The sequence below is a fragment of the Suncus etruscus genome, chromosome 10, assembly GCF_024139225.1.
Source record: "Suncus etruscus isolate mSunEtr1 chromosome 10, mSunEtr1.pri.cur, whole genome shotgun sequence".
Classification (NCBI taxonomy): domain Eukaryota; kingdom Metazoa; phylum Chordata; class Mammalia; order Eulipotyphla; family Soricidae; genus Suncus; species Suncus etruscus.
Genome location: NC_064857.1, coordinates 89,554,766 through 89,626,854, shown reverse-complemented (window position 1 = coordinate 89,626,854; position 72,089 = coordinate 89,554,766). Strand labels below are relative to the sequence as shown.

General features: G+C 39.7%; 1 protein-coding gene and 1 non-coding gene across 3 annotated transcripts; both read left to right on the top strand.

Annotated features, from left to right (window-relative positions):
* Positions 1-3,560: 3,560 nt before the first annotated feature.
* LOC126021334 (U2 spliceosomal RNA) lies at positions 3,561-3,751 on the top strand. Its single transcript, XR_007499880.1, has one exon. It is a non-coding gene; the product is annotated as a U2 spliceosomal RNA (small nuclear RNA).
* A 19,447-nt stretch (positions 3,752-23,198) lies between these two features.
* SLC30A4 (solute carrier family 30 member 4) lies at positions 23,199-58,246 on the top strand. 2 transcript variants are annotated; one of them, XR_007499615.1, is made up of 9 exons: positions 23,199-23,568; positions 31,430-31,576; positions 45,960-46,113; positions 48,463-48,664; positions 49,711-49,816; positions 51,300-51,434; positions 52,398-52,667; positions 57,316-57,370; positions 58,158-58,241. XR_007499615.1 is itself a non-coding variant. In XM_049782501.1 (8 exons), exons 1-8 carry the CDS (start codon positions 23,199-23,201, stop codon positions 58,228-58,230), a joined length of 1,242 nt encoding a protein of 413 aa, XP_049638458.1. In that variant the 3' UTR covers positions 58,231-58,246. The 2 variants fall into 2 exon arrangements, 1 of the variants encoding a protein (XP_049638458.1); XM_049782501.1 differs by lacking the exon at positions 52,398-52,667 and having other exon boundaries at positions 58,158-58,246.
* The last annotated feature ends 13,843 nt before the right edge of the window (positions 58,247-72,089 follow it).

Below are 72,089 nucleotides of genomic sequence, written 5' to 3'. Positions count from 1 at the left end.
CAGTCATGTACTGCGTGAACCATAAACCAGGGTAATATCAAAGTGTATGCCATAGCTAGAAAGACAGCTCTTAATATGTTTTGTGTGTTGTTTTTTTTTTATTTTTATTTTTGGGCCACACCCAGTGATGCTCAGGGGTTACTCATGGCTATGCCTTTAGAAATTGCTCCCGACTTCGTGGACCATATGGGACACTGGGGGATCGAACTGAGGTCTGTCCTAGGTTAGCACGTGCAAGACAAATGCCCTACTGCTTGTGCCACTGCTCTGGCCTCAACATTTTTTTACTTGGGTTTTGGTCCACACTTAGCAGTGCTCAGGGCTGACTGCAGGCTCTGTGCTCAGGGATCATTCTTATGGGGCTAGTGTTGTTAGGTTACATCTTATTTTACCCAAAACAAAGATCATCCCTGGTTTGTTTAAAGATCTGTTTGTTTAAAACTTGGTGTCACCCCAAACTAAGATTGTTTTATATGTAAACCGGGGTGAGACAGGCTCAGGATAGCCTGAGCTGTATGCCCTTACTATGTAATTATTGCCACACCTGGGGGTGGTCTCTGTACTCAATAAAAACAGTTCTGTCAGGCAACTTGGGTGGAGATATGAGATAGAAGTGTGCCAGTCTATAAGTGTTTCACCCTCAGCCTTGTTTGGATTATTTCACATGTGACCCTGATTCAAACTCATTCACTTAGAGTTGGAGATACGGTTTGTGAGGTGATTTTACATTGTGACCATATAGGGGTGACAAGGGATCAAACTTGGGTCAGCCACACACAAGGAAAGGGCCCTAATCACTGTATTATCATTACAGCCTAACAGCTTCTTTAATTATGAGGCTTGAATCCCACCCGTTAAAAATAAAAAAACGTATTCTCTCAAACTTTCACCACATTGGAAACCAATAAAGCATGGGCCCAATTAATTTTTCTCACACTTATGTAGGTATGGTCTGTGTGTGCTCTTTTGTCTGGTAGAAGAAATTACCAAAGACAGCTTTCAACCACATACCTTTTAACAATATAGGGGTAAAATCTTTAAGGGTGTTGTAGGGAAAATATTGCAAGCAGGAAGACAGGAAGGCTCCTGTGCTGTATATTAAGTAAAACATTGCCTGGAAGCTATAACCAGCCAGAGGCATGAAGGGCCTTTAATAAAAAAAAGACTCTGCCCAAGAACCTGAAAAAAAAAAACACTGAGATGCAGAATTTCAGGCCTGGTGCAAGAATGACCTTGGAGATGAAAGATGACTAGACTCCCTGGGAGAAGACCTCTTCTGAAACAAAGACCAGGTGAAGAGTATCAAAAGAGGAAGAGGCCCTCACAAGCCCACATCTCCCTTGAGATGTGTACTTTTGTACTTTAGGGCACATTTCCCCATTCTGGTGAAATGATCCACATAATCTGCTTGGAATTTGTACTTTGGTTTTTCCTTTCTGTAGACACCCATGTTCTCTCTTAAACATGTTTCTTTATCTACCTCTCTCCTATCCTCTCTCCATTTCCCCAATAAACTTTCTTTTTTACATTTATCTCCTCTTGAAATTCTTTTCTGTGAGAGAAAGGTGGCAGACACAAAAAGCCTGGATAAGATTTAGGACTGACTTTCCTTGCCTGCAAAGACCATTTTCTTTTCCAGTCTGAATGAGCCCATAGCTCCCCTGAGAAAGTGGGGGGCAGACATCATCTTTCATGCCAGGCAGAACTAGTGGGCTTCAGCACACTTCAGTGCCTCTTAGGGCTGGTGAACCATGAGGTTTGTATCATGTAGGGATTCATCACAGACTTTCTTCAGTGCTGAGTTCCCAGGTACAATCCCTAGGACCAACTTGGTTAGAGAGGAAAATAGTAAATTCTTTCCAGAAGCTCCTATATCTCTCTTCCCCACTTCACATAACCCACCACCTATTTCTCCTCTGGTGGGGATACTCTACCACTGAGAGTATTAAGTAATGAGTTTTTCCTCTCTATCCCACTCCTCTTTTTTTCATCATCATGACACTTTTATATGTATCTTCCCAGTTTGATATGTATGTGATAAATACCTTATGCCTACACACACACACACACACACACACACACACACACACGGTATTACTTTAATATCTTTCTGCAATTTGTTTATCTTCCTTAAAATTTATATAAATGAGTCTCATACTTTGTACAGTATTACATTTCATTATATAAGCAATATGGAATACTTGAACAATCTGAGTCATTTTTTATTTAACCTAACTTGGTTGCTTCAAATAATATTTTTCAAACTTTATTGATTGATTGGTTTTATTATAACCTAACTTGGTTGCTACAAATATTTTTTAAACTTTATTAATTGATTGGTTGGTTGGTTTTTGGGCCACACCTAGCAGGGCTCAGGGGTTACTCCTGCCCCTGGCAGGTTAGGGGACCAAATAGGATGCCAGGAATTGAACTAGATCCTCCTGGGTTGGCAGCATGCAAGGCAAATGCCCTATCACTATGCTATCTCTCTGGCCACAAATAATATTTTATATTTTAATTATAGAAGCATAGCTAGCAGTTTGGCAACAGATTTGATTTAGTTCTGTAAAATCCTTCACATCATGGACTGATAACACTAACTTTGTGACTATAAACATTCCTTAACTTCTCTTTGTCCTAGTTTCTTATCTCTTCAAGAAGAAATAAAGACAATCCCACAGATCTGAAAGAAGATAAAATCAGACCAGGCTTTTGACAGCACTTTATAAACAGAGGTATCCATTAGTGCATTACCCTGTAGCCATCTTTGCCATTCCTGGAGCTGATACTATGCAAGCAAGGGAGAGTCTGGTAGACAGGTAAACCTATCCAGGTCAGAATTCTCAGTCCTGCTACAACTTCTCAGGTTTCAGCCCCAGGAGATGTGATTTGACAGGGGTGCCTGCAGGAGTGAAAGCTGAAACAGCCTTAAGTTAGCAAGTCTTTCATGTATCCCAGGAAGAAGCAAAATTTTAGACCCTAATATGGAGAAGTGATAGAAGAAACCCCTGCCTAGGGGCCTAGGATGTCTGAATCTTTGAGACAATTGCTGGAATTAGATCCAGGGATAAGAGGAGCACTCATTTACAGAGTGTGATGGGAATCTGGGTTGCCACCAAAATTCTGTACTCTATGATATGTAGACATATAAGAAGCTCAGATAGAAACCCCTGGAGTACTCACTTTGCTCTCCTAAAGTTTTCTGTTATAGATAGATAAAAACAGTTTGTTCTCTAATACATTATTTAGTAGCTGTCTTCTTTGAAAGAATCCTAGAGTCCTATAGTGAAGGACACCCCTTGATTCAAGGGAGACAGTAAGTCTCATTTTGTCAGGCTGAAAATTCTTAGTAGTACCTGAGCCATCCTTGGGGGCCCGAAAGGGACATGTGGTCCTGCTAAAAAATGCTGATGTAAATGACCCCAAAGTATAAAGAGATTAAGCTGAATCCTACAGTTGATACCTTTGCTAGAACTCCAGGTGTACATTGCAATCTCAGAACTACATTTCCACATTGTACTGATGGCAAAATAAAGGAAGCATAAAAATTAGAACAAAAAATTGCTTCTCGGCCTTTTGGCTAAGATCAAGTGTAGTATCTGTTCTTATCAGTTTAATATCTGATACGGCGTCTACCCGAAGACAATATATTAAATGGATTTTTGGCACTAGGAACTGGAATAGGAGCTTGCTCCGTCCATTCCACGCATCGACCTGGTATTGAAGTACCTCCAGGAACGGTGCACCAAGAAAAAAGAAAAAAAATTAGAACAAAAAATAAGTAAATTAGAAATACAAAAAAACCCTCATGAAACTAGGAGCTGGTTCTTTAAAGACTAAATAAGATTGTCAAATCCTCAGAGAGATAGTGCCTCTTTGCCCATGGCAGACCTGGGTTCAATCATCGGCATCCCATATGGATCCCTATCAAGCTAACTCCTGAATACAAAACAAGGAGCAACCTCTGAGTACCTATGTATAGCCCAAAATAAAATAAAAAGATCCTCAGCTAGATTATAAAGGAAAACAAAAGAAAAAAATCTAATCAGATCAGAAATTAAAGGGGAGAGTTAAAAAAAGTTACCATATAAACACAAAATACTTTAAGACTATAATGAACAATTATAAATATTAATTTTATATTAAAATATAAAATACATAGAGAAAAATATGTAGATAAAAAATATCTAAAACCTATCCAATGTAAAACAAATAAGACAAAATGCCCATTAATCAGAGCTTATCCAGATTTTCCCACCTTTCCTTATACTTTTTATTTGGTTTTTTGGTCAAACCTAGTGGTGTTCAGAGATTATTCCCAACTCAATGCTTCGAAGTTACTCCTAGTGTTCGGGGTATCAGGTGATGCTGGGTATTAATCTGGGGTCTTTTCCATGCAAAGCACAGTTTGTTAAATCATTTCCCTAGCCCCAGGTTTCCTCCACTTTTCTGAATATAATTTTATTTTATTTTTGTTTTGGGGCTAAACCCAGTGGTGCTCAGGAGTTACTCCTAGCTGTGCACTCAGAAATCCATCCTGACAGGCTTGGGGGACCATATGGGATACCAGGGATAAACCTGAGTCAGCCATGTGCAAGGCAAACACACTACCTACTGTATTATCGCTCCATGAATATGATTTTAATGACAACGATAACTAGCGAGGACCCCTCACTTCTTACATACAATAGATACTTCTTACAACCCATAGATACTATGTATACATAAACACACTGCTTTAAGTGAAGCAGTCAGTGTAGTAATTCTGATCAAGTATTTATAGGATCTTACTTCTTGAGATGAATGTGTGACACAAGACATAAAATGCAAAATTAACATCTTATTAGCCAGTTTCTAAAATTGGTCGTGTAAAGGAGACTATCAAGACTGGAGATATGTCTTAGTATGAGGCTCTGGATCTCATTCTTAGCAGAGCATGGGCCCACTGAGCACTGCTGGAATCATCCCCAGCACCAGGTGCAAGAAGAAACCCTGATTATGGTGCGCACACGCACACACACACACACACACACACACACACACACACACACAATTTTCAAAAATGAGTTTATCAGAGCTGTGAATGCACTAGCTCTTAGAAAGAAGAGACTTGAGTCTAGCAGGAGGAGGTTTGGTAGGCCCATGCCATGCCGGAGGCCTGCTTGGCCAGGCCTAGGGGGGGTGCGGGATTTGGGTAACCCCAGCACCCCTCGGCCACCTTGCTCCAGATCTCCAGGGCTTCCCCGGGCCACACGCCTGGGCAAGCCGGTGAGTTGGGTCCCTTGGTGGAGCCTGAAGGTACCCTAGGCCTTCCCCCACTATCCATGCGGCTCCTTAGGGAGGGTCTGGGTGGGGCTCTGTACTTCTGTTCTCCCAGCTTCTTGAAGGATCTCTCCTTCCTGGGAGCCGGGAGTCTAGCAGGAGGAGGTTTGGCTGGCACTGGTAATCTCTGTCCAGTCTACATTTTCAAAATCGCGCGGGGGCGATAGCCCCCGCGCGCACAAGAAACATTAATAGTACTCTCAGAAGAAACATTAATAGTACTCACTATCATTGAATTATGTTTTTATGTATGCAGAATGTCCATTTTGTACTCTGCCCTTTTGCATACCCCTTCATAATTTCATACTTCTCTTTAACTTCTTTAACTCCTATCATCATTACTCCTTTTTTACCCTTTCTAACTTAAGTACTGTTGAGTCCTAATTCACAGACCAAAGTGGTGCCCTAGAGTTAACACCCACCCAACTATTTTAAAAGGCATAAAAAGGACACATATCTTTTCAACATTTTATGGGTGTTTTCTTTGATGGCTATAACTTTTGCTAAATACTTTCTTATACAGTGATGATCCCCCCCCGTGTTTTTTATCTTCTCTTTGTGAACTGCTCAATATGGAATTTGGTGTGAAAGAATCCCTCAGTTTAATACTTATGTTTGATCCAAGTCATGGGTCTTGTTCGAAATGTCTTATGCCCCCATATATCTGATAGCACCACGTGGCTTTATATCTTGTTTGCATAGGCACACTAACATGGGAAAATACTATACATACCAATAAGTTCTTATCTAATAGAAATGGGAACACACAAATCTTGTAGTGCAATGAGACCTTACACCCTGAACATTGACATAAAGACCTGGCACAGGCCTCAGAAGAATGGGCATTCTCCATTTACCCCTTGATCTACAGAAGACATTTACAAAACATCCAAGGTTGTATATAACATCACCCGGAGGCATTCCTGTACCAGGGACGATCCTACAGCTGCTCTGACATCGATCTACTCAAAAGAGACATCCCTTAACACTGAGAAGACAACAAGAACAATGACCTGCTTACTGGACAGGGCTTGCTGTATTGCCCCTTTATGGTGAGGTTTGTCTATAACATCACCTGGAAGCAATCCTCTACCACGGAAGACCCTACCACTGCTCAGACATCGTCCTGCTCAAAAGAGACTTCCCTTAACACTGAGAAGACTTAACAACAACAACCTGCTTACAGGACAGGGCTTCCTGCATTCCCCTTTCATGGTGAGGTGAAATGAGAAGGCACTCCACATCATGACTTCAATGTAGGACATGCAGATTCCAGAATCTTTAATACAGAAACATGAGACCAACAACAGAGACTGTGTGATAAGTGTGTTGGCGCTACGGACAATGTCTTAGAGCGAACAGAGCGAACGACAACTTTCCTGAGGCCTAGAGCTGGTCTTATGCCAGGAAACTTCAGGGGTAGGATCTCTTTGTATTTAGCCCAAGGCTATTCCTTTCCATGCCTCTCATATTTTGGTGGGCCTATGCAAACAACAATTGCCACTCTAACACCGTTTTTACTGTGCTCCTTTGACTCTAATCCTTAAAACACACCCACTTAAAATTTGAGGTTAACTTAAGCTAATATGCATGTACATGGAAATGTAAAAAATACTATGCCTCTAATGTTTAAGGAGTTACGTAAGTTTGATGGCATTAGATTGCCTTGTGTGCTGTTAAGAAATAGTATAATGTGCTACAATCTGGGGACTTGAGGGAACAAGTAATTGCACATGGATTCTGTTTTATTTATCTTAACTTTCTTTGGTGAAAGTTCAAAGTTAGGATATCAGCAAGGGGACTTCTTCAGATAATTATGTTATGGGTGATTGTCATTCCACTGTAACTTTACCTTATCCTCTTTCTTTGCATCTTTTGTTCTCATAATTCATAATAAAAAAAATATTTTGAAGATAAAAAAAAAAAAAAGAAAGAAGAGACTTAAGTAAAAGACTAATAAATAACCACACCCACAAATGCAGCCATCATATTCGAACAAGGCCAGCTCCATAGACTCTCTCTTCTCTGGAACAAGATGTAAACCAAGCCATGAAAAATCTACAGTGGCTACACTGGCCCACACAGCAGATAGCTGGCCATCTTGGAAGGAGAGAAGGCCTGGCAGCTGAGTACACACACCTAAAAGATGTAGTATCAGTATATAGGAGTCTCAGTAACAGTGCTTTGAATTTCTGGCAGCTTCATTTGTTTGATGCTGCCCCCCCCTAAAGGAACACCCCAATTTAACAGAATGAACAGCTAACAAGAGCTTACTAAACCCTCTGCCTGTATATCAATGACTTCATTGAAGATACAATAATTTTCACAAATGTGTTGTTACTGTCTTTTTTCTTTTTCTTCCTTTCTTTCTTTATTTCTTTCTTCCTTTATTTGCTTCCATTTTATTTTCTTTTCAATAGCTTTGCTTTCACTTATCTGGGGAAGCATATGTATTATAATAAACTCCATCAATTATGGGTTGCATTTTCTTTAAATAAACAAAAAATACAAAAAAAAATGTGTAGACTGTTCTGTCAAACACTAAGGAATTAGCACAGAAGCCAAAGAAACTAGCTCAGAAACAAAAACAAGACTGGAACTGTTGATCCTAGCTGGAGAAGTGAACAGCTCTGGAAAAGGCAGAAGACTTACAAAGGGTGTGGTCATCATAATTATAGATTCTGCAGAGGAAACAGTACAGTTCTCATCAAGAAGGTGGAGTTCTGTGTGCTTGGGCAGCAGTGCATAGGCATCAGGCAACCAGAATTGAGACAAAAGAAATAAAGGAAGGGTTCCTAGCATTAATCTATAGTAATTAGGGCAAGTTCATGCCAGGTTCATTATCTCATTAAACTCATCATGATTCATAAGAGTAGCCATAATTGCCATTTACAGAAGAGGAAACTGACTCAAAGGGGTCTTGTAGTTCAAGCAAAATTCCCTTCTAGAAAAGGGAAGAAGCTGGCATAAGTCAATAATGTCCCAGCCAACAGGTTATGATCCATTGAGGCTATGTTTCCTCTGCTCAGTAAATGTCACTGTGTACTTATTAGGGTACATATATAGTACTGAACACAGAGAAATAGTTCTTTTTCCTACAGGGTATATTTTCCATGGAGCTAGAGGCAGCCATATATCAAATAATGCTGTTAAAGAAAATTAAATAACTAATGAGAATTGAGTCTACCTAGCAAATAAAATCATCTAGATTGAGGAAGTAACAGATGCCAACGCAAAAAAAAAGTGGCTCTAGAGATAACAAAGAATTAACTAAATAAATCAGTGGTCAAATAACTTGCTCCCAAAAAGCAATTCTTGGGGGCCTAGAGAAATGGTAAATAGGTAGGGCACTTGCCTTGCAGGCAGCTAACCTGAATCCCAATGACACCCAAACCTGCCAAGAGTAATTCCTGAGTACAGAAGCAATTCCTGAATACTGCCAGGAGTGCCCAAACACCACCTCCCACCAACCCTACCAATAAAAGCAAATGTATGTGCAATGGGTGTATGTGTACCCCCACACAGATGTTCACAGAGTGCTGAACTGTGGGTGCAGGGAGAAGACCTTCAGATGTTCATTCTGAAAAGTCAAAAATATTTTAATAGGAGTAACTGGAAAACAAAGCAGCCACGGGTAGAATACTGATTTGTTCCAGGACCCCCATCTATATCCCCACCTATGCAAGGCTAGTTGGGAGGTCAAAATGGTAAGCCCTTAACAGCACAAGAAAATTTCATTAATGGAAATAAGGGTCTCAAGCATCTGTGCCAAGAAAGGACTGACTAGGACACATGTAAATGACCTAGAAGATAAAGCATACAGTAGAATATCTAACAATATTTTTAAGAGTTATGGGTCTAAGTAAGGGGTCAACAGAAAAGAACAGAGTCTGAGAGGCTAATCTGTTCTAAGTCTGTTTCTGAACAGCCCTTGAGTTAAGAGCTATTTTTTCAATGGTTAGGGCAGGGAATTTAAACAAAAAAAAAGTTTGTGACGCATGAAATTCACATTTCATTGCTTGCAAACAGATTTGCAAAGGTATGCCAATTCACTTACCATCATCTGTGGCTTTTCAATACACAATGGTTATTGATTAACCACAACCAGTGTTCTGCAGCAAAACGGAAGATATTATCTGCTCCTTTATAGAAAAAATTTGTATATTTCTGGGTTAGTTTTAGAAGCCAATAAACTGGCTTTGTAGTCAGATAACTGACAAATGAGTCTTATGGGAACAAGGGTAAAGTGACGCACTTTGGGATAAAAATATCCAAACTATTTATAAAATAAAGTCCGGGCTTTAGGCTGTGAGGTCACAACTCAGGAATAAGAAAAACTGGAGAATCTTTCCAAGCCTATAAAAATCGTAACACATTAAACAGAGTGGGTAATCCATCTACTTCATCTGAAGGGGGTATTAAGAATTATTTCAGAAAGTCTAAATAAATATCTAACTACACAAAAAAAAATGTACCATTTTGGTTTTTTGTCTTTTTTTTTTGAGGGGTGCTCCACATCATGGTGCTCTGGGTTACCCTTAGATATGCACTAAGGAATTACTCCTTTCAGTGTTTAGGGGACCATATGAGATGCTGGGGATCAAATCTGGGTTGTCCATATGCATGGCAAGTACCCTACTTGCTGTAAAATTGCTCCAGCTCCCCAGGCTGTAACATTTTGCACTAGCACTGATATAGAGACAGAGATCATCAGCATTTAGCATATAATCTAGGAGAAATTTGTGGCAAAAATTAAATTTTGTGAACTCAGAGAAACAGTGAACTAAGTACAGACTTTTCTTGTAGGAGACCTAAGTTTCATTCCCAGAACCAACCACACAGTCTCCATGCACTCACTACCAGTATTGGCCCTGAAGCACTGAGCCAGGAGTGACCACTGAGTGACCACTGACCACTTCTGGGTGCAATGCCCCCACAATATTCATATTTTATATATAGACAAATATATATTTAAATATATGTATAGATACAATTTTGGAAGTGGGACATATTTTGCCTTAATCAACATTTAGTTTCTAGGACCTAGGTTAATAAATAACATGTGATAAACATAAATACTTCTTGAGGGACCAGAGAGAGATCAAAGGGGCAGAAGGCATGACTTGCATGCAGAAGACCCACGGTTGCCTCCCCACCCCCTCAGAACTGCATGTTCACTTGAGCACAACCAAGAACAACCTAAAAGCATAGATCTGTGAGTAGCCTCTAAGCACTGTAGGACATGACCCTCCAAAAAATCAAAAATTAATATTTATTAAAGAAATGAAAGAGAAGAGGAAGGAGGGAAGGGAGTGGAAAGGAGAGAAGAAAGAAAGAATAGACAGAATCTACCATTTAAAGCTGACGCTAGATGAAGACAAGAAAATACCAGCAGAAAAACGATCAATGCAAATGTGCTAAGCAAATGATCTAGATGGAAATGGAATCAGAAAACCTTGCGCCTCTTGTGGAAAAATATTCTCTTATGCATTTATTGCAAGGTTTAACATAATAATTCTGTCATTCTCTTAAGCAAACACCTTTGTACTTACAGAAGAACTATATTAAATCAGTTCTTAAACACAGTATTAACACTTTTCCATCTCTGATCATTTTGATTTTTGATTATATCACTCTGACATACCCATATACAAGGCTCAAAAACTGAGCTCAGGGAACCACCAAAACCTTAAAACAATTAAAGCCAAGAAAATTCCAAATGGAGGATCAAAGGATGACTGTGCTTAATTTTGTTCTCATGACCAAATATGTTTATAATCTGGATGACAACTTGACTTCTTGAATGTGCATCACCCAATGTATATCACCTTTTCTGAAATCCCATGTATATTCTTCCCCCTCATTAATTGATTTATTTCTATACCCTTATAACTAAGAAATTTTTGTAGAAACAAAGTTGCTTTCTGAAAGTATGAACACACTGCTATTCTGTGAGCAGAAAGGACACTATCCCCGTTAGAAACTAGCTTCTTATATTTTGGGTTGCAATCCCATATAGGTCATATAAGTAAAAGTGGGAGGGAAGAACAAAAATTTATGAAAATACATTTATGATTATCAGTAAATAATTGATTTGTGAACCTAATCAACATACCCAGGTCAGATAAAATTTTCTTAGGCAAAAGGGATCAGGAATAGAAAATGTTGGGGCTGGAGAGATAGCATGGAGGTAAGGTGTTTGCCTTGCATGCAGGATGGTGGTTTGAATCCCGGCATCCCATATGGTCCCCCGAGCCTGCCAGGAGTGATTTCTGAGCATAAAGCCAGGAGTTACCCCTAAATGCTGCCGGTTGTGACCCCCCCAAAAAAAGGAAAATGTTGTGGTCAAAGCAATAGCACAGCAGTAGGGCATTTGCCTTGCATGCAGCTGACCCAGGACAGACCTGGGTTCGATCCCCAGCGTCCATATGGTCCCCTGAGCCAGGAATAATATAGCCAGGAGTAACCCCTGAGTGTCACCCAGTGTGGCCTAAAAAAAGAAAAAAGAAAAAGAAAAAGAATGGAAAATGCTGCACTGGTAAAGGGTGGTGGACATTCTATGACTGAAACTCAACCATAAACAATTTTGTAACTGTGGTGTTAAATAAAGTAATTATTTTAAAAAAATGGAAATGTTGAAGAAATTTTTTATGAAGGTATGACTTCAAAGTAGTGTTCATGAGGTCCAGAGATCCCACCAGCAATTTCCCATTCAAGTTTGCTGGCAGTTCACTGAACAAGGACCCAAGAATGTAAGGTCAGGAATACCTTAATGGACACCCTTTAGGACCACACCCAGTGGTACTTGGGAGTGTATAGGGATGCATCACAAAAGAAAAAAAGTATAAGAAGTCCTACTTTAGAGACTAATATACACTCAAAAACCAGAGTGTAGGGGCTGGAGAAATAGCACAGCGGTAGGGCATTTGCCTTACATGTGGCCAACCTGGGACAAACCTGATCGATTCCTGGCATCCATATGGTCCCCTCAGCCTGCCAGGAGTGATTTCTGAGCACAGATCCAGGAGTAACCTCTGAGCATCACTGGTGTGGCCCCAAAACCAATAAATAATAAAAAAGAACAGAGTGTATATTATATTTATGTTTAGCATACCTACTAAAAATGTATAATAGTATTTTTTCTAAGTAAGGCACTTTACTAAAGGTAAACCTAATTCTTGGGGGACCATGTGATGCTAAGAATAGTATCCGATAGAGTGCACATACCACTCTAACTACCATGTATCTCCTGGCTCAAAAAAGTTTAAGAAGTATTGATTTAGTGTATACTCCCTTCTAACTCTCTGTATTAATAAATTGCCTTACTTAGAAATAACACCATTCATTCATGTGAGTAGGCATGTGCCCTAATTCCTGAGTACATACTAACTTCTAATACAGGATTTCTTAAACTTTTTCCTCTTATAACCCCTTTTCATCTGAAAAAATGTAACATGAGTGAATACTACCAAAACAAGAATTCAGTATACAATTGATTTAGCTCATTTAATTCAATTTATTTGATTTAATCGATTTAATTCAGTATACAATTAAATTAATTTTGGTCATTAATCATTCTGAAGCCTTTACCTTTGTCTTTTATTTTTTTGCAACCCAACCATCTAGGGGTCATGGGGTTGAGCAATAGTACATTGGGTAAGGCATTTGCCTTGCACAGCAAAGACCTAGGTTTGATCACTGGCATCTCATATTGTTTCCCAAACCTAACAGGAGTGATCCCTGAACACAAAGCTAGGAGTAAGCCCTGAGCAATCACTGGCTGTGACCCAAATTCTACCCCCTCCACCAAAAAAAAAAAGTAGAAAGGAAACTATGCTCTAATACCATTTTCTATTATTTAATTCTCTAACTTACTCTTGAATTTTTCCTTGTACAGGTCAGATAGAACCAGTTTCCAGATCAGGGCCTACTTGCTTAAACTCAGAGCAGGCTCTTCCAATACTAAACAGTATGAAGTCTGAAAGCTTCAACATCAACTGAAACTCCTAGTCTCTAGTTCTAAAGTAACCTGGTTCTTTCTACCAGTGAGGATGTACCCAGGACAATACCAGAGTTGTATTTCCAGGATACATAAAGATAATTTCATCAGAAATTTACATTGACCTCCTCTACCTGCTCCTCAGGAGCAAATTCTATAACTGCAAAGCTCCAGGCTCACCTGAAATCTCAGTGTCTCTAATTGAAGTGTAGTGTCTAAAAGCCCTACCTGGGGGCAGCTGATCTCCTTTGGGTACCACTGGACAGGTACATCATTTATTTCCACGTGATAGGAGTAACTTCCTTGAGAAGACCCAGTCACTCAGTGTGCTGCAAGGCACGAAAGGAACAAGGTATCTTTCCCAAGTAAGATTCTCCCCCTTTCTCAGCAAACACTCCACTAACATCAGGGTTCCAGAATCTTTTCTCATTATGAGGTAAGCACATCCTATGTACTAGGAACTTCTTTCAATTCAAGCAAATCTGAACAGTTGGTCACAGTCTACATAAGTTCCTCCTTGATAACAGGCCTCTTATCCGCCAATTCCAAATCTCAACTGGAATATTCAGAGCAACTCCTTTCTGGTCAAGGAAGAAGATAGTTTGAGCTGAGTGGGTCACTGGGGACAAGTTTTGAATCTGAAAACAACAGGAGACTAGAAGGGTTTCCCAAGAAATGTTAGCTACATATCAAAAATATACAGAACTTAACAAGAAAAAAAAAAAACATCTAATCCCATCAAAAATGGGGAGAAGAGATGAACAGACACTTCATCAAAGAAGAAATACAAATGGCCAAAAGATACATGAAAAAATGTTCCACATAACTAATCATCAGGGAGATGCAAATCAAAACAACAATGAGGTACCATTTTACACCACAGAGACTGGCACACATCACAAAGACCAAGAACTATCAGTGCTGCTGGATGTGGAGAGAAAGGAACTCTCTTTCACTGCTGATGGGAATGTCATCTAGTGCAGCCTTTATGGACAACAAAATGGAGATTGCTCAAAAAACTGGAAATTGAGCTCCCATAAGATCCACCTATATTACTCCTAGGGATATACCATAGAAACACAAAAATCCCATCCTCACACCTATATTCATTGCAGCACTATTTACAATAGCCAGACTCTGGACACAATCAAGATGCCCTTCAACAGAGGGAGTGGTTGAAAAAAATGTGGTACATACACAATGGAATATTATGCAGCTGTCAGGAGAGACGAAGTCATGCAATTTTCCTATACATGGATGTACATGGAATCTATTATGCTGAGTGAAATGTCAGAGGTAGAGAGATAGACACAGAATAGTCTCACTCATCTATGGGTTTTAAGAAAAATTAAAGACATTATTGTAATAAGGCCCAGAGACAGGGCTGGAAGGACCAGAAGGACTGGCTCACAATAGGAAGCTCACCACAAAGAGCGGTGAATGCTGTTAGGGAAATAACTAAATTAACAACTAGCATGACAATGTTAAAGAGAGAAGTAGAATGCCTGTCTTGCATACAGGCAGGGGTGAGGGGAGGAGAAAGGATGGCACTGGTGGTGGGAATGTTGCACTGGTGAAGGAGGTTTCTGTTTATGACTGAAACCCAACTACAATCATGCTTGTAATCAGGGTGCTTAAAATAAGATTTAAAAAAAAATTGTTGGCTACAAGGGAACTGAAGCTAAGAGACTGGGTTATTCTTTCTTTTGTATTTTGGAGACACACTCAGCTGTGTTCAGGGCTTTCTCCTGGCTCTGTGCTCAGGGATCAGTACTGGTGGGACCAGGGAGCCATATGGGGTGCCAGAGATCAAAACCAGGTTGGAAGCTTGCAAAGCAAACACACTCTTCAAAGTACTATCACTCTGCCAGATCCTATTTGTTGTACAGTATCCATATGTATTTCTATACACACAAGGATTAAATAATAGCCGATATCCAAATCATTTTCAATATTTGAAAAGACAGGAAAGCTGCCTTAAGCTTTATTTGTAGGTGAACTTAACAAGTTATTAAGAGAAAATGAAGAAAAGAGTAAAGCTTTGATGGTCAGTCCAAAGTACTGTAATTTATATCTAAATACCAGGTGGCACATTGATTATAAGGCATTATTTTGTCATGTAAATCATACATCAAGATCTTTTTGATAAGTTTACTAAATTCTGTTCAGTCCTTTGTCCTCTGGGAATTAGTTTGAACCCATTATAGTAATTTAAATTGGCTTAGACTTGTGTGCTTGGCTTCAGAGAATACAGAGAGTTAAACAACAGGTGAACTTGCTACGTTAGATTCTGGGAGGACCAACATAAAAGATACTTTTTTAAAAAAAATTAATGCTCTCTTTATTTATAAAAGAATTCTGGGGAAAAAACTCTAAGCATTTAGCAGATTTTAATCTAATTAATCCTCACAATAACCCCTGGGGACAGAGCTCTTACACAATGGACTCTATTGTTGAGAGCCACCAGTTGTTAAAGTCCACAAAAAAGTCACTTTGTCTGCAGTGCCTCTCTGTCCTCGCTTAAATCAGAAATGTTATAATGTTCTTTGAAATAAGTCTTGTATAAATACAAACTATTAGTGTATTACTAATCTCTAATTATTATTATTAGACAGATCGAAACTACTAAGAATTTCATAGAAAATGAACCTGTGACCTTACAACCTGGCTTAAAGACTAGAAATGTTTATATGAGAATTTAAAGCTATAGAGGAATTCTCATAAGGAGACAGGACACTGAGAGGACAGTGAGGTATTATGGACACAAAAACTGCTAGTATAGAAATGAAAAAGAGCAGGTCCCTGAATAACATAATTTCCTTCAATGTCTTTTTGTTTGACATGAAGCAGGGGTGGGAAAGCACTCCAGTTGATGTAGAATGAAAGATGTTATTCAAGAACTTGTTTCTTCATAAATCATTTTATTTAAAGGAAGATCTTGGGGGCCAGAAAAAGTACAAGGGGTAAAACATTTAACTTTATATGCTGTCAGCTTTGGTCATATCCCCAGCACCACATGATCTCCCCAGACTCAAGTATTTCTCTGAGTAGCCTCCCAGCATCACCAAGTGTGGCTTTCAAACCAAAAATAAATAAAGTAAGTCTCCAATAAACTACCCCAAAAAGTTAAGTGAGAATTCCTGTAATAGCATCATTTATATGTCTGGTGGCAATTGAGGAGTTTAAATGAGTTAGAGCAGTAGTCTTTAATCTTTCTACCAGTCTGCCATCAGTCTGCAGGCCAGCACTATCATGCTACCAGTCCACAGATCAGCATTTCTAACCTAGGCTGTATGTAGATGAATAGTTTTCAACCTTTTTCAGCTCAGGTAGGGAACTGTTGTGTGGACCAGCGGTTGAAGACCACTGAATTAAACCTTGTTATTAATAGACCAAGTACAGGAATGCAGCAATCCTAAGAAGGGACAGATTCAAATGGAAGGTTCTTAATTATCATTTCCCTCCCCTTCTTTTTTTTTTTTTTTTTGAAGTGAAAACAGGCTTTATTAGAAAGTACTGAGGAAAGGGAGGGAGAGGATAAGAAAGGGAGAGTAACTCACTCAAAAGACAACACAGGTTTTGCAAAGGTGGAAAGAGAGCCCTTGCCTTGTACACCTCTAACCTGGATTCAATCCCAGGCACCTCATATGGTCCACTGAGTCTACCAGGAGTGATCCCTTCCAGGAGTGATACAGAGTGAGAAGTAGCCAAATGTAACCCCTAAAACAAAAAGAAAAAAGTCTCTGCTTGCCTTGCATGTGACCAACCCAGGTTCTATGCTAGGGACCACATATAGTTCCTTGAGTCCTGTCAGTAGTGATCATTGGCAACATACTATCAGGTGTAATTCCTGAGCACTGCCAGGTCTGGCCCCACAAAACAAAATATCACCAAATTCTTAGAGAATCCCTAATAAATAGGTAAGAAAAACTATTATTTTCTACGTTTTTTTGCAGATAAGAAAATGAACTCGGCAATAACAGGCAGTCGGTGTCCTAATAAATAACAAAACTAGAAGCTGCATCAGGTTCTTCAAGTTCTCATGTGGTGCTCTTGTCTGTGGCAAAGATTTCTCAAGCACATCCTAAGTTAGCTGTCCCCTTTTTCTTTAAGATCCCCTGAGCCTAGCCCCACTTCCAACTCCTGGGCTAGGGTTTGCATTCCTTAAAATCCTCCTGCCATATGGGATGCCCCTATTCCCTTTCATTTCAGCCAGGTGTGTTTAGAGAAATTAGAAGAAACATTTACTTTCAAAACTAAAACAAAAATAAAAATATAAATACAATGACCTTGAAAAGGGTACATTTCAGTTCCAGACTGCTGTGCCTGACGCAAGGTAAATGAACTTTTGGGGCAGAGATCATCACCTTACTTCCCTTCCTGTCCAAGAAGGTAACTTTGCTCTCATTGGCTTTACTTTCTTCTCTCTGGGGGCTCTTCTCTTTCCTCAGATTTAAAGTGTGTCTCTTTTCACTACCCAGAAAGGATAATTACACTTCTTGCAGCTAACAATCTCTTCCTTTGTCCACATGTATCCAAATAACTTTCACGCCCTTCTGAAAAAGATAAAGGGATGGTACACATTTTTATGTTTTTTTTTTTGGGTCACATCAGGCAGCACTCAGGGTTTACTCCTGGCTCTAAGTTCAGAAATCACTCCTGGCAGGCTCGGGGGACCAAATGGGATGCTGGGATTCAAACCACTGTCTTTCTGCATGCAAGGCAAATGCCTTACCTCCATGCTCTCTCTCCAGCCCCCTTGGAACACAATTTTTAAAATACATTATGGGTTGGGACTAGAGAGAACAGTAATTAAGGTGCTTGTCTTGCACACAACCCCGGAACCCGATATTGTCCCGAGCCCCACGAGTGATGCCCTGATCACAGAGCCAGGAATAATAATAAGCCTTAAGCACCACTGAGTGTGACCTAAAAAAATCGACGAAAAAAACTTACAGAAATATGCAGTATTTGAAGCTATTTTCAAAGAGGCACCTTTTTCCCATATGTTTTTGATTTATAAAAACTTTTCTGCATTTCTTTCCAAGGGGGATTTTACAACTGAGATCTTAAAACTCTGGCAAATCCTGATCCATGAAACAAAACTCTTTGCTAGCATAATCAAGGAGGTCTGAAGAGAGCAAAAATTAAATCTTGAGTTCTAGAGCCAGGGATTTGACTCAGCAATAGAGAATTTACCTTGTATGTGTGAGGATTGGAGTCTGACTTCTGGCACTTCATGGTTTCCACAAGCACAGCCTGGGGTGACTTCAGAACACCAATCAAGGATTAGCTCATCATGATAGCCAGGAGTGGCCCCAAAACAAAAAAAACTGAGACCTAAAATAAACTGGCATGACGTGACATTTCTGATTTTTGGCTAGCTTTATGACCCTTGGCCAAATTACTTAATTTCCCTCAGACTCTGTCTTCAATAATTTAAAGATAAATAGAAGGCATGATTAAACCCTTAGTAGGTATTAGTTACTATGTATGATCAGCTTTAAACACTTTACAAATATGATCTCATTTAATCCTTACTTCAGTCCTGTGAAACAGTTACTATTATATTCTAGCTTTACAGTAAGCAAGAAAATAGAAGCACAGAAGGGACGGGTGTTGGAACATCGTATGAGTGAAATTCAAACATGAGCAACTTTGTAATTGTGTATATCATGGTGAGTCAATTAAAATTTATTAAAAAATAAAACAAGCAAAGAGATTAAACCATGTGCCAGAGATTAAAATATGGTATCTTATAAAATCATAATCTAAATGGAAAAGGCAATTTGAACTCAAGCAATCTGACTCCAAAATTCACTACCTTTAAATATGCTTTAAGTATTAAATAATCTAATCTAAATTAGCTATCATGCATGGAGTCAAACACATAAATAGGCCATTTTTCATAAGGGACTAGGGGGGTCAGAGCAGAAGCACTCATGTATAGGGCATTTGCACATGGCCGACCCAGGTTCAATCCCTGCATCCTGTATGGTCCCTAAACAAGCCAGGAGTAATTTCTGAGTACAGAGCCAGGAGTAATCTCTGTGCACTACTAGGTATGCCTAAAAAAATCAAAAAAAGGGGGGAAGGGGACTAGAAATAGTGGCAGAGATATGGTAGCACTGTGATTATGAGTACAATAATGACATTGTATCTCCAAAACAGATATTAGTTACTACTGTAAAAGAGGATGCCTTGACCAAAACCTTGTTTTAATAAAATTTATTACACTTTTTATATTTATATAATATGTTTATATATTTATAAATATAAATTAATTTTATTATAAAAATTGATATGTGTATATTGTTCTCCTTAACATTGACATTTTTCCAAAAGTTATCTGGATTATAAAACTGGGATGTGGTTTGTATTTTGGGGTCACACCTGGTGTGCCCAGGAGTATTCACTATGGTCTGTTCTTAAGCAACACTATTGAGGTGACATATGTGATGACAGGGATTGAACCCAAGTCAGCCATATGAAAGGAAGGCACACTATCTGGCCTATAGAAAACTGGCTTTAAGAAAGGATATTTTGTGTCTAATTCAGTTAACTTGACTATTATCTGTCTTGCGATCCATTTCTCCTATCACCTAAAAATCTACATGTAGAGTGTTACCTGGTTAAGAAATGGGCTAAACAACTGGCTCCCCCCACCATTTTCCCATGTAAAATAGCTCCTCTTCTAGAAAAAAAATTAGTGTGCTAAGCAATAGCAGAATTGTAGGCAATACTCAGACTAATTAGTTTGCATTTCAAAAGTTAATTTGTCAGGGGCTAGAGAGATAGCACAGTGGATAATGCACTTGACCCAGGTTGGTTCCTCAGCATCCTATATGGTTCCCCCAGCACTACCAGGAGTGATCTTTTAGTGCAGAGCCAGGAATAAGCCCTGGAGTTTTGCTAGGTCTAATCCCCCTAAACCACAACAAAAATCAAAAGTTCATTTGTCTATTGTTACAAAGTCTGAATACAGAGAAATAAGTTTGCAAATGTTGGTGCATTCCTAAAGTATTCATAAAAGTCTCTAGTCTATTTTAAAGCTGAGTAAAATTAATTATGGGAGTAGAACAAGGGCTAACCTAGGAACAAGAGTCCATCTGATAAAAGAATGAGAAAAGTATCTTCCCTGGTACAAAGGAATTTTAATAGAAATATAACAGTGATTTATTGCCATGTAACATATTATCTCAAAACTTAAAACATTTATCTCACAGTCTTTGTGGGTCTGCTGGCAGCGATTAGGCTAGGTGGTTCTGCTCAGTAATTTTCTCTCAGCTTTCAATCCATGTGGCTCAGGCAGAAGTTAACTGAAATTGCAGGGACTGTAAGAGCCACTTCCAATGTGACTCAGAAAGTCCCTCGCAAAACTTGATGGCAGGACTCAGTTTCTCAGATATTTATATGGGGCTGCTTGAATTCCTCATAACATGGGTGCTCTGACTTCCCCCAGATGAAATGATCTAAGTGAGAGTTCTAATGTCTTTTATGACATCGTCTTCTAACTCTTCCACTGTCACATGTTACATTCTACTATTCCTAGGAACAGCCAACAAAATAGAGGGAATTCAGGTCTTCCTAAATTTGTAGCAAAGCCTTGAATCACTTTATAATTTTGGTGGGTTTTTTGGGTCTTCCTCTCTCTTCTGGCCACCTGTGAACTGAAGAGTAAATAGTAAACTGTGAAGCTGAACTGCAACATTATCAAGTTTACTATAAGTATTCAAAACAACCACGCTCTTGCCTCAACTTTCTGGGAACATCTATTCCCTTAATGAAATACTATTTGAAGAATTAATACTGAAGAATGTACTTACCACAGACCTGAACATTTTGCTCTATATATTTGTATTTCTCATTCATAGAATTCCAGGCCAGCCATCTTAACAACTACCACAAAACAACAAGTAATCTAGTTCCAGTCTTGGCTGGTTAAGATATTGGAGGTTAGGAAGGTAATCCTCAGTCAAGTCTTTCTTCAGCTTCTAGTAATTTGAGGGTCCTGTTAAGAGATTACTGTGCATCTTGGGAACCATGAGATGACAGTTTTCCTTACCTGAATCCATGGCAACTTCATAAACGTGCCAAGGCATTTCCTTGGGCATGCAAAGGCAAATGGCATGAATCTGGAGTAGTGAGGCAGAAGTAAGCCCTGTGCGCTGTGGTTGTGGCCTCCTCTCACCCCACTCCCACAAGAAAAAGCAACTGGCGGGTGCCCTTGCACGGGTCAAATAAGATTCTAAAATGTTAACTGAAACTTCAGAAGAAAAATATGATCAATTTTCACTGTATTTTTTGGTAAACTGATATTTGATAACGCCATTATCAAAATACAACATTCATAGACACTAAATAGGAGTTGACACTACTCAGCTCCAAGTAGGAGCTTCATCTGAGTTCTGCAATGTTCGAAATCTTATATGGGTTTTAACCCCATACAAGGAAGAGATGCCTGAGCCACAAAAGTCCGCCAGCACAGCCAGACACCACATCGCCTCGCCATTGGAGAAAATGATGGATACTAAGGATTTAATTTGAGAAAATAGATAGACCCACAAAATATCACACATAAATGAATGACTCCTGAGTCCCCTATCATATATGCAGGTTATCTGGCTTACAAGTAAAACAGAAGGGGAACTATGGAGTTTATTGCCCTTCCATCTTTCCACCAAAGTTTAGATAGAAACTAGAAACCACCACTCAATGAATTCTTTCCCATTCTGTGGCTATTGTGAAACAGAACCAAAGGCCAAAATAAACGCTTCCACTGAGTTTTCCTGGTTTGAATGCAGGTCCTGTCATAAATATCGTAGGAGCAAAAGAAGAGTGGCTGGGCGCACTGAGAACACTGTATATTTGCTTTTAAACAAGGAAAGGAAAGGAAAGAAGGAAAGGAAAAGAAAAGAGGAAAGGAAAGAAGGAAAGAAAAAGAAAAGAGGAAAGGAAAAAGGAAAGGAAAGGAAAGGAGAGGAAAAGAAAAGAGGAAAAAGGAAAGGAAAGGAAACGGGAAAGGAAAGGAAAGGAAAAGGGAAAAGGAAAAAGGAAAGGAGGAAGGAAAGAAGGAAGGAAAGAAGAGAAAAAAGAATTAAAGAATATCTCAGAAAACACTCCCTTTTCTTTTCCCAAAATTCACTCACTCGAAATTCCTTTCTGGGGCCACCAGCCCTATCATTCCCTCGTCCCACCCCGGGGGAGGGGGAGAGTCGCCCCCAGAGTCGCTGCTCACACGCCTGACAGCACGGATGGGAAGGGCCGGCAAGCCATGCCCCGCCCCGCCCCAAATGACCACGCCCCTCATCGGCTCTGGCCCCGCCCTACCCGGGGCAGCGAGTCCTCGCTCCCACCCCTCCCTCCCGGCCCGCCTCTGGCCTCGCCTTAACCACGCCCTATCAGTCCTGACCCCGCCCCTCTCCGGGCACCGCTACCCCTCCCTCCCCGGACACGCCCCTGGCCACGCCCCTCACGGGCAGCGTGTCCTCGCGCCGATCCCTCGGTCCCTAGCCCCGCCCCTAACACGCCCCGCTCGGCCCTGGCCCCGCCTCTCTCAGGGCAGCGTGTCCTCGCGCGCCTCGCCCTCAGCCGCTCCGGCGCATGCGCGCGCGGCCGGGGCCGGGCGGCGGAGGAGGCGGCTGCTCCCGGCTCGCGACCCTGTCACTAGCGGACGGGAAGCCGGACGCCAGGCCGCGGGAGCTGGAGGCGAGGAGATGAGCCGCCGCCCCCGCGCCCTCAGCCTCGGGCGGCGCGTCGTCCGCGGGGCCCGCGCTTCGGCCGTCGTCCGCGGGATGCCCGAGGACGCCCGCGGCGCTTCGCTGAAGTAGAAGCGGGTCCGCCCGCCCGCGCCTCGCGTCGCCTCCGCGCCTCAGCCATGGCCGGGCCCGGCGCGTGGCAGCGCTTCAGGGCGCTGCTGCGGAGGCGCGACGCGCCGCTCTTCCTGCACGACGCCAGCGCCCTGGACCTGGCCGACGACGCGGCCTTCGAGGCGCCGCCCCGCCTCACCAAGCTGCGCGCCGTGGTGGCCGACGACGGCGACGCCCCCGAGGCGCCCCCCGCGCCCGACGACGACGCGCTGCTGGACCCCGACGTGCCGCTGGCGCCCCCGCGCCTGAGCCTCAAGGCCGACGAGCCCTGCGCGCGCTGCAGCGGCCGGCGCGACTCGCTCCGCCAGCGCAGGGTCAAGGCCCGCCTGGCGCTCGCCGCGCTGCTCTACCTGCTCTTCATGGTCGGCGAGCTCGTGGGTGAGTGAGTGAGTGAGTGAGTGAGTGAGGCCGCGCGGGGTCGCAGCCCGGCAGCCCGCCGGGAGGAGCGGGTTCTCAGCACCCAAACGAAAACAAAGCGCACGGAGCAACTAGTACAGTAGAAACTCCAAGAGATAACTGGCCTTTTGCATGTGGTCTTCTGCCTCCCAGCGGGATGGGAAGGACTGAAAAGAAGAGAAAAGGAAAGGTTTAAACAACATGTTTGTTTTGGCGACTTTTAAGATGGTAAAAGGGAAACAGAGGGGAGAGTCAGAGAGAGAGAGAGAGAGAGCAATGCCATGCCTTCCATGGGACCTACCTGATTTGCTTGCCAGTACCCCCATATGGTCTGAGAGAGAGACAGACAGACAGCAATAGCAATGCCATGCCTTGCATCGGACCTACCTGGATTTGCTCTCCAGTACCCCCATACGGTCAGAGAGAGAGAGAGACAGACAGACAGACAGACAGACAGACAGAGAGAGAGAGAGAGAGAGAGAGAGAGAGAGAGCAATAGCAATGCCATGCCTTGCATCGGACCCACCTGGATTTGCTCTCCAGTACCCCCATATGGTCAGAGAGAGAGAGAGAGAGACAGACAGACAGACAGACAGACACACACACACACACAGAGAGAGAGAGAGAGAGAGAGAGAGAGAGAGAGAGAGAGAGAGAGAGAGAGAGAGAGAGAGAGCAATAGCAATGCCATGCCTTGCATCGGACCTACCTGGATTTGCTCTTCAGTACCCCCATATGGTCAGAGACAGACAGACAGAGAGAGAGAGAGAGAGAGCAATACCCCCATATGGTCAGAGAGAGAGAGAGAGAGAGAGAGAGCAATAGAGAGCAATAGAGAGCAATAGAGAGCAATAGCAATGCCATGCCTTGCATCGGACCCACCTGGATTTGCTCTTCAGTACCCCCATATGGTCAGAGAGAGGCAGACAGAGAGCAATGCCATGCCTTGCATGGGACTTACCTGACTTTGCACTCCAGTACCCCATATGGTGAGAGACAGACAGGCACAGAGACAGAGAGAGAGCAATAGCAATGCCATGCCTTGCATGGGACCTTCCTGAGTTTTCTCTCCAGTCCCCCCATATGGTCCCCATCCCCAGCAATAGTAAGTGATCAGAAAGAGTACACGCAATGCCTTGCAGGTGACCTACCTGGCTTAGCTCTCCAGTCCCCCATATAATCCCCATCCCCAACAAATAGTGATTCCTGAGCGCAGAGCTAAAAGCACAGCTGAGTATGCCCCCCCAAAAAAACCAAAATAAAATAGTAAATGATTCTCAAATGACTTAAAGTCCTAGATTAGAAAAGCCAGCCGTATCACTCCTCAGCCTTTGGTTTGTTGTTTTGACGGTCACATTCGTCTTAAGCGGTCTCTTAAGGAAATGATACCATTTCCTTCACTATCTAGTTGAGATCTGAGAAATTATATGTTACCAGTCCACCGGCAAGTTTTTCTGGATAAGGAAGAGCCTAAAGAACAGAGCAGCTCCCCTAGGGTTTATCAGCTGAGTTTTCTTATTTTTCTCCCGTGATTTAGTAATACATTCTCAATGTAACATGAATTCTGCTTTTCTGGATTAATATCACATTGAACTGGTAACTGTGGTCTTGGTGACTGTTTTGAAGTGACATTGAAAGCATTTCTCCCATATGGTCTTTTAATGCTGAGCCTTGATTAGAACCGTGTTTGCAGTTCATATTGAAGATGTGGTCAGAGGTAAAGATACACATTTCTTCCTTACCTCATTTCATCCCCATGTTCACTTTCAGTCTGTCCCACCCCACTACCTCAATGGCTCCTCTAAGGAGGAATTTATATATATATATATATATATATATATATATATATATATATATATATATATATATATGTGTGTGTGTGTGTGTGTGTGCACTTATAAAATGTGTGTTTATAGAACTGGAACACAATTTTATTTCATGTGTTTTCTTCTCATTTTTCCGATTCTAGTCTTCTCATTTAACTGATTCTGTTCTGCATTTTGAAAAGCAGTGCTTTACATGAACTCCCTTTCCTCCCCAAATTTTTTTTCAGGGGGCCAGAGTAGAGAGTGGATAGGGCACTTGCCTTAAATGCAGATGACCTTGGTTCCATCCTGGGCATCTTATACGTTCCCCTAAGCCCATCAGGAGTGATTCCTGAATGCAAAGCCAGGAGTAGTGTACCAAACAAAAACAAATAAAAAAGGGAGGGGTTCTTGTCATTCGTGTGTCATCTCAAAATGTATCTTCAACAGACCTTGTATGACTGACTAAATATCTTCTCCCAAGCCAACTTTAAAAGCTCTCAGCAACTGATCTCTTTTTTTGTTTTGTACTTTTGGGGGGAGGGTACAAATCCAGAAGTGTTCATTACTACTCAGAAGTGGCACCTGGTTGTGCTTAGGGAACCATGCATGTAATAATCAAAATTATTCAGAATATTATAGAGAATTAAAGTACTAGACAAGCATGTAGAAACAAAATATTTAATGCAGGAAATACGGAGTGAGAAAAGATCTGAAAGAGGAGATACTTTTTTGGGGAGGGGGCCACACCTGGTGATGCTCAGGTGTTACTCCTGGCTATGTGCTCAGAAATTGTTCCTGGCTTTGGGGGACCATATGAGATGCTGGGGAGTGAACCGAGGTCCGTCCTAGGTCAGCTGCATGCAGTGCCCTACTGCTGCTTTATCGCTCCAGCCCAAGAGGAGATTTTTTTTTTTTTTTTTTGGTTTTGGGGTCACACCTGGCAGCACTCAGGTTACTCCTGGTTCTATGCTCAGAAATTGCTCCTGGCAGCATCGGGGACCATATGGGATGCCGGGATTCTAACCACCATCCTTCTGCATGCAAGGCAAATGCCCTATCTCCATACTATCCCTCCGGCCCAAGAGGAGATCATTTTTAATCTTGGTTTTGCTACTTACATACTCTAAGAGCTCAGACAATGTCCATTCTTTTCTTCCATTCAGCGAGTATGTTTTGTTTGGAGCCACACCTAGAAATGCTCAGGGGTTACTCCTGATTCTATACTCAGAAACTACTTCTGGCAGTGCATGAGGGACCATATAGATTGTAGAGGATGGAACCTGAGTCTGGCACATGTAAAGCAAAGTCTGACTGCTCTATCATTCCAGTTCCTTATCAGGGGACTACTAACATAATACGAACATATTGTACTACTTATTCTGGAAAAAAGCAACTAAGAACAGAACTCTGTGACCATTATTGTCAGTACTGCTGGCATACTTAATAATGGAGAGTATGTTAACTATACACAAGAACATTTAATAGCTTGAGACAACTGATCTTAAGTTCTATAAAGAAAAATAAAGACTAAGAACATGATCAGCAGGATGTAGTTTTTCTGCATGAGATACAGAGATTTCTGAAAGAATAGCAGGAGTTATTCAGGCAAAAACAGTGTAGGAGGAATTTTTCGAGCAAAGAGAACATGTGCAAAGGTCCTAAACCTTTTAAGTCTTTAAAAAGCATCTGAAAAGACCAGTTTGACGGGAATGTAGTAAGCAAAGGGATCAAGCTGTTCCTAACAGGCCATGTTAAATTAGTTTAGTCTTTGTTCTAAGATAAGTCATGTCACTTGATGATACAAGTGATACAGTGATAGACTAGTTAACAGTGATTATTTCATATGTGGTATATGGTCTGGTAGGCCACCCTATGGTTGTATTATACTCTGAATAACACGTGACAACAAAATCACCTAATCAGACATTTCTCAAAAAAGTGTATAACCTAATCATCAGGGTACACATGACTGTACTAAGGGAAACCAGTGAAGGCTTTGAATTGGAATATGATATGAGTGATTTACCTTTTAAAATGTAATTTGGTTCTTAAGTAGAGAAACAACTGAAGGATATACAAATAGAAATAAATAAACTGTTGCAAAGATCCAGAGGAAAAGTGTTTATGGCTTGGAGTAGAGAAGATTCTTGGAGAAGAGAGATTCTATACAGATTGAGAAACATAAGAGATAACTGTGTCAGGAATGATTCTGAAGTTCCTTTCCTAAGTAGCTGAGAAATAACCAAGTAAAGATGTCTATTGAGCTGTTGGTTGAATAGTTCAGAAGAGCAGTCAGGGTAGAGATAGATTAAAGAAATTATAGAAATGGGAACAATTACCTAAAGAGCTTGTCTTCAGGAACTCCAGTTTTAGAAGTATAAAGAGTTGACATTAGAGATGCTATTTTGAGGACCCCTGCTGTATGCAAAGCAAGTGCCCTATCCTTCTATACAATTGCTCCATCCCAAGTTTTAGGGAGTTTCTGTGTATCCTAGATTATTAGTCTTCAACCATAAATAAATATGCTTTGCTTTATAATTGCCTTTTCAATGTTTAGCAAGATAGACATCAGATATAAGGCAGATATCACAAAATTTAAGAGTATTTTATTTTTAAGTAGTTTTTATTTAAGAAATTGATTTTTCAAGTTATTAATAGTTGACTTTTAGGCATATAATATAAAAAACATTCATCCCAGCACCAATGTCAACTTCTTTCCATCTCCTTTCCCTCCAGTTCCTTCCACCTTGAGAGACACATCACAAGTTTGGTGGTTGCCATTCAAATCTCATGTTTTCAGTGTTGTTGAGTTGTACTTAACTAAAAACCATGTGATTTAGGAACAATTATTATTTTAACAATTGCATTTTGTTGGAAATGAAAAGGCTTGATGAGTGAATGCAAAAAGATTTTAAGTTGAAAAGGCAAGAAAAATAGTGCATCAGCCCCAATTCCAAGTATTAGAAATGTGATAAAGACAGCAGAAAGAATTTTTTTTTCTTTTTTTCTTTTTTTTGGTTTTTGGGCGACACCTGATGACGCTCAGGGTTTACTCCTGTCTATGTGCTCAGAAATCACTTCTGGCTTAGGGGACCATATGGGACGCTGGGGATTGGACCGTGGTCCGTCCTAGGCTAGCTCGGGCAAGGCAGATGCCTTACCCCTTGCGCCACCGTACCAGCCCCGAAAGAATTTTAAAGCTATTTTTGTAGAGCCTAAAGGGTGTACATTTCCAGGTTGGCTCAACAAAGGCCAAGAAAATTGGTGACAGTAAGCCCACACCAAGATGTACCATAAAGAGTAAAATGTTACCTATTGCCTTCAGAAACTGTCTTGTTAAAGAAGGAATCCTTTTACTGTTTTTTCCTCCCCTCTTCACTTTTGGGCCACACCTGGCAGTGCACAGGGATTGCTCCTAACTGCTCAGTGGTCACTCCTGGCATACTCAGGAGATCATATGGAGTGCCAAAGATCAAACCTGTGTCAGCTGCTAGGAAGTCAAGTCCCTTTTCAGCTGTGCTACTGCTCTGACACTCATATGATTGTTTTTGGTCAAACACTATTTTAGGAAAAGGCTACACCTGATATATCAACAAATTAGGTTCAACTCTCTTGATTTAAGTCATAAAAACTGCCTAGGAACCACGGGTAGGTCAATGATAGATCTGCAGAAATGGAAATCTGAAAGAGCGATAGCCCTATTATGGCTGCTAAATGGAGGCTTTTACCGCTGTTACTGCTATTTTGTTTTTAGAGCTATTACAGACCTGGAACTATGTATAACAGCAAGTTAAATGTTATAGAGAAATATTTCCCAATTGGGTGCCATGAGGCCCCCAGTAGATGGATCCCTAAGGATATCTCAAGGGGGCCACAGGTGAAAGTTGTGTGTGAAGGGGGGCTGGTAGCTATAACATCAATAGTAGCAGACAGAGAAGTGAAGAAAACAGAAATAACTGAGAAAAAAAAAAGTAGGAAAAGATTGAAAAATGCTACTGTAGAGGACCCCATTCTCATCAAGATTCAGATATTCTCCTTGAATAAATATATGCCATCCATATCAGCCTGTGGATAATTTCCAGGGTTCTATAAAAGCTGATGTGGACAATTTTTGCTTTCATTAAGATGACTTTTAGGGGCCGGGCGGTGGCGCTAAAGGTAAGGTGCCTGCCTTGCCTGCGCTAGCCTTGGACGGACCGCGGTTCGATCCCCCGGTGTCCCATATGGTCCCCCAAGCCAGGAGCAACTTCTGAGCACATAGCCAGGAGTAACCCCTGAGCGTTACTGGGTGTGGCCCAAAAAAAAAAAAAAAGATGACTTTTAGATCTTCTTACTTTTGCTTATAGTGCCAACACTTGGTTCTTTAACTTTAGGTTAATTTAGTTAATGAGTTCCTTAGTTACACTGGCCATATTTCATATGTTCAAAAGTCACGTATAAGTAGTGGTGGCCAATATTGGCAGTCCAGTAAAATATTTTCATCTTTTTGTTTTGGGGCCACATCCAGCAGCACTTGGGGATTACTGCTGGCAGTGCTATGGGGGACCAGGTATTGAATCTGGTTCAACTGCATACAAAGCAAGGTAATATCTCTGCTCCAAAATACTTTAATTGCCGGAGAGATAGCATGGAGGTAGGACACTTCCTTGCATGCAGAAGGACAGTGGTTCGAATCCCGGCATCCTATATGGTCCCCTGAGCCTGCCGGGAGTGATTTCTGAGAGTAGAGCCAAAAGTAACCCGAGTGCTGCCAGGTGTGACCCAAAACCAAACCAAAAAGAAAAGAAAAGAAAAGAAAAGAAAAGAAATTAAAATACTTTAATCTTTTCAGAAATTTCAATTTTATAATGCAGCACTAAAGTATATTTGTTGATGAGCACACTGAGATTCAAACATTTTAAATACCTTAATCCAAATCTCTTGAGATTCTCAAACCCAAGTTATTAACTTCCAAGCTGTATTTTCTCAGTTCTTTCAACTTTTCTCAGAAAAATAAATTTAAAAACATGATATCTATGTACTAAACAGTGGAATAAAGGAACTGATTGAGATCACTAGCCCTAGTTCCCCCCAGTGATCATGGTTCTGCATCCCCATCCGGTAGTGAAGGGGAGCCACAGCTAACTTCACTCACATGTCACAGCACTCTGATTAGGAAGTTCTGTGATACATCATAGTGATTCTTAGTGTGGTTCTTAGACCAGAAGTTTCATTGTTATTTGGATGCATGATAGAAGTAATTTGTTCTTGTTGATTTTGGGACCGCGCCAAACAGTGCTGTAGGTGTTGCTCTGTGCTCAGAAATTTTTCCTGGCAAGTTCTGTGGACCTTATGGGATACCAAGGATCTAATCAGGACTGGTGTCATGCAAGGCAAACACCCTGTCTACTTGTGCTATCACTCCAATCCCTAAACTGTAATTTGTGGGTTTCATTCGGACTGTATCTAAAATTCTGAGAGTGGAACAAGCAATTTGTATTTTTGCTAGTCCTTCAGGTTATTTTGATAGCCATGGTAATTTGAATACTACTGAGTAAGTACAAATCCATATTCAGTGAATGGTGTTGGGAAAGTCGGTCCAGAATGGGACAGTATATGCACATATGATACAGAAATATAAAATTATTTTTATCTTTTGATCTACTGTACATCTTATGGGATTTTTTAATGTTTAAACTTCCCCAAATGTGAGTACTGCCTACCATTTTTAACCTTTATTATAACATTTAAATATTTTAGTTACTAACACACTAATAGAATTGGTAGGTTTAATAAAAACTGCAGTGCTCAAAGAACTTTTCAATCTATAATTTTTAACTTTTTAAGGTCACTGACTCCTCAAAAAACCTTTTTATAGAATTGCACCATCTGACCAGAAAACTTTTTATATCTTGAATTGTAATAGAATACATTATAAACTACTACAATTAGAAAAAAACATTTAAATGCTCGTATTTTTTCAGGCTGTTACATATTTTAGTTTTAACTGCTTGCATTATTTTTATTAACCTATTGCCTCTTACCCTTACTCTAAGGTGGATACATTGCGAATAGCCTAGCAATCATGACAGATGCACTTCATATGTTAACTGACCTAAGTGCCATCATATTGACCCTACTTGCTTTGTGGCTGTCTTCAAAATCACCAACTAAAAGGTTCACCTTTGGATTTCACCGCTTAGGTAAGTAACTGGGAGTTACCTTTGATTAGCTGAAATCCTCCTTTTGATAGTCTGTTTGAATAAATAAGGTATAGGTGAACAACACTTATTCAACTACATATCTTCCAGGGCACATTGAACCCAATAAGCTAAAATGTTTACTCATTAATAAAATTAGGTGGTAATCATTGATTTTTAAATGTTGCCCCCTATTTGTGTGTGTGTGTGTGTGTTCAAAGAAAGAGTTAAAGAGTAACAAATACATCTGTCAAACAACTTATTTGAACTGGGGACACTGAGATAAATGATGTATAATTTCAGTTTTTAAAAATGATAAAATATTGGGGGCCAGAGTGATAGCATGGAGGTAAGGCGTTTTTGCCTTGTGTGCAGAGGGTAGGTAGTTCAAGTCCCGGCATCCCATATGGTCCCCTGAGCCTGCCAGGGGTGATTTCTGAGCAGAGAGCCAGGAGTGACCCCTGAGCACTGCCGGGTGTGGACCCTCCCCCCCCAAAAAAAAAAGAAACAAAAAAATTAAAAAAAAAAAAAAAAGATAAAATATGGGGCCGGAGAGAGAGCATGGAGGTAAGGCTGCATGCCTTGCATGCAGAAGGATGGTGGTTTGAATCCTGGCATTCCATATGGTCCCCCGAGCCTGCCAGGAGCAATTTCTGAGCGTAGAGCCAGGAGTAACCCCTGAGCGCTGCCGGGGGTTAAACCAAAAAAAGAAAAAAAAAAATATATTGGGAAGATTTTTCACAAGCTGAAGACAATAAAATACCACAAGTGTATGGGAGAGGGATTCAAAAGCAGTGTAAAGTGAGCAAGTGGTAACACACCCTTTGGAATATTGTTCCCTATTTTATCTTTAAAGAAGTTACCAGAAAAAAAAAAGTTTACCTCTGTTCACTGAACCAAGCACAATATAGCTTTAATTTCCCTTTTTTTTTTTTTTTTTTTTTATTTCTCTTTTTGGTTTTTGAGCCACACCCAGCCGCGCTCTGGGAGTACTCTTGGTTCTGCATTCAGAAGTTACTCCTGGCAGGCTCAGAGACTATATGGAATGCCGAGGACAGAACCAGGTTGGCCATGTGCAAGTCAAACATTCTATTCACTGTGCTATCACTTCAGCCCAAGGTTTAATTTCTTAATGTGCATTAGCTTTTTTTCTTTCAGGTATTTCAATCAGAGCCACAATAGCCCACATTTAAGCATTATTTTAATATATATCTATGGCTAACCTTCACTGAAGCTATTATATCAACATAATTCTTATGCTGACAAAAATTCTTTACTTAACCAAACTTTCATCTGCCTCCCTTCATAAGCTTAATCTGAAGCCCATCTAGTACTTCCTTATATGATCTAGTTTTAGCAAGACTCTTCTTTTTTTTTTTTTTTTTTTTTGGTTTTTTTGGTTTTTGGGTCACACCCGGCAGTGCTCAGGGGTTACTCCTTGCTCCACGCTCAGAAATCGCTCCTGGCAGGCACAAGGGACCATATGGGATGCCGGGATTTGAACCAATGACCTCCTGCATTAAAGGCAAACAAACACCTTACCTCCATGCTATCTCTCTGGCCCTGTCTCTTCTTTTTTTAAAAAAAACTTTATTTCTTGATTGATTGATTGATTGATTGATTTGTTTTTGGGCCATACCCAGCAGTGCTCAGGGGCTACTCCCGGCTCTGTCCTCAGAAATCATCTTTGGCAGGCTGGGGGATCAGAGGGAATGCCAGGAATTGAACCAGATCCCTCCTTGGTTGGCCACATGCAAGGCAAACACCCTATCACTGTACTGTATCTCCCCGGCCCCACAAGACTCTTCTTAAACCATATAACAGATCCGTTGGTATCTGCTGGGTTATCTTCAAGGTTATATCTTCAAGCCTATCATTAGCAAGAATAGGCTGGTCAGCCAGTCTCCCTTGCCTGTTTTCTCTCAGTATTTTTTTTCTATTCATTGACAACACTCCCCGCCCTCTCAGCTTCATGGCTGTAAATTCCAACTTGCCCAGGCAGAATCCAGCCCCACTGCAAAATTTCATTCCCCCACCTGCAAAGTTTATTACATTGAATTAAATCAACTTAATTTTAGCATTGCACACACAATTTTTTTGAAGAAATACTAATATTGAGAAGTTGAAATCATGCATGGGGGCCCACAAGATGGCTCAAAGAACTGGAGCACGTGCTTAGCCCTGGGTTTTATCCTTGACACTGCTGGAAGTGGCTCAAGCAAATAAAAAATAATAAATTATTCCTTTTGATTTACATGATTCTCTTTTGGTCTGTTATTGTATTAAGTTTTAACTTGAAAAATATATAAAATAATTACTTAAACTGTGTAAAGCACCATGGGACCAGATGTCATTTTTTTTTTTTTTTTTGGTTTTTGGGTCACACCCGGCAGTGCTCAGGGGTTACTCCTGGCTGTCTGCTCAGAAATAGCTCCTGGCAGGCACGGGGGACCATATGGGACACCGGGATTCGAACCAACCACCTTTGGTCCTGGATCAGCTGCTTGCAAGGCAAACGCCTCTGTGTTATCTCTCCGGGCCCCAGATGTCATTTTTTAAAACCATAAAGTTAATAGTAAAATATATTTAGCAAAATCTGAAAACCAGAATGAACATTGTAATGTTTTGTTTGGGGATGGGGAGGAAGGTTTACATGCCTGTGCAGTACCCAGGGAATCATATCCCCTTCTAGGGATTGAGCCAGAGTCACCTGCACTAATTCTTCAGCCCCATCATTTTATAGTTTCATTGTATAGGAACAGTGACACCTTGTATCTAATAAGTCAATTAGTTTCTCCTCTTTGAACTTAATTTTTTTTTTTTTTTGAGGAATAGTGTGGGGTGTTGGTTCACACCTGGCCCTGCTCAGGGCTTATTTATGACTTTGCACTCGGGTCATTCCTGGCAGGGCTCTGAGTTGCCAATTGAGAACCCTACCCATCCTGCTATCACTTCAGTCCCTTTGAGCCTAATCTTAATTTGGCAGTACCATGGTCTTCTAAATTTATTCACCAGGTCTTCTGTTGTAAAACTTGATGTTGTGCCTGAATGGCCATATTCCAAATAGCTATCCAGGTCATGAGGTTGGGAAATTATCTGGTATATGAACCCCTTAGCACTCTCATTTGCTGTATAGGAAAGTGAAAGTCTTTGGTGAGTTTTTTCTTTAAGTCTCTGCATGCTGCATATAGATAATTCCTATATAAACCCCCACTGCTGAAAAACACTTGTTTGCTGATTTTCTTAGCATTTTATAAAATTTGAAAATGATTTTCAAACTTTATATTTTATTATCTTAAAACATGTACCTTAATATTTAAGACTAAAGTGGCATCGTAGAATTGGAGTTTTATGTGTTTCCTATATTTTGCTTGATTGGTTGGCTTTGGTTTTGGTTTTAAGTTTTTGGGCCAAGGCCAGTGATATTGAACAGGAATCACTTCTGGCAGTGCTCTGAACTCACAGGGCCATATGGGATGTCAGGAGTCAAATCTGGGCGGGCCACATGCAAGGCAAATGCCTTATCCTCTGTACTATCACTGTGGCACATGATGTTATATTTTGAAGAAAGTTTATTTTATATGGTTCAGTGTTTCTTAAAACCCTTTCTCTTTTGTCAATTTTTATGTGATAACTAGGGATGACACCCACGGTGTTTGCATACTTTAGTTGAGGTGCTCACACACACACTTGGTCATGATACAGTATTTTGTGACAGTATTGGCTGTCCCAAATGGCAAAGTCCAGAGAATCACACTCAAGCAGGTGGAGTGGTGTCAGAGATCAAATTCAAAGTAATTCTGTCACATCTTGAGACCCCATTTAGAATAATCATTCTTAGGACTGAAGCCATAGTACAGTGGGTAAGGCCTTGCCTGTGGCTGACACAGGTTCAGTCCCCCGAGCATGTTCCCCAAGCATGCCTAAAGTAATTCCTAGTGCAGAGCCAGGTGTACCTCCTGAGAATCGTCAAAATGTAGCTAACCTTAAAAAAAAAAAAAAAAAGACTATATTTTTGCTATTTTCATCATACTAATGCAGTTAGTTTCTCCACTGAGGTCTTAAATTCCTCAAAGTCATCACAGGGTTTGGAATCAACTTCTTTCAAATTCCTGTTACTGTTGGTATAACTTCCTCCTGCAAATCGCAAATGTTCTTAATAACATCTAGCATCTAACATCCTCTTTTCCAGAAGGCTTTCAGTTTACCCTGCATAGATCAGAGGAGTTACCACTTCTGTGCCAGTTATAGCCTTCTTAAATAACAAGACTTGCAAATCAAAATACTCCTTAATCCTTGAGCTGAAAACTGGCAGATGTGTTAGCAGGCATAAAAGGGTATCATTATCTCGTATATCTTAATTCTTAAGTGCCCTGAGAATTTCAGAATAAGCACGCAGTGACTTCAACTAAAGTCAGCATCTATATTAGCTCCTTGCAAAGGAATCAGCCTGCCTTTGAAGCTTTGAAGCCAGACACTGGCTTTTTCTAGCTCTTAAAATTCTAAACAGTTGCTTTGTTATAACAAAAATCTGTTGTTAAACATGGTCATCTTTATCCATACTTATTAAATAAGTATGGGTAACTTATTAAAGCTTTTAAATTTTCACTTGTTGCCTCACCTTATTTATCATAGAAATGTATTCTTTCCCTACTCTCAGACTTTTCTGCCTCTCTACCCCAGCTTTATCCCTTACTCTATTTTCATAGAGCTGAAGAGAAGTGGGATCTTGTCCTGAATTAGGCTTTAACTGAAGGAATTATCACTTATTGATCTATCCAGACCACTAATATTTTTTTCAATATTAGCATTAAGGCTGTTTCATTTATTTATTCATGTGTTCATTCGAGTAACACTTCTAATTTCCTTCACTAACTTATACTTTGCATTCACAGCTTGGCTAACTCCAGAGACCTGGCATTCAGCCTATCTTGGCTTTCAACATCTTTTTTTTTTTTAACTAAGATAGTTTCTATTGGAATATATTAAGAAAGATGTGAGGGAAGAGAAAGAGAGAGGTGTCTGTTCAAGAGAGGACACAGGCTTCTTCAGAAGAAGAGGCAGAAAAACATTGAGACATTCAAGGAAAAACACACCAGCTTGTGAGCAAGCCGGTTTTCAACATTTCTTTCTTGCCAAGATTAGTGATTTCTAGGTTGTTTTAGTTTGTTTTGAAAGCACGATTCTTACATTCACTTTAATATTTAGAGGCCTTTGTAGTATTAGTAATTGGCCTGATTTCAGTAATATTGTGTCCCAGGAATAGGCAGGAACAAAGGAAGGAGACAGATAGGAGAACCATTGATTTAGCAGAATAGTTAGGACACATTTTTTACTTAGGTTTGCCATTGTATATGGATGTGGTTTGTGGTGCCCCAGTATAATTACAGATGTGGCATCAAACACCAGAAATTGCAGATTATCACCAGATTAAATAATTATGAAAAAGTTGAAATGTTGCAAATATTACCAGAACAGAATACAAAGCATGCTATTGGAAAATGGTGCCAATAGACTTGCTCAATGCAGAGTTGCCAAAAAGCTTCAAAACAAACCATAAAAACAATCTCTATCTGAGCAACGTTTAATAAGCAAGTGTGCTTACAGTTACTTTGATTTTTCATTGATAACAGATATTATAGAAAAAGGAGCTAAATAGTATTTACTGTTATTTTTTTGTGTATTAAATTTCTATGGGAAGTTGCATTTTTCTTAAAAGTACAAACTTCCAAGTTCCCCAGTACTAATGTAGCCCAGTAGGAGCACAGCAAATTACATGGGAAAGGAGCATAGAAGCCAACTAAGTTCATTAAACAACAAATAACACAGAAGGCTCAACTAGCAACAAACAGCTTAGTGAACCCTCAGACAATGACTTTAATAGCCCCACTTAACAATTTTTACTTAATTTTTTTATGAGTTCACTTACCATTTTATTATAACAAGCAATATAAAATGAATTATGTTGTGCCTTCAAGGGCGTGTGCTTCAGAGGATGATAGGAACCCGGAGATAATGGCAATGGTGGGGGAAGGACACTGGGACTGGTTATGAAACACTGAATGCCTGAAACTGTATTATCAGCAATTTTGTAAACTATGGTGAATTTCTGGATCATAGTACTATTTTTAATTTTTCAAAAAAGTGTCTTTTTATTTTTATTTTTTTCTTTGGCTTTTGAACTACAGTCTAAGAAGTATCTGGAGTACTTCTGAATCTGGGCTCAATGTTTGTTCTTGGCAGCTTTGAAACCATTTGGTGCTGAGAATCATACCCAGACCTCCTGCATGCAAAACCTGAACATTGCCAGTTGATCTGTCTCTCTAGCCATCTTCTTTATTCTTCCGTAGAGAAATGTCTAAATGACATTCCTACATTATTCCTTTTTTCTCCATACCTCTGAAACATTTGTTGCTTCTGGCCTTTTTTATAAGCCATTCTCACAAGTATGAGGTGATTAAGATGGCTGATATTTTAGCATACGCAGATTTACATATACACACACAGTGGCTTGCTGCTTAGTTACAAAGAAAGATAAAATCTTGCTACAACATGGGTGTAACCTGAGAGCGTCATCTAAGTGAAATGAGTCAGTAGAAAGACTAAGGATATTTTCTCTCGTGTGTGGTATATACAGAAACAAAATAAGGGAACAATCAAAGCCAAACAAAATGAACTCTTGGATTCGGAACACAGAACTGAGGTTACCAGAAAGAAGGGGATGTTCCAGTGGTCTGTGGTAGAATATTGTTACTCTGGTGGTAGGTCTGACTTGGTAACATATTTTGAAATGGTAGGAAATATATTTTTAAAATGTATAGTCTTGTTACTCAGTGTACTTAAAAAAAATGTTAAGTAAAACTATATTTACTCAGCTCCTAGTCCCAGTTCCAGATAAAACACTTCCATGTCTGTACTATGAATGTAAAGTTAAATGGTATCCCTTAATTTGCATGTATCATACATTTATCCATTAAGTGCCTCATTGTTGGACATCTTAGGACTTAGATATCTTTTCCAAGTCCAGAGAAATAGCTTAATGGATGCATACATTATGCAAAAGACCCCAAGTAATGGTGGGAATAGCTCAGAACCCAAAACAGAAGATAATTTTCTCCATATTTTTGCTTCTGTTTTCAGCCACCCTTGGTAGTAGTGCTTAGGAACCAGATGAATTCCAATCTTTTAAAATATCTCTGGCCAATTTTTATATTAGAGACATAGCCTTGTAAATATCTTTGCATACATATGATGTATTTCCACAGGATAGATTTCTAAAATTAAGAATGTATATATATTAAATTTTTATTAGCTTTTCTATCACTCTTCTAAAAAGTTTTTACATTTAATACTTGTACCAGTAGTATGTTCTTGTGAAAATTCTGGTTATCATCAATTTTTTATTGTTGTTGTTGCTGTTGTTGTCACACCCGGCAGCGCTCAGGGGATACTCCTGGCTCTTTGCTCAGAAGTCATTCCTGGAAAATTCAGGGGACCATATGAGATGACGGGATTCAAACCACCGTCCTCCTGCATGCAAGGCAAATGCCCTACATCTATGCTATCTCTCCGGCTCCTGTTATCAAATTTCTAATTCTTGCAAACTTAGTAAGGAACAAAAAGATTTTGTTCATATTTGAATTTATTGTATTAAGATTGCTTTTGATATATTGGATATTTTTATCCATTGTCTGTATATTATATTTGTGCCCTTTACACATTTTTATATATTTTATTTAAACACCTTATTACATACATGATTGTGTTTGGGTTTCAGTCATGTAAAGAACACCACCCATCACAAGTGCAATGTTCCCATCACCAATGTCCCAAATCTCCCTCCTCCCCACCCAATCCCCGCCTGTACTCTAGACAGGCTTTCCATTTCCCTCATACATTCTCATTATTAGGACAGTTCAAAATATAGTTATTTCTCTAACTAAACTCATCACTCTTTGTGGTGAGCTTCCTGAGGTGAGCTGGAACTTCCAGCTCTTTTCTCTTTTGTGTCTGAAAATTATTATTGCAAGAATGTCTTTCATTTTTCTTAAAACCCATAGATGAGTGAGACCATTCTGCGTTTCTCTCTCTCTCTCTCTCTCTGACTTATTTCACTCAGCATAATAGATTCCGTGTATATTCATGTATAGGAAAATTTCATGACTTCATCTCTCCTGACAGCTGCATAATATTCCATTGTGTATGTGTACCACAGTTTCTTTAGCCATTTGTCTATTGAAGGGCATCTTCGTTGTTTCCAGAGTCTTGCTATCGTAAATAGTGCTGCAATGAATATAGGTGTAAGGAAGGGGTTTTTGTATTGTATTTTTGTGTTCCTAGGAGTGGTATAGCTGGATCGTATGGGAGCTCGATTTCCAGTTTTTGGAGGAATCTCCATATCGCTTTCCATAAAGGTTGAACTAAACGGCATTCCCACCAGCAGTGGATAAGAGTTTCTTTCTCTCCACATCCCCACCAACACTGTTTATTCTCATTCTTTGTGATGTGTGCCATTCTCTCTGGTGTGAAGTGGTATCTCATAATTATTTTGATTTGCATCTCCCTGATGATTAGTGATGTGGAGCATTTTTTCATGTATCTTTTGGCCATTTGTATTTCTTCTTTGTCAAAGTGTCTGTCCATTTCTTCTCCCCATTTTTTGATGGGATTAGATGTTTTTTTCTTGTAAATTTCTGTCAGTGTCTTGTATATTTTGGAGATTAGCCCCTTATCTGATGGGTATTGGGTGAATAGTTTCTCCCACTCAGTGGGTGGCTCTCGTATCATGGACGCTATTTCCTTTGAGGTGCAGAAGCTTCTCAGCTTAATATATTCCCATCTGTTAATCTCTGTTTTCACTTGGTTGGAGAGTGCAGTTTCCTCCTTGAATATGCCTGTAGTCTCAATGTCCTGGAGTGTTTTGCCTATGTGTTGTTCTATATATCTTATGGTTTCAGGTTTAATATCGAGGTCTTTAATCCATTTGGATTTTACCTTTGTACATGATGTTAGCTGGGGGTCTAAGTTCAATTTTTTGCAGGTGGCTAGCCAGTTGTGCCAACACCACTTGTTGAAGAGGCTTTCTTTGCTCCATTTAGGATTTCTTGCTCCTTTATCAAACATTAGGTGATTGTATGTCTGGGGAATATTTTCTGAGTATTCAAGCCTATTCCACTGATCTGAGGGTCTGTCCTTATTCCGATACCATGCTGTTTTGAAAACTATTGCTTTGTAGTAAAGGTTAAAGTTGGGGAAAGTAATTTCTCCCATATTCTTTTTCCCAATGATTGCTTTAGCTATTCTAAGGTGCTTATTGTTCCAAACGAATTTCAAAAGTGCCTGTTCCACTTCTTTAAAGAATGTCATGGGTATCTTTAGAGGGATCGCATTAAATCTGTATAATGCCTTGGGGAATATTGCCATTTTGATGATGTTAATCCTGCCAATCCATGAGCAGGGTATGTGTTTCCATTTCCACATGTCCTCTCTTATTTCTTGGAGCAGAGTTTTATAGTTTTCTTTGTATAGGTCCTTCACATTTTTAGTCAAGTTGATTCCAAGATATTTGAGTTTGTGTGGCACTATTGTGAATGAGGTTGTTTTCTTAATGTCCATTTCTTCCTTATTACTATTGGTGTATAGAAAGACCATTGATTTTTGTGTGTTAATTTTGTAGCCTGCCACCTTGCTATATGAGTCTATTGTTTCTAGAAGCTTTTTGGTAGAGTCTTTAGAATTTTCTAGGTAGAGTATCATGTCATCTGCAAACAGTGAGAGCTTGACTTCTTCCTTTACTATCTGGATTCCCTTGATATCTTTTTCTTGCCTAATCACTATAGCAAGTACTTCCAGTGCTATGTTGAATAGGAGTGGTGAGAGAGGACAGTCTTGTCTTGTGCCAGAATTTAGAGGGAAAGCTTTTAGTTTTTCTCCATTGAGGATAATATTTACCACTGGCTTGTGGTAGATGGCCTTAACTATATTGAGAAAGTTTCCTTCCATTCCCATCTTGCTGAGAGTTTTGATCAAGAATGGGTGTTGGACCTTATCAAATGCTTTCTCTGCATCTATTGATATAATCATGTGGTTTTTATTTTTCTTGTTGTTGATGTTGTGTATTATGTTGATAGATTTACGGATGTTAAACCATCCTTGCATTCCTGGGATGAAACCTACTTGATCGTAGTGGATAATCTTCTTAATGAGGCATTGAATCCTATTTGCCAGGATTTTGTTGAGGATCTTTGTATTCATCAGCGATATTGGTCTGTAATTTTCTTTTTTTGTAGCATCTCTGTCTGGTTTAGGTATCAAGGTGATGTTGGCTTCATAAAAGCTATTTGGAAGTGTTTCTGTTTGTTCAATTTCATGAAAGAATCTTGCCAGGATTGGTAGTAGTTCCTCTTGGAAAGTTTGAAAGAATTCATTAGTGAATCCATCTGGGCCTGGGCTTTTGTTTTTGGGCAGACATTTGATTACCTTTTTAATTTCATCAATAGTGATGGGGGTGTTTAGATATGCTACATCCTCTTCCTTCAACCATGGAAGATTATAAGAGTCCAAGAATTTATCCATTTCTTCCAGGTTCTCATTTTTAGTGACATAGAGTTTCTCAAAGTAGTTTCTGATTACCCTTTGAATCTCTGTCATATCAGTAGTGATCTCTCCTTTTTCATTCCTAATACGAGTTATCAAGTTTCTCTCTCTCTCTTTCTTCGTTAGTTTTGCAGTGGTCTATCAATCTTGTTCATTTTTTCAAAGAACCAACTTCAGCTTTTGTTGATCTTTCGGATTGTTTTTTGGGTTTCCACTTCGTTGATTTCTGCTCTCAGCTTTGTTATTTCCTTCTGTCTCCCTATTTTTGGGTCCTTTTGTTGAGCACTTTCTAGTTCTATTAGCTGTGTCATTAAGCTACTCAGGTATGCTCCTTATTCCTTCCTGATGTGTGCTTGCAAAGCTATTAATTTTCCTCTCAGTACTGCTTTTGTTGTGTCCCATAAGTTCTGATAGTTTGTGTCTTTATTGTCATTTGTTTCCAGGAACCTTTTGATTTCCGCCTTGATTTCATCTCGGACCCACTGGTTATTGAGCATGAGGCTGTTTAACTTCCAGGTGTTAAAGTTTTTCTTCTGTGTCCCTTTGGAATTCACAAATAATTTCAGAGCCTTGTGGTCAGCAAAGGTAGTCTGCAAAATTTCTATCCTCTTGATATTATGGAGGTATGTTTTATGTGCCAGCATGTAGTCTATCCTGGAGAATGTCCCATGTACATTGGAGAAGAATGTGTATCCAGGTTTCTGGGGATGGAGTGTCCTATATATATCCACTAGGCATCTTTCTTCCATTTCTCTTTCAGGTCTAGTATATTCTTGTTGGGTTTCAGTCTGGTTGACCTATCCAGTGTTGACAAAGCCGTGTTAAGGTCCCCCACAGTTATTGTGTTGTTATTGATATTATTTTTTAGATTTGTCAACAAGTGTATTAAATATTTTGCTGGCCCCTCATTCGGTGCATATATGTTTAGGAGAGTTATTTCTTCCTGCTCTACATACCCCTTGATTAATATAAAATGTCCATCTTTGTCCCTTACAACCTTCTTGAGTATAAAGTTTGCATTATCTGTATTAGTATGGCCACTCCAGCTTTTTTATGGTACTGTATGCTTGGATAATTTTTCTCCAGCCTTTTATTTTGAGTCTATGTTTGTTCTAACTATTCAGGTGCGTTTCTCGTAGGCAGCAGAAGGTTGGATTGAGTTTTTTGATCCATTTAGTCACTCTGTGTCTCTTAACTGGTGCATTTAGTCCATTGACGTTGAGAGAAAGAATTGTCCTGGGGTTTAATGCCATCTTTATATCGAAATTTGGTGTGTCTTTTGGTTAGTCTTGTCTTAAATTAGGTCTTTCAGTTTTTCTCTTTTTTTTTTTTTTTTTTTTTTGGTTTTTTTGGTTTTTGGTTTTTGGGCTACATGCGGCAGTGCTCAGGGGTACTCCTGGCTGTCTGGTCAGAAATAGCTCCTGGCAGGCGCCGGGGACCATATGGGACACCGGGATTCGAACCAACCATCTTAGGTCCTGGATCGGCTGCTCGCAAGGCAAACACCACTGTGCTATATCTCCGGGCCCTCAGTTTTTCTCTTAAGACTGGTTTTGAGTCTGTAAAGTTTCTGAGCTGTTTTTTGTCTGTGAAACCATGTATTTTTCCGTCAAATCGGAAAGTGAGTTTTGCTGGGTACAGTATTCTAGGTGAAGCATTCATTTCATTCAGTCTTGTCACAGTATCCCACCACTGCTTTCTGGCCTTGAGTGTTTCTGGTGACAGGTCTGCTGTAAATCTCAAGGATGCTCCCTTGAATGTAATTTCTCTTTTTGATCTTGCTGTTTTCAGAATTCTGTCTCTATCTGTGGGATTCGTCATTGTGACTAGGATGTGTCTTGGGGGATTTTTTCTGGGGTCTCTTTTGGTTGGTACTCTTCAAGCATGCAGGATTTGATCACATATATTCTTTAGCTCTGGGAGTTTCTCTTTAATGATGTTCTTGACCGTTGATTCTTCCTAGAAATTTTCCTCCTGGGTCTCTGGGACTCCAATGATTCTTAAGTTGTTTCTGTTGAGCTTATCATAGACTTCTATTTTCATTTGTTCCCATTCTTTGACTAATTTTTCCATTGTCTGTTCATTTGCTTTAAGTTTTTTTCCAATCTCTCCTGCTGTATGGAATTGTTATTTATCTCATCTTCCACAGCACCAAGTCTATTCTCAGCTTCTGATACACTGTCCCAGAGCTTATCCATTTTGTCATTCACTTCATTTACTGACTTTTTCAGGCCTGTTAGTTGACATGTTATTTCAGTTTGGAGTTTTGTGATTTCTGTCTTCATATTTTCTTGGTTCTTATTAGTGTTCTGTTCAACTCGATCCATGGTTTCTTTGAGTTCTTTGAGCATCTTCCATAGATGCTCATAGACTTTGCTAGTCTAAAGTCCTTATCTGAGAGGTTGATTAGTTGGTTGGTTATTATCTGGTCCTCAGAAATGTCATCTTCATTCTCTATGTCTGATGCTGGCCTGCGTTGTTTCCCCATTGTCAGACTTGTATTGTGGGTTTTTCTACGTGTTGTGGTGGTATTCATTGGTTAAATGATGCAGGCAGCCATACTTCTCTGGCTCTGCCCTTTCTGGATGGGTCGACTTGCCTCCAAGGGAGGGAAGTCCTCCATGGATGAAGCCTCACACAGGATCAAATCTTAGGCCCGAGCACCCAGCAGAGAAGACAGTCCGGAGAGAAATGCTGGGCTTCAGTGATCCAGCACAGTTCTTAGGTGATTTTTTCTTCTTGTTGCTATGGTGTTCTTTTCTTAGAAAGAGCGCACGGCCACTGGCCGTGCTCTTCTGGAGCCTCTTTTCGGCCCACTCCCAAGAGGTTCACGCAACAGGACAGTGGACAGACACACACAGGCAGCACTCACAAATTTTCACAGTTGGGCAGGCGTAGTTTTCATGGATTTTCCCAGCCTGACGTCATAAACAGGGGGCCTTTTACACATTTTTCTTATGGATTCTTTATTATTATATTATTATCTATATTACAATAATATTAAGTATTAATTAATAGTTATTAATATATTGATATTAATAATATAGATCATGATGTATTAATGATTAATTATTAATATGTTATCTATATTATTGATTTTAGGTACTTCTTAATTAGGAAGTTCTTTAAAATATTTTTGTCTTAAGGGGCTAGAGCAATAGAATAGGTACGACATATGCCTTGCACACGGTCAACTTGGTTTGATCCACGACATCTCATATGGTCTCTAAGCACTACCAGGATTAATTCCTGAGCACAGAGCCAGAGGTAATCCCTGAGCACTACTGGTTGTCTCCCAAACAAACAAACAAACAAACAAACAAACAATATATATATATATATATATATATATATATATATATATATATATATATAGGTGTGTGTGTGTGTCTATATATATGTCCTAAACTTTCTAATGTATCTGATCTGTAGATATAATATTAAGATATAAACAGAGGTTTCTAAGGAATAGCAGAGAATTAGTGGAATAGCCACATTAACCTACTAACCCTTCTAAAACAGTAGAATAAGATAGAGAGGTAGGTGAGGTGTTAGAAAACATGCCTAGTATGTATGAGGTACTGAATTACATCCTAGCACATGGCCTCCCAAACTGATACCATTGGTGGTGGGCCCTAACTTTTTTCCATGTAAAAAATATAATAATGAATAACAGTACTAAAAATGTTAACGTGTTTGTATTTCTTTAGGGAAAGACAGAGATTATACAGTGTTTAGTTTGAGGTGTAAAAATTATGCTGAAAATATGTTTTTTATATTCTTTCTCCAGAGGTTTTGTCAGCCATGATTAGCGTGCTGTTGGTTTATATACTTATGGGATTCCTCCTGTATGAAGCTGTCCAAAGAACTATTCATATGCAATATGAGATAAATGGAGATATAATGCTTATTACTGCTGCTGTTGGAGTTGCAGTTAACATAATGTAAGTTGGTTTATTCTTTTTATGACTAAATAAACTCCTTAAAGGCAGTTTTAGGTTTATAGCAGAATTGAAGAGAAAAATAGAGATTTCCCATGTATCTGTTGCCCCCATACTTCCTCACTAACAATATCTCACATCATAGTAGGACATTTGTTAGTGCATTATTTGACACCAACCGTCAGATAAAATCCACAGATTATATAGGCTTCTCTCTTGCTGTTATCCATATGAACCTTAGGAAAAATTGTAATATCATTTATCCACCATTATGGTAACATACTATATTTTCACTTTAATTTTTTTTGGTTTTATTTTTTGGGTCACACCCGGCAGCGCTCAGGGTTACTCCTGGCAGGCTCTGGGGACCATATGGGATGCCGGGATTCGAACCACTGAACTTCTGCATGCTTTACCTCCATGCTATCTCTCTGGCCCCTCACTTTAATATTTTTAAGTACTGGGGCCAGAGAGATATCACAGCAGTAGGGCATTTGCCTTGAATGCGTCTAACCCTGGACAGACCCCAGTTCAATTCCCAGCATCCTCTATGGTCCCCCAACCCTGCCAGAGTGATTTTTGAGTGCAGACCCAAGAGTAACTCCTATGTGCCTCCTGGTGTGACCCAAACCCCCTGCAAATATTTTTTCAAGTGCTGTAACTTTACAGATTGTTAATATGTTGAGTAATGTAGACATTATTTGATATACATTAATTATTCTCACAAATATTAATAAAACTGGAGGGTAATAAATTATTCATTTGTTCAGGTTGCTGAAGTTTGACTGTCAGTAATTTAAATAGAACAAAGTTTTTTTTTATCTTTATTTTAAAATATTTTCACTGGTCCAGATAGATAGTGCAGAGGGTAAGACACATTCCTTTCATGTGCTATCTTGGTTCAGTTCCCAGAACTGTACATGGCCCTCTGAGCACATCTAAGTATGTTCCAATTATTTTTAAATTATTTTCATGTTACTTAGTTTTTTAAATTTTCTACCAACATTTTGTTCAGAAAAGTATCCAAATTTTAAGACCTGTACATAATAATTTGGACCAGTCATTAGAAAACTTTGTGAAATGGGCCATGTAGTACACATCTTGGGCCTTGAGTGCCATACAATCTTTTTCACAACTTAGCAGCTCTTATAGAAAAGCACTTTCATACTTAGTATCTAAGAATTGTGTGCTCCAGTAATACTTTAGTTCCAAAGTGTCAGTGGACCAGAGATGTTTTATAGTCCCAGGTTTCACATTTCTGCCCTAGTGGTTTCCATTTGTACTTGGGGGGTGGGGGGAGAGTTCTTCAGCTAGAGAGCTTATACTGCAGATAAGGCATGTTGCCTTGCATGCATCAAGCTCAGTAGAAATCCCTGACACCACTTACTGTTCCTAGCACTGCTAGGAGTTACTGGTTTTTTTTTTTTTTCTTTTTTTTGGTTTTTGGTTTTTGGGCCACACCCGGCGTTGCTCAGTGGTTACTCCTGGCTGTCTGCTCAGAAATAGCTCCTGGCAGGCACGGGGACCATATGGGACACCGGGATTCGAACCAACCACCTTTGGTCCTGGATCAGCTGCTTGCAAGGCAAACGCCGCTGTGCTATCTCTCCGGGCCCCTAGGAGTTAATCTTAAACCTTAAGTCAGGAATATCCTGTGAGCACTACAAAGTGTGGCCCCACTTCCAGCGCAAATAAAAGTTCTTTCTATACAACCTTTTAAATTACATCTCCTATTCATATCCTAGTATTCTTGCTCACTTTATTTTAGACAGAAAGACTGACTTGTCATTTGGTTTGGTTTTGTGTTTTGGGAACAGTGTAGTGCTGGGGCTTGGGCTCAAAGTCGGGGTCTTTGTATATGAATCATTGACTCCAGCCCTTTGAGATCTCTCCCTCTTTTCTCTCCCTACGCCTCCCCTCCCTGACTTTGAGCATACAGAGCCCATTTTAATCTTAGAGTCTTTTCCTTAATATTCCTTTTGTCTAGAACTCTGTTCCTCTACTACTTGCTCCCTGACTCCATTAAGTCTCAGTTCAGATGAGATTTAAGAGATCTCTGATAACTTGCCCCATCACCAGCTCTTGCAGTGCCTTATTTTATTTGAAGTGTTTATTTTGCCTGGAAATACATCATGAGTGTATTTATTCATGTATCCGCCTTACCTACATAGAACATAAGCTCCTTGGGAGTTGAACATGTCTGTCTTACTCTTTTTGATCCCAGCACCTAAAATAGTACTATAAATGCTTAAATATTAAATTAGTTCCATATTTTACCTCATTTGTACCTAACAAGTAATAAATATTATCAATAGCTTTGGGAATAATTATAATTCTTTTTATTTTTAACAGAATGGGGTTTCTGTTGAAACAGTCTGGCCACCATCACGCCCATTCCCACTCCTTGCCTTCAAGTTCTTCTACCATAGGTCCTAGGGGTGAACACAACCATGGGCAGGATAGTCTAGCAGTGAGAGCTGCATTTGTACATGCCTTGGGGGACTTGGTACAGAGTGTTGGTGTGCTGATAGCTGCATATATCATACGATTCAAGGTAATATGATGATGGATTCTTCTGTTACAAAATATTCTTATTATCAAAATAAAAACTTTTTTAAACAAAAATAACAATTCTGATCCAGAGTGATAATACAGCAGGTATTATCTTACTTTGCACACAGCTGACCCAGGTTCAATCCCTGATGCCAAATATGGATATGCCAGCACTGTAAAGAATGATCCCAGAGCACAGATAGTCAGAAATATGCCTTGTGCCCTGCCAGGTGTGGCCTAACTAGAAACAAACTTAAAAGAGAAAAAAAGAAAATTTCATTGTAACATTTCAGTTTAAGGTATATATTATTCAACATAGTGTATACACTAAATTAGACAAATGGATAAGTGTAAAAATGATTGTCTCAATCAAAACTGAACACCAGTGCGAGTTCTATTAATTTTGTATTTTATAAAAGAACAATTGAGCCATCTTTAACAAAAAATATAGCTTCTTTTGTTAACATGAATACAATAATATCTCGTAGTGCAGCTATGGTACCATTTTTTGCTGGAAAACTATACTTTAAGCCTTGTTTCTGGGCTATACACCTAGATCTAGATTTCTGTCTACCATTAATACTTTGACATTGTCTAAGTTCTTCTGTTTTAAAGTTGAGTTCTCTTTAATTTGAGAATCTTATGCCAGATAGTTACTAAAACTCTTGCTAGTTCTATTTCATAGCTAATTTCTGGCTAGAAAATTCATAGAAACCACAAAGGAAACAATAGAATAAAATAGTAATCTTCTAAACTAGGATCCATGAGGAAAGGCATTTAACATGTTGATACGGTGGTCTGCAATCTGTAATTAAACCGCATTCAAGAGTGAGTCATTGGTGGTATGTGTGGGTATAAATGTATTAAATAGTCTAGGAAAGGGTAATTTTAGCCTTTCCCAATGTTAATATCCAGATTTTAAAAGTGTTTTCCAGATCTGTTAAAGAAAGCTAGAGAAAAAAGAACAAAATGTGCCTTGATTTGCTTTACAGTGTGCTTTATGTCTGCCTGTATTCAGTTTCACAATTCTGATCTATCACCTTTCAGCCAGAATACAAGATTGCTGATCCCATCTGTACCTATGTATTTTCATTACTTGTTGCTTTTACAACAATTCGCATCATATGGGACACAGTAGTTATAATACTAGAAGGTAAGATCTCGTTCATTTCCCCATTGTGGGTTTGTACCTTCTCTAAACCAGATTGGGGGTTAGGGGACATCCTAAGTAGGACCTTTATCTTTTCCTCTCTTTTTATAAATCTTCTTAGACAAAACACCATCTTACGGGGCCGGAGAGATAGCATGGAGGTAAGGCGTTTGCCTCTTATGCAGGAGGTCATCGGTTCGAATCCCGGCGTCCCATATGGTCCTCCCGTGCCTGCCAGGAGCAATTTCTGAGCCTGGAGCCAGGAATAACCCCTGAGCACTGCCGGGTGTGACTCAAAAACCACAAAAAAAAAAAAAAAAAAAAACACCATCTTACATGTAGTATTTATAATAACAAGAAAAATAGAGAAGGCAGACTATGATTCCCATTTACTAATTAAAGAATTGAGATTTGGGGGAATAACGTAACTGAGGTAAGACTGCTAATAAACAACAGGACTAGGACAAGGATGCAACTCTGGTTAATATGTTATATTCAGTGTGTTAATTTCTTAATTTTCATCTAACTGAGTTCTATCTATGTTCTACCTTTGACTATCTGTATATATAGAATATATATACACATAGAGAATATATAAGAATGTAATATGTATTTGAATATCTGTATACACACACAGATATATATTTGTTGGTTGGTTTGTTCTGTGGTACTTAGGGACTATTCCTGGCTCTGTGTTGAGGAGTTGTTCCTGAAGTACCCTGAAGACCATATATTAAGTGCCAGAATTTGGACCCAGGCCTCCTACATGCAAAGCATGTACTTAGCCCTTCGAACTATTTCTCTGACTCATTGGCATACACTTTTAATGATATATTTTCAGCATCCTTGCCTTACTCATAGTATACCTAAGTATACAAATTGTCAACAGTAAGTTTATCATCATTGGATATTTCTTTATTTTGGGGGGTCTATTCTAGACTTGTTTATTAAATGAGACATTGTGGTTTAAAGTTCTTTATAGTAAAATGAGCATTTTAAAATGTTTATTAGTATCAATAGTATATCGTGTACATTTGTTTTATCAACTGAAACATTCATATTTCATATTTTAAAATGTATTCTCTATTCTTTGTCAGTGGTTGATACTGAGGATCAAATTGAGGGCCTCACATGTAGAAGACTAATAAAAGACTAATTATTTATATTCACAGCCTAAATATTTTTTAAATGTTTGTCTAAACTGAAATTGTGGGGGTTGATAGTACAGTGAGTAGGGCACTTGCCTTGCAAGAAAGAGGCCAACTCTGGTTTGATCTCCAGAATCCCATGTGGTCCCTCAAGCTCACCTGAGTACAAAGCCAAGAGTAAGCTCTGAGCTCCACCAGGTGTTATTCAAAATCAAAAATCATAATAAAAAGAAAATGAAATTGTTAAAAACCAGCTCCTTTGAACACAATGTTGTATTAGTAATGTATTACTTTTTCCTTAAATTAACCTTTACTTCTAAATTATATATTCTAAATAGGTGTACCAAGCCACTTGAATATAGACCATATCAAAGAAAGCTTGATGAAGATAGAAGATGTATATTCAGTGGAAGACTTAAATATCTGGTCTCTCACTACAGGAAAACCTACTGCCATAGTACACCTACAGCTAAGTATGTTGCTGACAGCAAATACTGGGACTAGTGTTTTATTTTTGAAACTAAGCATCTGTCCTTATGATTAAGTAGGATTGTTGCAGGAAAGATTTATTTTAAGGGAGAGATGAGATTTTTCAAAAAGTGAGTTGAATCAGTAGTGATAACAGTGATTAATTTTACTCTGTGAAATAAGATATTAAAATGTTATTGATTTTATATCTGGGCTATCTCTTCAAGCCCAGTTCTCCCTTGAACACATATATTTATATTTTTCCTTCAGCTTAAGGGCAGTAAGTACTATTTCCATTCTTTTTTTTTCTTCCTAAGAAAATCTGTCATTAAAAACTGATGCTCTGGGCCCGGAGAGATAGCACAGTGGCATTTGCCTTGCAAGCAGCTGATCCAGGACCAAAGGTGGTTGGTTCCAATCCCGGTGTCCCATATGGTCCCCCGTGCCTGCCAGGAGCTAATTCTGAGCAGACGGCCAGGAATAACCCCTGAGCACTGCCAGGTGTGACCCAAAAAAAAAATGATGCTCTTATACATTTGTTTTGAGCCAAACCTGGAGTACTCAGCGGTTACTCCTGGCTCTGCATTCAGGAATGACTCCTGGCAGTACTTGGGACCATATAGGATGCCAGGGATCTAACTCAAGTGACTGTTTGCAGATAAGCACCCTATCCACTGTACTATTGCTCTGCCCCCCCCCCCTTTTTTTAATTTTTAAATAAAGAATAGTAAGTGATACTTAGCATTCATTCTCTACCTGGAATTAGTTTGAATTTAATGAGAAGTCATTCTGACTTTGTATACAGGATTATCTTTGTAGTAGAAGAAATTCTAACCAGAGGGTTAGAATCAAACTAAGAAAATATGTGTGCAGTATATGTGAACATTCTCTATACTGCCCCTGTGTTTACTCATTAATGTGCATATCTTTATAGAGTGAATAATAATGGTATTTTCTTGACATTGCAGTTCCTGGAAGTTCACCTAAATGGGAGGAAGTACAATTCAAAGCAAAGAATTTATTATTGAACACCTTTGGCATGTATAAATGTACTATTCAGCTTCAGACTTATAGGCAAGAAGTGGACAGAATTTGTGCAAATTGTCAGAGTTCCTATCCCTGAGTCTGTGTTTGGAGAACTACTGCCTTATTTATCCTGCAGTCTTAGACTTGAGAGCAATAAATTCAAGCCTAAATGAGAAGATGGAATTCCAGACAGCTGTGTCCATGTAAGCAGTGTAAGTCACTACTGCCTGACCCCATGCTAGTTTCAGTAAAATAAGACTTCACCATGATTTTCAGGTGAAGATATTTCCAAAACTATGTTTACAGAATGAGATGTGATGCTACAGATACCTCAAAGAAGACAATCCAAGACCATACATAACTTCATTATGACAGAGTACCTGTCTTAAAGGAAGCATAAAGAGAACCAGTATTTTCATTTAAATTCCTTTTTGAAGACCATTTTGTATTAAGCCAGTGCTGGAAAACTGAAATTTTGTATTATGTAATCTTGATGCCTAGTTTCTGGATTTGACACCCAGTTCTCTTTTACAAAAATCATTTCTCAACAGATTTCAAAAAAATAATAGTAATTATCCAGAGTCTGGAATAAGTATGTATTCCTAAGTGTTTCATAAAGTTTTTGTTTTAGAGGCCAAAGTGATTACACAGCAGGTAGGGCATCTGCCCTGACTGACCTGGGTTGACCTCCCGTTTCCCATATGGTCCCCCAAGCACCACCAGAAATCATTCCTGAGTCCAGAGCCAGGAGTATCCCCTGAGCAGCTGCCAAGTGTGTCCGAAAAACCAAAAAAGAAATGTTTTATCTCACAAATAAGTCTTAAGTTATAGCTATGCTTTATAAATAATTTTTTCCAGATGTTATAGGGTTTTAAGCCTCAAAGTTTGTGGTTTTGAATATTTGTAATTGTATCAGAACCAAATCTTTATATATTATAACTACTGTCATTAAATTATTTAGGAAATATTTTCAGTTTTTGAATGGCAAGAGTTAAAATAAAATTACTATAATTTAAATATAGATCATTTTTAAATATATGAGTAAGGATGGGGTTTAGAGTTTCACATTTAAAATTTTCCTGAAACCACTTTCATTGGTCATGGAATTATCTTAAATATAACAGAAAACTGTGAAAAATGAACAGATGATCTTTCCTTTCAATAACTGCCTTATATATTGCACAGAAAGTTATTTTCTGCCTCTATACTAGTTAATTTGTGTGGGCTGGAGTAAAACTAGGGTGAGCTAAGATTCAGTTTGTGAATAGAGGTCTCAGACATGTACATTCCTCCAAAGAGAATTTTGCAATGATGCAGATTAAAAATTCTTCATGAACTCCAGAAAACCCCAAGCTATAATTATGAATTTCTCTAATACTACCATACAGAAATTCCCAAAGGGATTAGGAAAAGTATTACTCTAAGAAGGCAAATTTTAAGGGTTTTTTGATGGGTGTGGGTTTATGTGCATTTTTAAAGTACTGGAATAAAGATAGACATGGAATCTGTGCTGTAGGAGACTAAACATAAATTTCCAAACTGAAGTAATGTAAATGGCAACAATTGTATTAAAGAGGCAATTGCAAATATTCATGTTTATTTTTCGGATACTGGTTTTGAGATTATCTTTATGCACATTAAAAGTCTGCTTTTAATAGGGACGGGTTCTTTTTATACCAAGAATGGCTATAGTTCTTGTCTCCTTGGAGAATTAAAATAGATTAAATCAGAGTAGCTGACAATCTGAATAAAAATTCAAGTTAGGCATGAAGATAATTTTTAATATAAAAGAAAAGTAGTAAAGGCATTCTAGCAGATAACTCTTTGTAGGTAAACCTAAGGCCTACGAGTAAAAGAAAGATCTAAAATATTGCTTAACAGTTGATAAGAAACAATGATGCTTAATAAAAAATACTTGTTTATTTAAGAGACCAGAGTGGTTAGTTCTTAGAAGTAAAGTGGTCGGGAGGGCACTTGCTTTGCAGCCAACCTGGGGATCAATCCCAGGCATCCCATATGGTCCCCCAAGCTCCTCCAGGATTTATTGTTGAATGTAGAAACAGGAGTAACTCCTGAGCACTGCAAGGTATAAACCAAAAATATTTTTTAAGATCTTTGTTAGCTTAAAGCTTTGCTTTATGAGTATTTATTGTGAATCTATTTAAATAAGGATTTGGGGGCTTGGAGTGATAGCACAATGGGTAGTGCATTGCCTTGCATGCAACCAATCTGGGTTCAATTTCCGCCATCCCATATGGTCCCCCGAGCCTACCAGGAGTGATTTCTGAGTGCAGAACCAGGAGTAACCTTTGAGCACCACTGGGTGTGGCCCCAAAACAAAAATAAATAAGGATCTGAATTTTTCAAAAATTTCAGGTATATATAAACTTTTAATTGAAATATTCTTAAATATGGAGGGCAAGTAAAAATAAATATAAGGCAGTTTAGTGGACATCTGAGCATTTATAGACTTTGGTACCTGGTAAAAACAAGGAAAATAATTTGTTCATGAATTTTTCTATTATTTGCAGTTGAGGTCCCTCTCTACCAAATATATTTCTTGAAAAATCTTTTGTCTTGAGCATTCGTGCAAAAAAAGTAGAAAATCTGGGGCCAGAGTAAAAGAACAGTGCGTAGGGCATTTGCCTTGTATGCAGCTGATTTGGTTTCAATTCCCAGCACCCCATATAGTCTCCTCAGCCAACCAGAAGTAACCCTAGCACTGCTGGATGTGGCCCCCTGACCCCCAAAAATAAAAATAAAGCAGTCTATGGAAGTATTGAAAGAGATCCTTTTGTTACAGCAGAAACAGAGTACTTTTTTTTTTGGTTTTTGAGTCACACCTGGCAGCTCAGGGGTTACTCCTGGCTCTATGCTCAAAAATCGCTCCTGGTAAGCTCAAAGGACCATATGGGATGCCGAGATTCAAACCAATGACCTTCTGCATGAAAGGCAAACACCTTACCTCCATGCTATCTCTCCATCCCCAACACTGAGTACTTTTGAGAATCAAAATCATGTGAATTTCATATTCTACTTAAGGTGAGGTGTACTTGAAAATTCATGTGCTATTTGGTTTTTGTAAAAGAACTACAGATTTTGTATTTTTATATTACTGGATCTAAGAGGCTTAGGAATTAATAGATTTAACTTTTCTTAACTTGACAAAAAAAACCCAGAGAAAGATGTGGCCTTGGCATCTATCACCTGGGACTCTATTCCCTCTGACACAGAATTTTTTTTAATACATGTAATTCTTTCTTTTTTTTTTTTTTTGGTTTTTGGTTTTTGGGCCACACCCATTTGACGCTCAGGGGTTACTCCTGGCTATGCGCTCAGAAGTCGCTCCTGACTTGGGGGACCATATGGGACACCGGGGGATCGAACCGCGGTCCGTCCTAGGCTAGTGCTGGCAAGGCAGACACCTTACCTTTAGCGCCACCGCCCGGCCCCAATTCTTTTTTTTTTAATAAAATCTTTATTTAAGCACTATGATTACAAGCATGATTGTAGTTGAAGAGGGCTGTTCTGACACAGAATCTTGAATCTGTCCATTACCTGCTGAGCCCATCAAATCTAAACTCTACATGGAAAAGCATTAGCTGGGTAAACACAGAACATTATTTTGTAGTGGGAAAATAAATCACACTGGGACAATAGATCATAATGCACAAAAAAGTAAAACTGACAGTTAATCAGCTGGGATGTATTTTAATAAACTTTTGCAAATAATCTGAATTTGTTGTGTATGTAAGTGTGTGTTTCACAACTCCCTTCAGTTGTAACTTTTGATAATTTATTTTGTAAAAATACCTGTTTTCATTACCAAGAATGCTGCCTTAGATAGACAAAAAAGGGGTCCCATTTAGAGAACCTTAAAATACAGAACTAGACGCAATTATAATTTCTATATTTTCCATTAATTATGCCTTGTGAGGATGAAGCGATAGCACAGCAATAAGGCATTTTTGCCTTACACACGGCCCACACAGGAGGAACCCCAGTTCGAATCCCAGCATCTCATATGGTCCCCTGAGCCTGCCAGGAGCGACTTCTGAGCACAGAACCAGGAGTAACCCCTGAGTGCTGCCAGGTGTGATGCAAAAATAAAAACAAAAAGCCCTATGTAATGCTCACCCACATTTTTACAACTTAAAAGGTCCCACTATTATTGCTTGCCAAACCACCGAGCTTATCTTGCTACTTTCTTTTCAACTTAAGACACTGTATTTCCATTTTCTAAAATCAAATTTTCTGCTCATTGGAGTCTCTGTGTTGGTTCTGTATATTGAACTAGGCGCCCTCACTGAGAGATTGTCTTTAGCAGAGTCTTCTGATAAATGGACACAAACAAGATCAGATATGTGAATTTCTTATTCATTTTAATGTAGGGGAAAATCACCTTTCAAAGATAAGTGCACCTTAGAAATGTGTTTCTAGGTGGGGAGAATCTAATAGTTGATTATTACCTTTTTACTCTTTGCACATAAAAATTTGTTAGAATAAGTATAATAAATGTGAACAAATCATACGGATCATTGCTTGTAAGAATATGAGTTGTTGAGAAGCTTAAATGGTTAATCCCTGAAACAACCATAATTAACTAAAGTTATTTTCTTTATATCTCTTCATTATAAAATTTTCTCACAAACTTTGAACCTACTTTGAAATAAGGTTTAGGCTATTTTGTTGTAGAGGCTACTTTAGAAGTTTTTTTAATGCCATGGAATGTGTTTCTGGATGTATGATTAAATTCATTTTGCTCAATTTATCTTTGTACTAAGCATAGCTCATGAGTCAATTGTATCAGTTGTAGTGAATTATGTCACCTCAAGGAAAATCTGGTCTCCTTAACTACAGGTCTGTCGTGTTATGCCTCTGGACGGGGTTTTAAAGTTACAGATTTGTGGCGATGGTAAGTTGGAAAGAAGAATTTGTTTGAAGAGTTTTTCAGTATTGAATTGTGTGTGCAGCACTCAAGAAAGCCTGCCACAATTGACTTAACCTGTTTTTTCTTTTCATACTGTATGAACCAACAAATATTTTCTGATTAATTTTTTTGGTAATACTGGAAAACATTGTTGAAGGGAGACTTTCCCAGTTAAATCTATGACTGTATCGATTTAAAGAGTGCAATTCTGAAGTAACTGCAGTACAAAATTGAAATGTATCAGTATGTCAGTTTTACCCCTGAAAGGTTGTATATTTGAAAAGCATATGCTTCTCTCCAAATAAAGTAAGACGTATAACATTTAAGAAATCGTATGTACTTTCCCATAAACCCCTTCAGAAAGAGGTATATTGCATAAGGTTAATTATAGAAAGGTTTCATATTGATTTTAGAAAAGGTCCATAGCTGGTTTTGTCTTCGCAATTTAAGGTCAAAGTATATGTACTGTATTTGCTATTTTTGAAATGTAATTTCCTATACACTTACTAATGTATTGTTTGCTACATGTCTTATTAAAGAATGAAGATGCAGAGTTGCTCAAATTTTTTTAAAATTAATACTAGTTGACCTTAAAACATCTTTAAAAGAAAACACTGGATTAATAGATTATATCCTATCTTTTATTATCTCAGATTATAATGCTTTCTTAGATGTTTAAGAAATCTGAAAAAAAATCTTTCAGATAAGATTAAAATGTCAAATTTTAGAAACTTTAATCTCTTTCTGTCAGTCACTTTTAACGTCCTTGCAGTCTCTACAACACACCCCAGAAACAGAAAGGAAAGAAGCCCTGCAAAAGTGTTGAGGACCGACATGAAGGCTGAGAAGGATTCCCACCCCTCACCCCAAATCAAGAGGCAGCACACCTGGCCTCCTGGGCCACATCCGGCCCCCAACCTGCATTATCTGAAGAGCTCAGAATGGTTTTTACATTTTAATAGTATTTTAAAAATCTAAGAACTATTTCATGATATGAAAATTACTTGAACTTTCAATTTTACCCTCTATAAATAAAGTGTTTCCAGAACAGAGCCACACCCTTTGATTTTTGTGTTATCTGTCTTCTTTCATGCTTACATGACAAGACTGAACAGTTTAAGCAAATATAAACTATCCTGTAGAGGAAAATTTTACCTGCCTCTGGCGTACCCCCATTATACCAGTTTAAGGCTGCAGTAGCATATGTGGGTAAAACAAACTGCTTAGCGGGGATTGCATAGAAGTTTCTGACTGACAGGTTAAAGTCCTGCCTGAACTAAGGGATCTCCCTCCATTTTACCTTTTCCTTCTAATATCACCTGGGCTTTGGAGCAAAAGTAAATGAAAAGAGTAACAAAATCTCAGATATTATCTAAGTACTATATGCTCGATCACTAGCAAAGCAGTTTTCTGAATAGAATACCAGGATCAGGGACCAGAGGAAGAACACAGTAGTAGGGCATCTGCCTTACATGAGACCAACCCAGGACCAAACCGGATTTGACCCCTTACATTCCATATGGTACCCTGAGCCTGCCAGGAGTGATTTCTAAGTACAGAGCCAGGAGTAACCTCTGAGCACTGCTGAGTGTGGCTGAACTCCACCCCCAAAGAAAAAATATCAGGATCGAACACCAGGTTTGATTTCAGGCACCACATTTGTATGATCCCCCAAGCACTGCCTTGTGTGATTGCTGAGCATCTGAAACCCCAAAACAAAACAAAAAATAGTTTATTTCCATAGAAATGCTAGTCGTTCGTTTTTTTTAATTCTTGTTATGACAAGAAGTAAAGGAAATAGCATTTATATTAAGTACTTTGAACCATCTGGGAACTCATAAGAAAAACAGTTTATCTACTGTATTAATATAGTGATATCAGCTGTTCAAATAATACTCTCTAAATTGGCACTGTTTTCTAGGAGAAGTCTCAGCTATTTGGGGAAGAAGGAATATGGTGATAGGGGAGCAAGAAAAGTAAGTGCAATTGCCTGCATTGTATGTGGCTGACCCTGGTTCAATCTCCAGCATCTCTTAGGGTCTCCCAAGTCCAAACTCCATCCCTCCAAAATATGTACATAATTACTCCAATAAATATTGAGATCTTACATGTTTTTAACTATCTGTTTCGCTGTGGTATATCTTTGGTCCCTGTCAGGTATGAAAATAAATTCTAATGGGTAACAGCCTTACAAGCTCTTATTTATGTTAAACTTTCACCTTTAATTTACTGGAATATATTTTAGTTATAATTCAGCTACAGCTCTGGTCTGTTACTTCTCTAAGGTATAAAATAGATATGAAACTTTGATTACATATCTACATGAATCCTGAGTCTAAGCTTAGGGATATTTGAAATATGACATGAAATATCACTAAAATATTAATATTTTCATGCAGTATCTAGGTGAGGTCTTCCTGTAAATGTCAATATAAAATATAAAGTTTGGCTTGGACATAATCCACTAAAAGAGATAATGTTACTAACTGGTTTATCATGACCCCTTTCCTGGGCTTTTCAAAAAACTATTGTGATTTGACTTCTAATTCCTATGGTTTACATTTCACTTCAGTTTCTGCATATATATATATATATATATATATATATATATATATATATATATATATATATATATATATATATGGTTTATTTTAATACTTTCATTCACTCTAGCAAGCTGCTGATGCTATGAAGGGAAAAGTGAGGGTGGTGGCTATTGGTTCTCCAAAACATACTGACTAATCTTGACCCTTGGTAAAAGAGGATTTTCTTTTATCTTTTCTTTTTTGTTTAATTTTTGTTTTGTTTTGGGGCCATACCTGGCAATTCTCAAGGCCTCCTCCTAGCTCTGCTCTCAGGAATCATTCCTAGCAGTGTCCAGGGAACTATCTGAGATGCTGGGGACTGAACATGAGTCAGCTGCATGCAAGGCAAATGCCCTACACCCTGTATTATTTATTGCTTTGGCCCCAGATTTTACTTTTCAGTAAGACACTTTTCGAGATCTCATAAAAGCAAGGTGACCCCAGAGACAGAGGCAGACCCTCCCACCACCCTATTCTTTTCCTAGGATTGAACATCTCCCACTTCCTTTCCAGAGGAAATCTACCCAATCATAAAAGATGAGTGATTGCCTCTGAATGCTGATAATAGTGAATGTTTGCTTTCCATTATAGCCTGAAGAACTGTGATAAAGATAAGTGTTTCCTGGATGTCCTCTCTTTAATCTGTTCTATTCTCTTGGGAAAGATACCTGGTAAATTCTCATCCCAATATGCTCTTAATCACTTTACAACTTCCGTGGAGTTTAAGTATGATCTGAACAATACACACCTACTTCAGCCTCTCATCTTTGTGCAGAGATATTTTCCAATGACTAGGAGATTTTTTTTAAATAGAATTAGTGAATGTTCAGTGTTTCACTTACATAACTAGTTGTTTATAAGCCTCCTCCTTTAAAGACCTTTTTAAAAGACCTTTTTAAAAAGGTCTTGATGTTGAAATGGCAACATCTCGAAAAGTGGATTCAATCAGTGGAAATGGTTGGTTTTTGTTTTTCTCTAAAATTAATTGAGACTATTACTAGATTATTCAACAAAGGATTGTTTGTGGGGCAGGGGTAAAAAAGGCATTTGAAGGCTTTCTCTTTGCCATTGAACACATTATAGGGTAGAAAACAAAATCCAGTATGTGTTTAGAATTAGGCAGGAAATAAAGCTATGTTTGAGAGTATCTTCAGTCACACCCCTACTAATAGAAGATCAGACTACAGTTAGGTTGTGGTTCAAGAAATTGTTGACTGCAGGTTAAAAGCCATCCCTTGGTAAAATGATAAGAAATCCTTATTATCTGGTCACTACTCATTTTTTCCCTCTGTTCCATTCCTCTGTAACACCTGAATGTTGGCCATCCAAGCTTTAATAAACTTTTGATTAATGGGTGTAACTGCTATTATTGAGCACTTATCACATTTCATAACTTACAATATTAGTCATCATAACATATTAGTTAATCCTCACTGAGGAACTTCTACAAACTACTACTTTGAAAAACATTATAATCTTTATTATTCAGATAAAGAAACTGACTAGGAGAGTTATGTGTCATGCCCAAAGTCATATTGGGAGAGTTCAAATCTAAGATCACATGATCACAGACAAGTCTTAAACTTAAACAGTCACAACAAAAGAGTCACAACAAAAGAGAAGCAATGGATGAGCCAAGAAGATAGCATCAAAACATGCCTGGCATGCACGGGACCTCAGGTTTGATCCCCAACTCCATATCACCTCCAGAACACTGTACTGTAGCCCTGACAGTCCCCAGAATTGCTAGGCAGACCCAAACAAAAACCAAAAAGGGATGCAGTGTAGTCCAATAACAATTAAAATCACAACCAGGGTTTGTTGTGGCTTTTTTAAAATAATTTTTACCGATACCAATGTGAATTACAAGTCTTTCACAGTTATATTTAAGGTATATAGTGACAGTGAATAAGGGCAATTCCCACCACCAGTGTTGACCTCCCTCCATCATTGTTCCCAGCATGCATCCAGTACCTCTACCTTTCGACCCCTGGATTGCTGGTGTAACAGGTCCCTTTTGTGTATAGTTTGTAGTTTGGATCTCTTGATTTTATTGCCATTGACTTTGGGTTGGGTATTAAAGTCTGATTATTTTTTTATTTCCACTCAATGCTCATGAGAATGCTTTGTTCCTGCTACCATCCACTTTTTTTTTTCTCTCAATTTATAGGAAGCCATAGAAATATGAGGCAAAACAAAATGATTCATGTTTTATGGTTCTGTTTAAAAATAAAAGGAAAGCAGATGGGAGCCTCTTGTCTAGAAGCTATAAATATAAATTTAAAAGAAGAAAAAAAGAAAATGAAAACAAAAAGGGGGGAGCTGATGTGGCAAGGTTTTTTTTTCTATTTTTGTTTTTATTTTTTACTTTTTACATAGGCACAGTAAGTATTGGGGAAATTAAAAAGGAAATTCCCTTGGCCTAAGAGATACAGATGTGGGGCCGGAGAGAGAGCGCAGCAGTAGGGCATTTGCCTTGCATGCAGCTGATCCAGGAGGGATCCAGTTGAATTCCAGGCATCCCATATGGTCCCCTAGCCTGCCAGGGGAGATTTCTGAGTGCAGAGTCAGGAGTAACCCCTGAGCACTGCTGGGTGTGGCCCAGAAACCAAGCAATCAAATAAATAAAGTTTAAAAAAAAAAAAGTAATAAAGTGACGGTTTTCAGTTCAAAGTGGAGGAAGAACTCCACTTCTTTCAAAGTATTAACTTCACTATTTTCAAAATATTAATGGACTGTAAAATAATACTTACTAAAAAGATACAACCAGGATGTTCGAACCAAGTCAGATCTATTGACTCACTCTTCTCAAACGAGATGTAAACCAAGCAGTGAAAGATCATGGGCACACTGGCTCAAACAGCAGAAAGCTGGCCATCTCAGGAGAAGAGGGTGGACAAGCCCCTGTCCTACTGAAGCCACACCTGCTCCTCCACCACCCAGAATCGCCCTGTATCAAATGGCCCTGCCTCATCAACCCTTAACATTTCCCTTCAGAAATACCAACTGATGAAACTTTAGATATCCCAGTATCAGAGCTAATATCACCTATAATATCTTATAGGAGGCCTGACAACTTAGCACATGCCCCTCAGAGTCATAGTACCAGTAGTAATACTTTGAATATCTGGACAGTCAGCAAGCGCTGGTGACGGGGCAATCGGTGGATGGGAGGTCACAGGGGAAAAGGCCTAGCAGAAGTGTGCTGCTCTCAGAAAATAGGTCAGCACCCACAACTGGCCCAGACTCTCTGCTGTTTATTTGATAAATGAGAACACTGAGGGCCGATGCTCTCACAGCCTCCTCTTGTAAAAGTTGTTGGAAAGACTCTTAAGAAAGCTGTCATGGCTTTAAGAAAGGATTTATTTGGAGCATCAAGTTCAAGCTCTGTGAGCCCCAAAGAAGGTGATCTCAGCAAGATCACCCCCTAAACCCATTTTCTTTCTTCAAAGATAGGAGAAGGTAATACCAAGAAGGCTCTCTCAGGATTGTTTTGGGGGTGAGTGAAAACAATGTACATTAGATACCTTAGCATGATTCTTGATCTGTGGAACCACAACAGCACCCAACCTCCATAGAGAGAAACCTCAGTATTACCATGTCCCTAGGGACACATCGTAATAACTTCTTGTAACCCTGCTGCCTTTACTCAGCCAGGAGTTCCAAACTGCTTGTTGGTATGCAGCAGTATCTCCAAGCTTGGGTGGATCAGACCCCAGATCAGCCCCAACTTTCAGGGGGTTCAGTTTTTTCACTGGAAGAATAAAATCTACACAATCACCTGACCGCTTGGGCTCTTGTGAGAGGTAAAAGAGCTGATGCATGCCAAGTTGTCATCCTAACAGTAGCTGCAGCAGACCTTCCTTCTGGTTTAGATTCCCAGAGCTCCACCCAACTTCACTGGATGGTTTCTTGATGTTCTATGAGCATATTCAATGTCAAAGACTCAACAACAACAAATCTGCTGAATCAGCCCCAAGTGAGTCACTTAAAACCCTGTAGGCACCGTCTCTCCCCCCTGCCCCCCCCTTTTTTTCCTTCCTCCAAATCTTAGGCCTGGGGATATAGCCTGGGAAGAAGTGTGGGCAAAACCTAAAAGTGCTCAGAAAGCCTCTGGTTCTATGCACCCACCACCAACTAAAGTGAAACTCGAAAAATAGGTTTTCTCTCTGGTGGGCGTCCCAGCTGGAGATTGTCACATCATAGTAGCAGAGATCACAGGTATCCCAGCAGTTGAGTCTTTGCCACTCCTAGGGCAGGCAGAGGCACTAGCTCCCCTTCATCTTCTTTACCAAAGAAAGCATCACCCAATAAAAATAGGTTTATCATCTACCCCCATTCCTTCACACACAATACCACCCCAGACCCCATTTCTAATCCTACAGGTTTCCTCAACAGGAGAGAGAGCCTAGATCACTCACCCTCACTCCAGGTCTCTCTGGGGCCACCCCTACAGTCTAAACACACTTGAAGGACCCCACTTTATAACCACGTGGGACTCTGCTTCCTTGGGCCTCCATGTGAAACATGCCATACCCTTTCCCTAAAGTAGTGTTTCTTAGTATGAGGGGGTGAAAAACACATTAAAAGGGGGGAACACACAGGGACTGAAGCCATAGCACAACAGTTTGGACCTTTGCCTTTCACACGGCCAACCTGAATTCGATCCCAGCATTCCATATGGTCCCCTAAGCCTGTCAGGAGTAATTTCTGAGCACAGAGCCAAGAGTAATCCCTGAGTGCCACTAGATGTGGCCCAGAAAAATAAAAGAGGGGCCACAGCATGAAACAAAGGACCAAGCTGCTGGACTGCTGGCCCCCACTGAGAGCTGGTCTTCATAGCACTCTGTCGAATGAACGAATGAATGCAACCAAGTCAGACTGAAGAGGAGTGGAAACCTCTGCCTAAGACAGTTTCAGGAATAAGAAACTTGATTTAGAATTGTGCTGTTCTATGCAGAAGCCACTGACCACATTAAGTTATTTAAAATTAAGTAACATGGAACCCGAGAGATAGTGATCCCTGAGCACAGAATTGGGAGTAAGCTGTAAGCACAGTCAGATATGACCCTTACCCACCTCCCTTCCCAATCCCCCCCCCCACATCATATACATACACACAAAGCTGGGCAGAATAAAACAAATCTTTATCCAGAGATGAATGGATTATCTTACTTTAATAAAAACAAAAAGGAATAGGGTGCATGGCTCACTGATAAGCACTTGTGTGAGGTTCTGGGTTCAATCCCTGGCAACACTTACAAAATAATCAGAGTCTAATTCTAGAACAGAATAATTCTAGAAGACAAAACAATGCAATATTGGTGCCTATTATTTTGCTAAGCAAAAGAAGTAGACAAAAGTACATTTATTCCTCTTATCTCAAGGTCATTTAGGATGCTTGAAAGCATGCCAGTGACTGCTTGGGGGTGTTCTGGTAGGGTGTTTGCCTTGCACATGGCCAATGCAGGATGGACCCAGTTCGATTCCTGGCACCCTATATGGTCCCCCAAGCCTGCCAGGAGCGGCAGAGCCAGGAGTAACCCCTGAATGCTGCCAGGTGTGAACCCCCCCCCCCAAAAAAAAACACTTGATCACATTAGATCAAGAACAGTCAAGGAGGAAGATAGAGCGATGAGGTGGGGACAATCAGAATTACCCAGAGATGGGGCCGGAGAGATAGCAAGGAGGTAAAGCGTTTGTAAAGCGTTTGCCTTGTATGCAGAAGGACGGTAGTTCGAATCCCGGCATCTCATATGGTTAGGAGTAACCCCTGAGTGCTGTCGGGTGTGACCCAAAAACCAAAAACAAAACAAAACAATTACCCACAGATACTCTGCAGCCTTTCTCCTTTCCACAATCCTGACCCCTAAAATTGTTCTGGTTAGGAACCCACTCTATCCTGCCATCTTCCATTTCATATTACTTGGAAGGTGGGGGGATTTGGGCCACACCCCACAGCACTCAAGCTCTCCACTCATATATTACTCCTGGTGGGCTCAGGGGACCATATGGCATGCTGGGAATCAAACCCAGGCCAGCAGCATGCAAGGCAAACACCCTACCCATTTTGCTGTCACTCCAGCCCTATTTTTTATTTTTTAAGGTTTTGGGCCACAAACCCGGTGACGCTCAGGGGTTACTCCTGGCTATGCACTCAGAAATTGCTCCTGGCTTGGGGAACATATGGAATGCGGGGGATCGAACCACAATCTGTCCTAGGTCAGCCACATGCAAGACAAACGCTCTACCACTGAGCTTTTGCTCTGGCCCCGACTCCAGCCCTATTTGATATTTATTTCCTTATAAATGCATCTTTATTATTGTGTGTAAATGCTTTAGAAACTGATGTGAATCTCTTTAATAAATAACCACCCTGGTTCTCAAGAACATCTACTTTCAGTAAAGTGCAATTAGTAAAGCAGGTAGAAAGTGCACTAATTTCTTGAGAAGAGTTTGAAAACAAAACCCAACTCCACAGCCATTTTCAAACATCACATTCCACAGCCACATTCCTACCCCACAGCCGCTTTCAAAGGGTCTCTGAACCTTCCATATCAAATCCTGGTGTCTTCTTAGAAATTGGGTCCTGGTGAACTCGTTAAAATTCTAATGGGGGGGGTGGGCAGAGTAATAATACAGGGGTAGGGTGTTTGCTCTGCACACCGAAGATCTGGGACAGGCCCAGATACAATCCCCAGGATCCCATATGATCCCCTAAGCCTGCCAGGAGTGATTTCTGAGTGCAGAACCAGTAGTAACTCCTGAGCCCTGCCAGGTGTGGTCTACCTCCCCGACCCCAAATTCTAGTGGACCAACAGAGCATTTCATTACTCTAGAGCAGTGGTTCTCAAATAGTGGGGCGCACCCCCCAGGGGCTGCGCGAGGCTCTGTAAAGGGGGACATGTTTGACCTCGGTAAACATTGTCATAACAAGCTAAGCACCGTGTTTATGTCTCTGGAGTTGCTGAGAGTTGCTGTGCCCTGCTTCAAACCCCGCTTTAAAAAGCTTTGCATTGCAAAACGTACTCATTGCAGCCATTAATCCAGATATCACCTCTGATTAAAAATCAGCTCAAATTATTTTATATATTTTTGTTTTGCAGGTTAAAATTTTTTTTAATAAAGATACTCTTTACAGTTGCATGTGGGGGGAGTGAAAAATGTTTTCTTCTTCCCTGGGGGGCATGACAGAAAATAATTGAGAAGCACTGCTCTAGAGAGAGAGGTATAGTTCACAATCACCGATGAGACTTTGAATTCCAATTCCTATCTCCCATGGAGATTTTATGTACTTTAAAGGGTAGTTTTCATTTTGTTTGTGTTGTGTTTTTTGGTTTGACTGTACCCAGGGGTTGCTAAGGGCCTACTCTTGGCTTTGTGATCTATTGGGGCTAAGGAACCATATGTGGTGCTGAGGATCAACTGCCTGCAAAGCAAATGCCCTGCTTACAATATTTCACTCTGGCTCTATTATATGATATTTATTTTTCTGGTGTCATTTGTTTTCATTTTTAACATCACTTCCCTTTGTGGCCATTGTTATTTCTGAGAGGACCAACGGGCACACAATTTGGCTGTGGTACTCTCACACTTTTGGTGGCAACACTCATCACACACACTTAGATGTGATATGAGAGATTCCCTGCAGCACTGCCACTGGGTCACACCCTGCCATGTGAGGTTGAACTTGTGGCCTCATGGGCCTCACGCTTGCCAGGCAGGTGAGCTAGGTACTGAGCTCTCCCTGGGCAAAGGGCAGTTTTAATAAGTCCAACGTGCCCAATCTTTCAAACAATCTAGGATTACTATCCAAAGGACAGTATAACTTCCCTTGCCAGCTATCCCTGCCAAATAAAAGCTCCAAAAGTCCTCAAGAGTCAACTAACAGAGTTAGGTCCATGAGATTCCTTTTCTCCCCAAATTATTTGGATGACAAATGAAGACAAGTGATACTAAAACCGAACAATGACCTTTCCCTATAAGGATTTGTTTTATTGTGTTTTGTTTTTGGTTCACATTTGGCAGTTCTCTAGGCTACTCCTATTGGTGTTCAGGGGACCAAAAAGGAGTCAAACCTGGGCCATGCTCATGCAAAGATTGAGACTTCTCTCTGGTCCCAAGATTTTTTTTTTTTTCGTTTGTTTGTTTGTTTTTTGGGTTTGTTTTTTTTTTTTTTTTTTTTTTTTTTTTGGTGTTTGGGTCACACCCGGCAGAGCTCAGGGGTTATTCCTGGCTCTATACTCAGAAATTGTTCCTGGCAGGCCCGGGGGACCATATGGGATGCTGGGATTCGAACCACCGTCCTTTAGCATCTAAGGCAAACGCCCTACAGCTGTACTATCTCTCCGGCCCTCCAAGGTATTTTTTAATTATAATTTTTATTTTAATCATAGTGGCTTACATATCATTCACAGCAATATTTTAGGTACATATTAACATTGAATCAGGGGAATTCCCACCACTGAATTGTCCTCCCTCCACCTCAGCTCCTGTCCTGCCTCCCATAGCCTCCACCCTCACCCCCGTGGCTGCTAGAATGAGTGGTCCCCTCTGTGCCTAGTTTACTACTTAGTGATCTTTCAACTGTTTGGTCATGGTACCTCCATTATATCCCCCTCTAATTGAGAGGCAGGACTAGATAGTTAAAGTTATGTGGTTCTGTTTGAAGAAGAGAAAAGTAATAAAATGGGGTAAACATCAAATATGCTGAAAATGGGCGAAGTCCTTCTAGAGGCTCTCATCCTCGGTTTGAGAGACGAAGGGGAAAAAGAAGGTGGAACACCACATCAGTATAAAAAGAAGTATTGAATAAAATATCCAGTGAGCACTACAGCAATAAAGATAGGCACCACATACTTGTCATGGTCTTGAGATAAAAAACATGACAGAGCACAAAACGGAAGAAGAGAAAAGAAGAAAGAAAAATAAATAAATAAAAATGGAGACAACCAGGTCAATATCCACACCAAATCAAAGAAATTGACAAAAGCTAGATAGATAAATTTTAAAAAAATATTATTTTGTGCTTTTTGTCTCTCTCTTTTTTTTCCCCCACCTGCATAGGCACAGTAAACATTGGGGTCATTCGAAAAAGAAATCCCTTGGCCTAAGAGATACAGGGTTTTTTCACCCTTGGAGTATATTGTCATGGGATTAACTATAGACTCCTTTCTAGTTAAAAAAAAACTGTGTCGTTTCTATGCCTGGGATCCAGGGTTCCAGGCTGGGATGGTCGGCGTCTAATCACCTGGGGTCTAAGTTGGGTCCACATGACATATATTCAAGATGGGAGATGCCCCTGTGTTGTAAAAAAAAAAAAAAGTATGAGTTCTTATCCCTAGTAGATAAAAGCCTGTTTTTATATGTAACCTTACACCTTTTTTTAGTGTGCCTTTGCAGGAAGAAATGGTGCTACATTATATTGCCGGTGCATTTGGGGGTGGAAAGAGAAGAAAACAGAAACAAGTCACACACACCCCAAAAAAAAGATAAAAATATATGTGCTCTCGTATATATAAAGAAAAAAGTTTTTTTATAAAAATAAAAAATGAAATAAAAAAGTAATTAAAGTAACAAAGTGATGCAGGAGACTGACTACCTTATATTTGGGGAAGAGCAGGTAAAGAGGTAGTGTTATACAGGGCTTATACTTATGATGGAACTATAGGTTTCCCCATTGTCTTTTAAGATTTTCTTGTGGAGTGTGGGTTCCCGGGTGCCTTTTCATCACACACCCTGACCTTCTTGAGATTGGCAAAAGATTTGCGGCAGGGAGGTCTTGGGTAAAGTTCTTGCATTGGGAATCCTTTTAGAGCTAAGTCCGGTATCAAGCAACAGTCCACATTAGGAAGAGTTGGTAAGAAGGGCCACAGGAACAGTCTACTTTAGGAAGAGTTGGTAAGAAGGACCACACCGCATGAATCAGCAGGGGTGTTGGTTGTCTTTTCTTGCCGGGGATGAGATGTGGGTTTGAGTGGGCGTCCCTTCTCTTCGGTGCTGGATACTGGTTCGTTGGAGTAGGAGGTCAGTCTTGATGCCTAATAGATTAAGAACTGAGGGTGAAGAGTTTTAACAAGGTGGGAAATCTGGATGGGATTGAAAGGTGAAGGGATAGTAGGATTTCTAACAGGAGGGAAAGGGGGAAGTATATGGAAGGGGCAGAAAAGGAGAAAAGAGCAAATAAGATTGAAAAGAAAAAGAAGGAAAAAAGTAGTGAGAAGAGAGGAGAAAAAAGCAAAGGAATGTTAGTTTGCTTGAATGTGTTCGATGAGTAGGCCCTGTAGTATAAATCTGTAGGTCACAGTTGTTGCTTCGGTGATCTGGCTGGTCACGTACTTCAGGTCCTAAAAGAAGGTATAACCTAGAAATAAAGGGTATGTTAAAGATTTTTATCGTGACATCTTCATATCGCAAGCCCCCAAGGTATTTTTTTTTTTTTGGTTTTTGGGCCACACCCGGTGACGCTCAGGGGTTACTCCTGGCTATGCGCTCAGAAGTCGCTCCTGGCTTGGGGGACCATATGGGACGCGGGGGGATCGAACCGCGGTCCGTCCAAGGCTAGCGCAGGTAAGGCAGGCACCTTACCTCCAGCGCCACCGCCCGGCCCCCCCAAGGTATTTTTTAAGCTAGAAATGTTAAATGTGTTTTAAATGGTCAGATAGGGGATAAATGATCACAAAGTGAACATACTAAGTAGCCAACAACTATTTAGAAAATACAGCATGAACCAGAGAGACAGAGGATAAGGTACTTACTTTGCACAAAGCTAACCCGGGTTCAATCCCTTACAGTACATATGGTTTCCCCAAGTCTCTTGGGAGTAATCCCTGATAGCAGAGCCACAGATGCTGGGGATCAAAGCCGAGTCATTTCCCGGGTTGGCCTCATGCAAGGCAAATGCCCTACCCACTGGGTGGTTTTAATTTGCATTTTCCTGACGTAAATTAAAATAAAGTGAAAGTCTTCCCTCTAATGAAATAAATCTGCTTTGCCCGTGAGATTTTTTTTCTCAGAATATTCAGGCTTCCTTTATATCTAGCTCTCTTCCAACTCCTTTTGTCCTCCACAAATCTATAAGAATAAATAATTGACCATACAAAGTTCTTTTTATAAAGTGCTCAGGGTTTACTCTAGGTTCTGCACTCAGAAATCACTCCTGACAGAACTTGGGGATCAGAATTGGCTGTGCACAAGAAAAGTGTCCTACCATTGTACTATCTCTCTGACCCCATTAAATGATATTTTTCTGTTGCTGTTGTTTTTGTTTTTGGGGGGTCACACCCAGCAGCGGTCAGGTTTATTCCTGGCTCTACTGTCAGAAATCGCTCCTGGCAGGCTCGGGGATGACAGGATTTGAACCACTGTTCTGCATGCAAGGCCCTACCTCCATGCTATCTCTCCGGCCCTCAAATGACATTTTAAAATAGGGATCATCCCCAAAACTTCTCAGTATTCCTGCCAGGCAGGCCTGTTGGTGTGGTGCTCAGTGCCTGACTTTGAATTAAGGACCTCACACATGTTCCACCCTAATCTCCTTCTAATGACTTTTTTAATATTCATTTATAAAAAAATTTTTTAAAGGTCTGTCACAAACTCGTTAGTTCCATCAGTTTTAACACATACCTTGTTAGCTTTTAATTTTTGTTGCTTTAGGAATCATGCTAAGTGATGTTCAGGGGCTCAGTGCTCTTAGAATTTTTTTCTGGTGGTGCCCAGGGAAGCCTGAAGTACCAGAGCTCAAATCCAGAGCACCAGTAGGCAAACTTGAACCGCAGCCCTTAAGCTAGCTCTGTACTTTTTACTTGAAAAATCACATGTCCTCAGGTGGCTGGGTGCCAAGTTGAAGTTTGCCACACTTAAAACTAACCAGTAGGTGGTGCCACAGCCTCGTGCCTGAGTGGACCTCCATCTATGCCTGCTAAATCTCCCCAAAGATTTTGCAGATGATTTCGAGATAAATTAAACTTTGAACCCATACACGGCTACATGGAATACAGATAGGACTATATATGTTGGTGTAACTCACTTATAACTTTTTAGTACTCATAGGAAAAAAAATCAAAAGGCTTTTACTCATTTCAAAGCAGGAAAACCATCCCCTTGACTGGGGGAATCAA

Coding starts and splice junctions, on each gene's coding strand:
- SLC30A4 (XM_049782501.1), top strand. CDS start 23,199: ATGGCCGGGCCCGGCGCGTGGCAGCGCTTCAGGGCGCTGCTGCGGAGG. Junction 23,569..31,429: donor CATGGTCGGCGAGCTCGTGG/GTGAGTGAGTGA, acceptor CCTTACTCTAAG/GTGGATACATTGCGAATAGC. Junction 49,817..51,299: donor AGTAGTTATAATACTAGAAG/GTAAGATCTCGT, acceptor TATTCTAAATAG/GTGTACCAAGCCACTTGAAT.